This window comes from Oncorhynchus kisutch, linkage group LG29 (genome assembly GCF_002021735.2).
Source record: "Oncorhynchus kisutch isolate 150728-3 linkage group LG29, Okis_V2, whole genome shotgun sequence".
NCBI lineage: Eukaryota > Metazoa > Chordata > Actinopteri > Salmoniformes > Salmonidae > Oncorhynchus > Oncorhynchus kisutch.
The window spans coordinates 18,793,146-18,864,724 of NC_034202.2; the positions used below are offsets into that span (position 1 = coordinate 18,793,146).

The 71,579-nt window shown below is 43.6% G+C and overlaps 4 protein-coding genes across 19 annotated transcripts in view; 2 read left to right on the forward strand and 2 right to left on the reverse strand.

Moving 5' to 3' along the window:
* Nucleotides 1–15,389: 15,389 nt before the first annotated feature.
* On the forward strand, nt 15,390–31,411 carry LOC109874043 (suppressor APC domain-containing protein 2-like). 4 transcript variants are annotated; one of them, XM_031809325.1, is made up of 6 exons: nt 15,390–16,464; nt 24,807–24,937; nt 27,329–27,475; nt 27,693–27,797; nt 28,090–28,203; nt 28,417–31,411. In XM_031809325.1, exons 1-6 carry the CDS (start codon nt 15,642–15,644, stop codon nt 28,543–28,545), a joined length of 1,449 nt encoding a protein of 482 aa, XP_031665185.1. In that variant the 5' UTR covers nt 15,390–15,641; the 3' UTR covers nt 28,546–31,411. The 4 variants fall into 4 exon arrangements, with proteins under 4 accessions (XP_031665185.1, XP_031665184.1, XP_020321376.1 ...); XM_031809324.1 differs by having other exon boundaries at nt 15,450–16,464; nt 28,093–28,203; XM_020465787.2 differs by lacking the exons at nt 15,390–16,464; nt 24,807–24,937 and adding an exon at nt 25,475–25,810 and having other exon boundaries at nt 28,093–28,203.
* Nucleotides 31,412–36,983: 5,572 nt separating this feature from the next.
* On the reverse strand, nt 36,984–40,173 carry LOC109873942 (oocyte zinc finger protein XlCOF6). The gene is made up of 2 exons (XM_020465637.2): nt 39,851–40,173; nt 36,984–39,550 (listed from the first exon to the last, which is right to left on the reverse strand). Exons 1-2 carry the CDS (start codon nt 40,047–40,049, stop codon nt 37,920–37,922), a joined length of 1,830 nt encoding a protein of 609 aa, XP_020321226.1. The 5' UTR covers nt 40,050–40,173; the 3' UTR covers nt 36,984–37,919.
* Nucleotides 40,174–40,190: 17 nt separating this feature from the next.
* Nucleotides 40,191–57,514, forward strand: LOC109873595 (PH and SEC7 domain-containing protein 1). 7 transcript variants are annotated; one of them, XM_031808980.1, is made up of 16 exons: nt 40,191–40,288; nt 41,262–41,394; nt 41,493–41,553; nt 44,545–45,226; nt 47,054–47,144; nt 47,442–48,876; nt 49,061–49,141; nt 49,271–49,442; nt 51,825–51,914; nt 52,053–52,096; nt 52,327–52,499; nt 52,698–52,768; nt 52,899–53,044; nt 54,854–54,998; nt 56,757–56,903; nt 57,049–57,514. In XM_031808980.1, exons 4-16 carry the CDS (start codon nt 44,696–44,698, stop codon nt 57,331–57,333), a joined length of 3,411 nt encoding a protein of 1,136 aa, XP_031664840.1. In that variant the 5' UTR covers nt 40,191–40,288; nt 41,262–41,394; nt 41,493–41,553; nt 44,545–44,695; the 3' UTR covers nt 57,334–57,514. The 7 variants fall into 7 exon arrangements, with proteins under 7 accessions (XP_031664840.1, XP_031664841.1, XP_031664845.1 ...); XM_031808981.1 differs by having other exon boundaries at nt 41,262–41,553; XM_031808985.1 differs by lacking the exon at nt 44,545–45,226 and having other exon boundaries at nt 40,196–40,288.
* An 8,598-nt stretch (nt 57,515–66,112) lies between these two features.
* The window catches only part of pax8 (paired box 8), a 12,921-nt gene continuing 7,454 nt past the window's right edge, over nt 66,113–71,579 (reverse strand). For 4 of the 7 annotated variants that reach the window (XM_020466051.2, XM_020466048.2, XM_020466049.2 and 1 more), the window contains 5 exons: nt 70,842–70,962; nt 69,891–70,127; nt 69,518–69,619; nt 68,156–68,242; nt 66,113–67,264 (listed from right to left, as the gene is read on the reverse strand). In XM_020466051.2, the coding sequence (XP_020321640.1) occupies nt 67,194–67,264; nt 68,156–68,242; nt 69,518–69,619; nt 69,891–70,127; nt 70,842–70,962 (618 nt within the window). In that variant the 3' untranslated portion in view covers nt 66,113–67,193. The remainder of the gene's footprint in view (nt 67,265–68,155; nt 68,243–69,517; nt 69,620–69,890; nt 70,128–70,841; nt 70,963–71,579) is intronic. The other 3 variants (XM_031809535.1, XM_020466052.2, XM_031809536.1) reach the window with 1 other exon arrangement.

The following is a 71,579-nucleotide window of genomic DNA, read 5'->3' on the forward strand; positions in this document are numbered from 1 at the left end:
ACCTCAAATACAATTCCATGTACAGATAAATAGTTAAGCAGTTAGATTAAGATTGTAACGGTTCTCTTGTGGTGAAGGAGAGTCGAACCAAAATGCAGCGTGTAGATTTCGATCCATGTTTAATAAACAAACGTAAAACATGAATCAATTATAAACACTACAAAACAAAGAACGTAACGAAAACCGAAACAGCCTATACTTGTGTAAACTAACACAGCGACAGGAACAAGGACACTAAGGACAATCACCCATAAAACCCAACACAAAACAGTCTACCTAAATATGGTTCCCAATCAGAGACAATGACTAACACCTGTCTCTGATTGAGACCCATATCAGGCCAAACATAGAAATAGACAAACCAGACACACAACATAGAATGCCCACCCAGCTCACGTCCTGACCAACACTAAAACAAGGAAAACACATATGAACGATGGTCAGACCGTGACAAAGATAAATATTTTTTAATGAAACATGTATGGAAACAGCAGGCTCAGGCAAGCTAAAACCCACATGGTAGCAAAAACTAACTTGCAGAAATTGTTAACAAGTTACAAATTATTTAAACACACTTTGCTGTAGGCTACTATTTACTAGGTAACAAAACATCATGTATGTCATATAAAATATATTCACCCCACCCAGTATTGTAATCAAAACTTACCAGAAAGCATGTAGTCCTTGGCTCAGACAGTGTAGTAGTGTGGGCTCAAAAGCATCTCATTAGTGTGCAAGATCTTGAGAATCAGCTGTACATGTGATGGAAGAGTGCACTGTGCATGTGATGGAAGAATGCACTGTGCATGCAGAGGGTTGCAATTCCATTGAATTGGAGATACTTTAACCAAAATATGCCACAAGACCTAGAATTGCCTTATGTGTATCCCACAAAAAAGGTTCACTGTTATAAGCTAACTTTTTTGATAAATTTAAGCAAAATTCCCAAAATTGTTTTGAATTAATCATCACTTTAGAAAACGTTATCCATTCCGTTGTGTTAGGTTTTGAAACAACATCCACAACAGCCATGTTTTACCCTGTTTCAACCTGCTTTTGAACAAATTTCTTCAAATTGATCATCACAGTGAGGTGAGTTTTAAAAGCATGATACTGTTTTGATAAGTGGCTGTTAGGGTACTACCAAAGCATGTCCTGAGTGCATAGAGGAGATTACCACGACTCAAGAGTCACATGGAATTCTACTGCAATTGCAGCGGTAATATGGTCACCGCTACAGCCCTAGCTGCTATTCTATTCTATGTGGACTCCACCGGAATTCTTTGTGTGCACAATACTGTACCTGATGAAGAGGGATAACATGGCCAGGGGTTTATTCAGCTCTCTGACATCTCTCGGTGTCAGTCTGTGCTGTCTGTGTTGCAGTATGAGAACCTGCAGCTGAGGAACCAGCTGGGCCGAAGAAGACCCCATATGGAGATGTGATGGAATGACCACAAGACATAATCATGTACAGGCAACCCCAGCTCTCTGCTTCACATCACACCAGGTCAATCCCATCAACGAGCACATTTATTTATTATGGTTTGACTGTGTCACCACCAATGGACGATGTTCTGCCATGTTGTGGACTTCTTTTCACGCAACTTAATGGAACCCTCTTTTTGGAGCAGAGAACCTTGTAAAGGGTTTAGTTAGGACCGGGACAATACCAGTATCTTGACATTTTTTTCCATGGCCAAAATAAAATCACGAAGCAGACCTAATTCTTTGTTCCTTTAAAAACCTGCTGTATGTAAATAATTGTGTGCTATAGCTTGGAAAATAAATGTGACTGGATGACAACATCATGTTTGTTTTCAACATTAGGGCTGTTTTCCTAAAGAAGTTAAATCTGCTTCATGTTTTGTTTCCTTGCCATGATACTGATGAGTATGGTGAAACTGGTATCCTCCCAGCCCTAGTTTCAGTTGATCATTGTATTTCTTCAGATTTGGCCACCTTGACTTGTGTCCAGATGTGTACCGTATAGCCTATTGTAGGGGTATTCAACGCTTACCCTATGAGGCCTGGAGCCTATTGGTTTCTGTTCTACCTGATACTTAATTGCACCCACCTGGTGTCCAAGGTCTAAAACAGTGATTAGAGGGGAATGATTAAAAAAAGCAGTGGAACTGGCTTCAAGGTCCGGAGTTGAGTTTAAGGGGCCTAGTGCATATGTAATATATGGAAAAGGTAGGGGGAAACATTGTTATTCTCTGTCACATAGTGGTCCTTGGGACGCAAGTGAAACTTGAGTCTTGAGGTTGAATAAACAATGTCCATTTGATCACATCCTGAAAATACTGGGTTTATTGCAATAGAAGTCATGGCCATCATCATCAAGCTTTTATCTCCTCAAAGATAATCCACTGTTGACACATGGAAGTAAGGGTGAGATTTCCAGACAGATATGCTGTGGGATTTGGAACCGGATATGAGGGCTGATGATGATCCTTCATTTTGACAGAGTTCCACAAATCATTTTTTTCTTCTTTTTTTTGGGGGGGGGGGTGGGTGTTCAAATTTGAAGCTCATGATCATGTATTATTCTTTATGTATGGGTTGGCATGTTGTATGGTGAAACAAACCTGTAGTTTCATAATTTGCCACTAGTGGTCAGTATCGATTATTGAGGTTTTGTATAACCGCTGAGCCTGTAACACAGTTTGGGACAGATTATAGTCACAGAATAACATACGGTACATACCGTATATCACTAGATATAAAGGGCATGAGGATGCCTTACTTACATGATGCTTTACTGTTTGACAAAAGGTCTGATAGAATTCCATTGTAAGGACTGTACTGTCTGCATTCATTAACTGGGTGAGCAGCTCCCTTAAGAGTTGACCAACCCTTTCTGTTCTTAAGAAATGTGCCATGTGATGCATTAAAACATATGTCAAGGGAAGACGCTGCCCTAATAACTTGAGATCTTGTGTTATCGTTCAGTGATCGCAGGTATCAAAGCAATGTGTATTTTCACTTTCACATTTGTGAGTACTTTGCATGATATGCTGAATTCTGTTCATTTAAAAGTCAACGGAAGTTCCACTGATTTAGAAGACAGCAATGATGACTGGAGGGAAAGAAGGGAATTAAACTCCAAGTTTTTTTTATAGTAAACTGAAAGTAAAACAATAACTAAACATGAAAAAAAACATTTAATAATCTGAAATAAAATAATTAAGCCCGTTTGGAAAAGCTAAAACTATACTGAAACTATTTTGCCTGGCTACCCAAACTCCTTGCTCCAGCCAAACGCTATACCCACAGACGTCAGTTTCTTCTCCGCAATGAGTCTGGATCTGAGTACCTCCCCGACGAGTTCTAGAACGTTAACACATTCTAACCGTTCTGATTGGTCCCAGAAACCGATGGGTTGGGCCAGAACCAGAACACACATGGGTAAAGGAGAGTTTTGAAAATTCGTCACTGGCTTTGATACTCTGATTGGTTAGAAATTATCCAATCGCTGATTACTTTGTTTCGTATGACACCCCTCATTTTGACATCACCACAAATGACTTCAACGAGGGCAGTCTCAGACTGAAGTATGTAGTAAATATAGAGGCCTCCCGAGGGGCGCAGTGGTCTAAGGCACTGCATCGCAGTGCTAGCTGTGACACTAGAGATTCTGGGGCCAAGTCCAGGCTCTGTCGCAGCCGGCCGAGACCGGGTAACCCATGGGGCAGCACACAAGTGGCCCAGCGTCGTCCGGGTTAGGGGAGGGTTTGGCAGGCAGGGATGTCCTTGTCCCATCGCACACTAGAAACTCCTGTGGCGGGCCGGATGCAGTGCACGCTGTTACTGTCGCCGGGTGTACGGTGTTTCCTCCGACACATTGGTGCGACTGGCTTCCCGGTTAAGCAGTGCGGCTTGGTTGGGTTGTGTTTCGGAGGAGGCACGGCTCTCTATCTTCGCCTCTCCCGTGTCCGTACAGGAGTTGCAGCGATGAGACAAGACTGTAACTACCAATCGGGTACCATGAAATTGGGGTAATTCAGAAGATTGGGGTTTTCAAGCTTCTGAATCATTGAGATTAACTTCATAATTGAAAGGTCGACTCAGCGAGATCATGTTGCCTCGAGCAGCACCACAGATATTGGGTGTGTTCGAGCCATAAGGCTAAAGAGTCGATCGTAGACAGAATTCGGCGAGTAAAGTCGGAGGAGGTGCAACTGTGACAGTGGAAAGTCAGACACTGGTGGTTTTCCAACCGCAAGGCTCAGATCAACATTGCAGTGTCAACATAGCTGCTTTTATTTATACAAGGTTTTTCATTATAAATGTGGAAATATACCCCTATAACACACAGTCACAAACTGAAAACATAATGTCTCAAATCTAATGTTCATTCCTATACCCTTTAGCTTTAGAATAGCGGACAAGTTGGTTCCTGTTTCAGTCATGTCTTTGGTCATGTTTGCGTGGGTCAACCAAAAACACCCTTATGATTGGTTGACAAATAGTGCCTCCCACAATGCAGGAGATGGCTGCATGGTGCAGTTGGTGAGAAGCAACAGCAGCGACTTTAAGGCGACTTAATCAAAAACAACCTTACCTTTGATCAAATGGTCATTGACTAGACAAAATGTATCCGCTCGAACGGGTTGAGTGTGATGCAAGACCTTGCTCTCTCCTACAGTCATTGGCCATGTTCGAGAGGAAACCACTGGGAACTCGGAAATCTCCGACTTAGTTGCATTCAACTCGTAAAAAAATAACTCAGACTGGGATTTATTTGTATTTTTATGGTCATCCAACTCGGAATTCTAAGTTGGAAACTCTGGCATCTTTCTAGAGTTCTGACTTTTCGATCTGAAAATCACTGACGTCATGATTTGACCTTGTTTTTTTCGCCAGAGTTCCTAGTTGTCTTGAAAGCACCATTAGCCTCGTGCTTCTTCACTCCTGGTTGTTGTGTAAATTGACCCACAACTACTGTTTACTTTGTCCATCCTGACCCACACTTCATGCATTACTGCCCCAGAGTGGCAAGAAGTGGAATCCCAACTAACACAAAAACAATACATCACATAAATGGTTCCTAGCCTCCCACGAATTGGCTACTTCATATCCCTAACACAAAAACTAAATCATATAAAAATGAAATAGAAATGTTTTTATAAAACTTAAACTAAATAAAAACGAGTAAATCAGATCTCAAAACTAACTGAAACTAAACTACATTTCTAATAAAAATCTTAAAACGAATATAAATAAAAACAGCTATAATAACCTTGGTGAGCACAGACACCATGTAAGCTAATGTGATGGTGTCTGTAATGATTCATAACATAATGTTCATTCAACTAAAGCAGTTGAAAATGGAGAGGCTAAAACGGTCAGCGTTAGTGTTAATGTACAACGTTAACGTACAGGATTTGCCTCTGAAACATCCATTAAACAGATCATGTTTGCCTTTATGTCACAGTATATATATATATATATATATATACACTGAGTATACAAAACATTAGGAATACCTGCTCTTTTTGTGACCGACTGACCAGGTGAATTGTTATTTATTTATTTTTTATTTCACCTTTATTTAACCAGGTAGGCCAGTTGAGAACAAGTTCTCATTAAAAACTGCGATCTGGCCAAGATAAAATAAAGCAATGCGACAAAAACAACACCACAGAGCTACACATTGGATAAAAAAACTTACAGTCAATAACACAATAGAAAATCTGTATACGGTGTGTGCAAATGAAGTAAGGAGGTAAGGCAATAGATAGGCCATAGTGGCGAAGTAATTACAATTTAGCAATTGACACCGGAGTGATAGATGTGCAGATGAGGATGTGCAAGTAGAAATACTGGTGTGCGAAAGAGCAGAAAGAAAACAAATATGGGGATGAGGTAGGTAGTTGGTTGGATGGGCTATTTACAGATGGGCTGTGTACAGCTGCAGTGATCGGTAAGCTGCTCTGACAACCGATGCTTGAAGTTAGTGAGGGAGATATAAGTCTCCAACTTCAGTGATTTTTCCAATTCATTCCAGTCATTGGCAGCAGAGAACTGGAAGGAAAGGCGTCCAAATGAGGTGTTGGCTTTGGGGATGACCAGTGAGATATGCCTGCTGGAGCGCGTGCTACGGCTGGGTGTTGCTATGGTGACCAGTGAGCTGAGATAAGGCGGGGCTTTACCTAGCAAAGACTTATAGATGACCTGGAGCCAGTGGGTTTGGCGACGAATATGTTGCGAGGACCAGCCAACGAGAGCATACAGGTCGCAATGGTGGGTAGTATACGGGGCTTTGGTGACAAAATGGATGGCACTGTGATAGACTGCATCCAATTTGATGAGTAGAGTGTTGGAGGCTATTCACCGAAGTCAAGGATCGGCAGGATAGTCAGTTTTACGAGGGTATGTTTGGCAGCATGAGTGAAGGAGGCTTTGTTGCGAAATAGGAAGCCGAATTTAGATTTCATTTTGGATTGGAGATGCTTAATGAGTCTGGAAGGAGAGTTTACAGTCTAGCCAGACATGTAGGTATTTGTAGTTGTCCACATATTCTAAGTCAGAACCGTCCAGAGTAGTGATGCTAGGTGGGCGGGCGGGTGCGGGCAGCGATCGGTTGAAGAGCATGCATTTTGGTTTACTAGCATTTAAGAGCAGTTGGAGGCCACGGAAGGAGTGTTGCATGGCATTGAAGCTCATTTGGAGGTTTGTTAACACAGTGTCCAAAGAAGGGCCAGATGTATACAGGATGGTGTCGTCTGCGTAGAGATGGATCAAAGAATCACCCGCAGCAAGAGCGACATCATTGATATATACAGAGAAAAGTGTTGGACCGAGATCGGCCCGAATCCAGGTGTTAGGTTCTAAATAAACAGAGTAAAAACTCACGGACGATTAGTAACCCTCAAACCAAGTTTATTCACCCACTGGGTCACACAGCTGCATAAGACAAAGACATGTTTCCACCAGCACAAGTATATACACCCCAACGTGGGTGAAGTCTCCTCCTTCCCTCTAAACATGACATCTTTATTGCTAGGCAGAACTTTAGTGATATCTGCTCTTCCTCACTTCATCTGACCTGACCTCGGCCCCAGATTCCTCACTCCTCCCCGTAGGATCCCGGATGTCTAACAATAAGATATTCTAACAGAATGTAAACGTTCTACATTCCCCTCTCTCCTTCAGTGACTTGAACAAGGATATTTCATATTTTCAAGGTTAGAAGTCAGAACCCATCATAGGTGAAAGCTATGATCCCTTATTAATGTCACTTCTTAAATCCACTTCAATCAAGTGTAGGTGAAGGGGAGGAGACAGGTTAAAGAAGGATTTTTAAGCCTTGAGACAATTGAGGCATGGATTGTGTATATGTGCCAGTCAGAGGCTGAATCGGCAAGACAAAAGATTTAGGTGCCTTTGAACAGGGTATGGTAGTACGTGCCTGGCGCACCAGTTTAAGTGTGTCAAGAACTGCATTGCTGCTGGGTTTTTCACACTCAACAGTTTCCTGTGTGTCTTAAGTATGGTCCACCACTCAAAGGACATCCAGTCAACTTGACACAACTGTTGGACGCTTTTGAGTCAGCATGGGCCAGCATCCCTGTACAATGATTTCAACACTTTGTAGAATCCGAATAGGAGGGTGTTCCTAATGTTTTGTACACTCAGTGTATATAGCAAAGACTACGAGTCTGGAGAGGAGACTTTGGTCAGCATTATTTAGGCATGTCAACACTAGCTGGCTCACATATGTGTAAATCCACTCTCACACCTCTCTTGTGAGAATTTGCTCATCTGAGTTGAAGCAGAGGTGAGAGCATGAAATTGTGACCATATGACACAAGTCAGTGTATTCTACTTCCTCATTGCAGTAACTGCCTGTAGTTATGGCCCTGCTCTGTAGATTATTGCCATTCAGCGCTCCTGACAGAATAGATTATGACTTGTACATCACTCAGAATCCATCTCTCACCAGCATCTGCCCACACATCAGAGGAGAGGTGTATATGTCCCATCTGCTTTGGTCTCAGTGAATAGCTACTTGTCCGAGAATGAGAAATGCTTTTCTTTGCCATTGAGGGCTGACAGGGTCTTGTTTGTGTACAGTACAACAGGTAATCTGAGCCCAGCAGATTGATAACCTGTGGTGCGGCGATCAGGGATTAGCCATAAGAGAGTGGCAAGGGGTCTCAGAATGCATTGGCAGCATGGGGCAGCCAGGTAAGGTGAGACACCTTGTTAAATGTGCAACCAGAGGATAAAACATTCTATATTACCTGTACTCCACACACAGAGACGCGTACAAAGCTCTCCCTCGCCCTCCATTTGGTAAATCTGACCACAATTATATCCTTCTGATTCCTGCTTACAAGCAAAAAATGAAAGCAGGAAGCACCGGTGACTCAGCCTATAAAAAAGTGGTCAGATGAAGCAGATGCTAAACTACAGGACTGTTTTGCTATCACAGACTGGAACATGTTCCGGGATTCTTCTGATGGCATTGAGCAGTACACCACATCAAATCAAATCAAATCAAATGTGTTTATATAGCCCTTCGTACATCAGCTGATATCTCAAAGTGCTGTACAGAAACCCAGCCTAAAACCCCAAACAGCAAGCAATGCAGGTGTAGAAGCACGGTGGCTAGGAAAAACTCCCTAGAAAGGCCAATACCTAGGAAGAAACCTAGAGAGGAACCAGGCTATGTGGGGTGGCCAGTCCTCTTCTGGCTGTGCCGGGTGGAGATTATAACAGAACATGGCCAAGATGTTCAAATGTTCATAAATGACCAGCATGGTCGAATAATAATAAGGCAGAACAGTTGAAACTGGAGCAGCAGCACAGTCAGGTGGAAGTTGAAACTGGAGCAGCAGCATGGCCAGGTGGACTGGGGACAGCAAGGAGTCATCATGTCAGGTAGTCCTGGGGCATGGTCCTAGGGCTCAGGTCAGTTGAAACTGGAACAGCAGCATGGCCAGGTGGACTGGGGACAGCAAGGAGTCATCATGTCAGGTAGTCCTGGGGCATGGTCCTAGGGCTCAGGTCCTCCGAGAGAGAGAAAGAAAGAGAGAAGGAGAGAATTAGAGAACGCACACTTAGATTCACACAGGACACCGAATAGGACAGGAGAAGTACTCCAGATATAACAAACTGACCCCAGCCCCCCGACACATAAACTACTGCAGCATAAATACTGGAGGCTGAGACAGGAGGGGTCAGGAGACACTGTGGCCCCATCCGAGGACACCCCCGGACAGGGCCAAACAGGAAGGATATAACCCCACCCACTTTGCCAAAGCACAGCCCCCACACCACTAGAGGTGACTACTACATCAGTCACTGGTTTTATCAATAAGTGCATCGAGGACGTCGTCCCCACAGTGACTGTACATACATACCCCAACCAGAAGCCATGGATTACAGGCAACATTCGCACTGAGCTAAAGGGTAGAGCTGCCGCTTTCAAGGTGCGGGACTCTAATCCGGAAGTTTACAAGAAAACCTTCTATGCCCTGCGACGAACCATCAAACAGGCAAAGCGTCAATACAGGGCTAAGATTGAATCATACTACACCAGCTCCGACGCTCGTCTTATGTGGCAGGGCTTGCGAACTATTACAGACAACAAAGGGAAGCACAGCCGCGAGCTGCCCAGTGGCACGAGCCTACCAGACGAGCTAAATCACTTCTATGCTCGCTTCGAGGCAAGCAACACTGAGGCATGCATGAGAGCATCAGCTGTTCCGGACGACTGTGTGATCACTCTCTCCGTAGCTGAAGTGATTAAGACCTTTAAACAGGTCAACATACACAAGGCTGCGGGGCCAGACGGATTACCAGGACATGTGCTCCGGGCACACGTCCTGTCCTTTGATTGAGTCTGTAATACCAACATGTTTCAAGCAGACCACCATAGTCCCTGTGCCCAAGAACACAAAGGCAACCTGCCTAAATGACTACAGACCCGTAGCACTCATGTCCGTAGCCATGAAGTGCTTTGAAAGGTTGGTAATGGCTCACATCAACACCATTATCCCAGAAACCCTAGACCCACCCCAATTTGCATACCGCCCAAACAGATCCACAGACAATGCAATCTCTATTGCACTCCACACTTCCCTTTCCCACCTGGACAAAAGGAACACTTATGTGAGAATGCTATTCATTGACTACAGCTCAGCGTTCAACACCATAGTACCCTCAAAGCTCATCACTAAGCTAAGGATGCTGGGACTAAACACCTCCCTTTGCAACTGGATCCTGGACTTCCTGACGGGCCGCACCCAGGTGGTGAGGGTAGGTAGCAACACATCTGCCACGCTGATCCTCAACACTGGAGCTACACAGGGGTGCGTGCTCAGTCCCCTCCTGAACTCCCTGTTCACCCACGACTGCATGGCACGACTCCAACACCATCATTAAGTTTGCAGACGACACAACAGTGGAAGCCTGATCACCGACAATGACGAGACAGCCTATAGGGAGGAGGTCAGAGACCTGGCCGGGTGGTGCCAGAATACAACCTATCCCTCAACGTAACTAAGACTAAGGAGATGATTGTGGACTACAGGAAAAGGAGGACCGAGCACGCCCCCATTCTCATCGACGGGGCTGTGGTGGAGCAGGTTGAGAGCTTCAAGTTCCTTGGTGTCCACATCAACAACAAACTAGAATGGTCCAAACACACTAAGACAGTTGTGAAGAGGGCACGACAAAGCCTATTCCCCCTCAGGAAACTAAAAAGATTTGGCATGGGTCCTGAGACCCTGAAAAGGTTCTACAGCTGCAACATCGAGAGCATGGTTGCATCACTGCCTGGTACGGCAATTGCTCGGCCTCTGACCGCAAGGCACTACAGAGGGTAGTGCGTACGGCCCAGTACATCACTGGGGCTAAGCTGCCTGCCATCCAGGACCTCTACACCAGGCGGACCCCAGCCACCCCAGTCATAGACTGTTCTCTCTACTCTCTATAAGACTCCTGAACAGGTAATCAAATGGCTACCTGGACTGTTTGCAGTCCAGGCAGTCCCCCCAACACGTCTTTTTACACTGCTGCTACTCTCTGTTTATCAGATATGCATAGTCACTTTAACTATACAGTCATGTACATACTACCTCAATTGGGCCGACAAACCAGTGCTCCTGCACATTGGCTAACAGGGCTATCTGCATTGTGTCCCACCACCCACCACCCGCCAACCCCTCTTTCACGCTACTGCTCCTCTCTGTTCATCATATATGCATAGTCACTTTAACCATATCTACATGTACATACTACCTCAGTCAGCCTGACTAACCAGTGTCTGTATGTAGCCTCGCTACTTTTATAGCCTCGCTACTGTATATAGCCTGTCTTTTTACTGTTGTTTTATTTCTTTACTTAACTATTGTTCACCTAACACCTTTTTTGCACTATTGGTTAGAGCCTGTAAGTAAGTATTTCACTGTAAGATCTACTACACCTGTTGTATTCGGCACACGTGACAAATAAACTTTGATTTGATTTGACACCACTATGTGGCACTCCCAGCTCTCCCTGACAATCTCCAACTGACTGGGGCTGCTCCTCAGCTGGGTCTGTCTACCAGTAGTTTTATGTGTGTCATAAATACATTTCATCCTATTGACTCTGAATTACTTTTCAGGTAGACAATGTTGTGTCTCACGCAATGCATTGGCCAACAACCCAAAAACGACAACCCCAAGATTGACCCAGTGTAGTAGTGAAGTTCAGTCTTTTCTAGAGTATGGTCCTTAAGGATAAAAATAAACAGAGGCTGGGTAAAACATGAAGATGTAGTATGGTTCAAGCTCCTTGTCTCAAGGCGCTCAAAATCATACTTGAACTAGTGTCAACAGACATACCCAATTGGTGTGACATTTCTGTTGTACATACCAGAGGTGTGTTATTACCATATAATGGCAAGCACACTGATAAACAATGCTTCCAAAAACAAGAACACATTTTTCATCGTAAGCCCTGCAGTCACATGATGGATTCTATAGATGGCTTAGAGCTAGACATGCATTACAATCTATAAAAAAATAGTGTATTTATAGGAGTTTGAGCAAGGATTTGGCTTTGCATCAGTACTGTAAGAAAAACACAGTCCATTTTTAATACACCATTTTATACACCAACACAGTCCGTTTTTATACACCATTTTATACACCAACAGAGTCCGTTTTTATATTTGCATAGCTGAACTAGTTTATTTTTTCAATTTTGTTTTTCTTAATGGAGGCCAGTGAAACAATGGACTCCTTACACATAACTCTCAGGAGAAACTAGGTGACCAAAGTCCAGGCCCTTAGGTACCCAAAGAAGTGCTTAAAGAAAACCTCTTAACAATACTAGGCGCCAGGAACAGATTGGAGAAGTGGATTGGCATGGTCGAAACTCATCCAGGATTGGATTGTTTTCATTTGATGACAGACATGAATTCAAATCATAACTGAAGGCTAAATGAGAAAAATACTTGATACAATCTGTTCTCTCCTTTAGTCTCCATGGCCTAAATTCACTTCCACTTCCTCTTTGTCTTCCACTGTGACTAAGCTTTGATTAAAAGACTGTATGATTTTGAAGCACTTCCCGAAAAAGAATACTGCAGTGACCCAGCTCTCAAATCATTTGCCACATGTAGTGATATTGTTGAAGGGAGAGACAGAAATACAGAGAGCAAGCAAGGCACAGAGTGAGAAAAAAAAGGTATGGTGTGTGTGTGTGTGTGCACATATGCACGCCTGAGGGCCGGATGGCTAGTGGGGCGAGGAAAAGTATGGTTCTAATAAGTAAGATTAACAATACCAGGGATAAGTCCCTCAGCGCACAGATGGTTTAGCTTCCACTCATGATCTGTGGGCACTGCAGTGAGTGTGTGAGCGTGTGTTTGTGTGACTGTGGCGGTGTATGCAGGCCTCTAAACTAAACATCGTAAGCACTATTTAACTATTGAGATTCCCCTGGTTTTAATGTATATGATTGAGATGAGATTAATTACATTGAAAATTGTACACTGTCTATTTAAAAATGTCCGATTTGTGTTGACAATCAAGAGATCTGTCATTCATTCGTTGCTATGATCACTAATCTCCTGAATCTCTTTTCCTTTCTTTCTGTGCCACCAAATGTTTGGATATACTGATAAAGATAACAAGTTGTTAGCTAGCTAGCCAATGGGGAAACGTAACTGACCGACGGGCGAGTAGTTTTAGAACGCCCCACGACATGGTTATGAATGTAAAATGCTGTCCCGGTGAACCGCAATAGGAAGATACAAATGTTGCTTCGGTGTCTTCTATCTGGAAGCAAGCCATTTTCGCTGTAGTAATGTTGCTCTCAAGACAACTGGGAACTCTGAAAAAGACGTCAAATTGACGTCTGTGATTTTCAGGTTGAAAAGTCGGACTGTGCATATTCACTATATCATTGTTGGGTCAGTGCCACTTAAAATAAATGTTTGATTTTGGACAATTTCCTCTTCCAGTTTTTCAAATCAAATGTTATTGGTCTCACATTTAGCAGATGTTATTGCGGGTGTAGCTAAATGCTTAGATGGACATCATCTTCTATTTGCGTCTCCCTTTCGCCTAGGCCTATTATATGGACAACGTTGTTTTTATTTATCTGTTTGTCAGTGTCAGCAGAGTAGGCTAACCTGTAATTTGTCGTATTAAATCAGATTTTGCTAATGTCTCCAGTTAGTGGCGACCCTCCCGGGGAACCTTGTTCCAGAGCTCCGACTTTTCAACCTGAAGATCACAGACGTCATCCTCGCCAGAGATAAGGGGGATGCTCTCCGCTGGAGCCAATAAGATAGGCTATACTGTTGTTCGGTCAATTAAGTTGAGAGTTGTGATAACTAAAATACAGATTCGTATTTGCATTGTCTTCTCTTTACCGCAATAGCATTTGCTTTACAAACGATATTTTCCCGCTATTATATTTTGAAATATTGGGATCTGCTTGGCCTGGTCTGAATTTTTCACTGACAGTCGCAACTCAAAAATCATCTATTTGGTATTGGCAACACGTGCTGCCCAAATTGTTTCACGCACTGTCTCTATCCCTCTCCCTTGTCTTTGTGTTGTGTACATGCGGACAATGCCGTCTCTGTGTGTGTATCTAACCTAAAGTAGAACATAGCCGGCGTAAAAGTGTCTCCATCTCTGAGCCAAGAAAACAGGCGCAATGGATTAATGTCATTGTAGTTAATTGCCACGTTTATGCGCGGAACTAATTGGAATATTTCCTTAATGAAAACTACAACTCCCTTCAGCCCAGCGTCAAACATAGTTCTGCACTTGATTTCTTTCATGAGTGATTTGATTTATCTCGAGAAATGGCGCGTTTGGCAAAGAAAAAACGAACTAAATGGAATTGAAGTAGCCTAACTGAACTGACATCGGTCAATTAGTTGTTTAATAGTCCCTAACCGAACCCCCGAAATGTCGGTTAATCGCTCAGTACTAAAAACAATCCACAACTAGATTTTTTAAAAAGAAGCTAATGATCCTCTGTGGCGCAGTCATAACATTTTTGAAATATTTAACTTATATTTGTATAGAAGAGATTTGGCTAATTAGGTTATATACCTTTGGGAATTCGATGTCCTTTACAGAAAGCATTTAGGACTCAATTGCATGACCCTGTGAACCTACCGATCAATAAAAGAGCACCCCTCCCATTGAACAGTTCTCTCTCTCTCTCTCTCTCTCTCTCTCTCTCAACAATCAATACGTCTGCAATAGTGCTGTGTTTACTGTGTGACAGGATATTAATTTATAGATCATAAATGCATAGCCTGTGATATATATTGCAGTGAAACTAAATTACATCAATTTCAAAGTTGAGGTCAAGGGATAAGATAAGAATTCAAGTCTGAGCAAGCGAGGCTTTTAGGATAAAATGGGACTAGAAGACTTGACTTGTGTTATAAGAACCCCTTTTCTAAAGATCTTTTATGATATTTTTGGTAATATGAAGCCATACAAAGCTCTATGTTGAACATTCTGAAAGATACGTTTTCAATGGAATGTAGCTCTGTGATACAATGTTATACAATGTAGGCTATACATTGTGTCACAATATATCATAAGCATGATACTATGTACAAACATTATAATAAACATATTGTAAAAAAGACTGCCTCTGTTTTTTTTAAACAATAAAACCCACATGTAGGGAGGGTAAGGAAACCTATTTCCTCACAAAAAAAATTCCTGCGGGTAGGGTATGAATCCGAGGGTGAATAACGTCCGGCTTTATGAATAACAAAAGCACAACTCAAACTTCTGCCTTCCACAACCTCCAACCAATAAGCTCACGGCAATTCTGACCATGACCAATGGCTGCGTTCCTGGACAAATCTGCGCAGATGTTTGAAGGGCGGTCCTGTTGAAAAAGGTATGCAGGAGCCGCAAGACTTGGGAGGGAAAGTAGATACTTTCGTTAAGCGAAGGCATAAAGAAAAGCTGGTCGGATTTCTAATCTGTTTTGGAGAAATATAGTCTATAAAGACAGGTAGGGTAGGCTACTTATAAACACATTTATTTTTGTATCTCGCGTAAAGTAATAAGACGTTGGTTATAACCACATTATAAGATATATCTTGGTGAGGTTTGATTTTGGCATCATTCAATTCAACGATTGATAACTTCATGGCTTTGATAGAAACTGATACTGATGGTAGCTGCAAATTGAACGGGCCGTCGACAATTTACGGTAGGATTGGCACAAGAAGACAAGGCAAGACAGGCATAACCGGTAAAATGCAGCCCAAAGACACGGAATATTCAACAGATGGGTTACCCAAAGCCTTTTTACACAGTCTGAGGACACTCTTTGACATCCTTGATGATGGGAAGAGAGGATATGTGCACATATCGGAGATTGAGAGTAGATGGCAAGGGGCAGATACTCATGATTTGTCCGGCGGGGTTCTGGAGTGTCTGAGGCTGGTGGCCCCACCTCATGGCTGCCTGACATTTGAGCGCTTCGTGGCGGGGCTGCGATACTCCATGCCGAAAGCGGACAACAACAACCACATAAAGGCTCAGGTTTCCCTGCACCCGAAACAAGCACTTCTGCACTCCAAACGGCACCATATGCCAGCGCAAAAAACTGTCCCGCTCTCTACCTGCTCTGTCGGAACTCTGATTGAAAACAAAGTTCGCCCACTGGGTCCAAGCAATGGGACAAATACGCATCACAAACGCGCGTCCTCACTTCAGAGTCGTTCCAGACATAATGAGGGGAAAACTGGACACCCACCAGTCACCTCGGTCGTAGGGGGTCCCATGCGTTACACCAATACGGGTTATGAGAGAACAGGCAGAAGTTTGGAACGGATAACCATTGTGCCCGAAAGCGGTTCATTTCGAGCGGATTCGGTTCGGATGGGGAAGCAGACGCATCCACAGAAGAGTCGGGTGAGGTCCACAGAGTCCCTTGCTCTCGAGTCGTCAAGTCTCCAAAAACCGAGTAAGTTTGATTATCAAAGCTCAATCAAATCAGGACCAGTCTTCCATCATCTCTATCCATCTCCCCATCATGTGTATGTAATTTGTTTCTCACTATGCTAAGCGATCAGTAATCGTCCTCAGCAAAAAGATCAAGTGGGGTATAAACAGATCAGGGCTATTCTGCTGCCTCAGTCTCATTGACCCAGGTGTGGAGGTAGTGGAGTTGGAAACACAGACACACCCATTACACACATTTCTATACCAGACTGTCATCACTAAACAACTGCAGCACTAGCACCAGGTTCCGACATGTTTAGCATCACATGCTGACTAGACTAGGTTGAAAAGCATTAAACATGCATGGCAATTTAGCTACCTAGCTTGCTGTTGCTAGCTCATTTGTCCTGCGATATAAACATTGGGTTGTTATTTTACCTGAAATGCATAAAGTCTATTACTCTGACAATGAATCCACAGATAAAAGGGTACACCGAGTTTGTTTCTAGAAATCTCTCCTCCTTCAGGCTTCTTCTTTTTCTTTGGACTTTATATGGCGGTTGGCAACCAACTTTAAGGTGCTTTATGAGTGTGGACCTCAGTTCATGTTTCAATCACCCACGTGGGTATATGCTCCTAAAAACCAATGAGGACATACACACACTTTCACGCATCGTATATGCTGCTGCTACTCTATTCTTATTTTACTCTTATGAGTATCTATCCTGGTGCCTATATGTACATATCTACCTCAATGACCTCATACCCCTGCACATTGATCTGGTACTGGTACTCCCTTTATATAGCCTCATTATTGTGTATTTTATTCCTATTGTGTTATTATTTGTATTTCTTAACTCTGCATAGTTGGGAACGGCCTAGTAAGTAAGCATTTCACATTAAAGTCTCTACCTGTTGTATTCGGCGCATGTGTCAAATACAATTATATTTGATTTGTTGACAAATGGCCACATTAAAACAGAGCCCACGACCTGGGGCCACAGCTAGGGGTCAATCCTTCCACACACTCTGGGTTTTTACTAATGGAGGAGCTCAGCTAACATTATTTTGTTATTGTTATTTCAAAGCCCTGGTATGCCTCTCAAATCTCTCTGCTGCAGTGAAGAGTGTGTAATTGAATAATTGACCTCCAGCTCATCCAGAGTGAGTCACAGATCATGTCTCAAATTCTTCTGGATGCTTAGCCAGAGTTTAGACTGGGCTCTGGGCTCCTCCTATTGGGATCATCAGCCCAATTTTCCCTGGTCCTTTCCTGGTCTCGCTCATTAGACTGACCTGTGTTCACTGAAGTCAGGAAAGCTATGGAGAAAATCCTGCTCTCTCTCTCCTATGTGCACACAGGCACCCCCCCCCCCCTCTCGCTTTCTATCTCTCCCTCTAATGGCCCTGCTGAGTCCAATCCTGTCTGTATCTATAACAGGGACATGTCTGTGAAGCAGCCTGGAGGCCCTGGCTAGCTACTTATATCAGTGCCATAGACCCACGCTACCCACTACTCTCTGTAGAGCCATGGGATTGGAGAGTGTGGTGAATGGCAATGTAATCTCCCCCAGCAAACCCGCTGGATTAGCACAGATTACGTGCAGAGTAATTGAGGCACTGCAGCGGTGAAATCCTGCCCACCCCTGGCCAAGCTACCATTACCCTGCTCTCTCTTCTCTCGCTCTCACTGTGTTCCAAATGGCATCCTATTCCCTACATAGTGCACTACTTGGCCCTGGTCAAAACTAGTGCACTATATAGGAAATAGAGTGCCATTCGGGATGCAGACTCTTGGGGGATGTCCAAAATCATGGAGAGAGATCACGTCTGCCCGGCTGTGGAACCCATTGAAGAGGCTGATGTGGTATTGGCGTAGGGTAATGTGAAGAGGCTGATGTGGTATTGGAGCAGGGTAATGTGAAGAGGCTGATGTGGTATTGGAGCAGGGTAATGTGAAGAGGCTGATGTGGTATTGGCGTAGGGTAATGTGAAGAGGCTGATGTGGTATTGGATCAGGGTAATGTGAAGAGGCTGATGTGGTATTGGATCAGGGTAATGTGAAGAGGCTGATGTGGTATTGGATCAGGGTAATGTGAAGAGGCTGATGTGGTATTGGAGCAGGGTAATGTGAAGAGGCTGATGTGGTATTGGATCAGGGTAATGTGAAGAGGCTGATGTGGTATTGGATCAGGGTAATGTGAAGAGGCTGATGTGGTATTGGATCAGGGTAATGTGAAGAGGCTGATGGGGTATTGGATCAGGGTAATGTGAAGAGGCTTATGTGGTATTGGATCAGGGTATTGTCAAGAGGCTGATGTGGTATTCGAGCAGGGTAATGTGAAGAGGCGGATGTGATATTGGACCAGGGTAATGGCCCATTACCCAGTGGATGGAGCTGGACTGTGGACTATGTTTAATAGAGCTACTGACCCCAATGCTTTAGTGCCCTGCCAAAGTTAAGCTGAAAGAAAGGCATAATAACAAGTATCACATCCCTGGAACACTATGAAGTATTTCCCACACTCTTAACGGCAGCTTCTGGACAACGTCACTGTGTGGGCGACATGACGTCCATGCTATACAATGCTCTAAACACTGAAAAAAGATGAGGACAGATTGAGCATTTTTCATGGTTGCAGTGCCTGTTGTTCTATCTCTGTGTACCTGAGCAGTGAACTGTAGGCAGCCACGCAGGCAGGGGAGGCTGTGTGGAAGTGGTTGGACAGAGAGAGCGAGAGAGAGCTTGTCAGAGCTGGCCTTTCCGACCAGTCTGACTGCAAATGACCCATGAGGCGTGAGGAACAACTCACCTCTGGAAAAACTGTCTCTGGAGCCAGAGACCGTTTGGAGAACCGCAGAGGAGGTGGTGTATGTCTCTTTGTTAACAACAACTTGTCCACAATCTGTAATATTAAGGACGTCTCGAGGTTCGGCTCGCCTGAGTTAGAATACCTCATGATAAGCTGTAGACCACATCATTTACCAACAGAGTTTACATCTTTATTTGACGTAGTTTCTATTTACCACCTCAAGCTGATGCTGGCACTAAGACCGCACTCAACGAGCTGTATAAGGCCAAAAGCAAACAAGAAAATGCTCACCCAGAGTGGCCGGTGACTTTAATTCAAGAAAACTGAAATCACATTTACTCCACACACAGAGTCGCATACAAAGCTCTCCCTCGCCCTCCATTTGGTAAATCTGACCATAACTCTATCCTTCTGATTCCTGCTTAAAAGCAAAAACTCAAACAGGAAGTACCAGTGACATGCTCAATACGGAAGTGCTCTGATGAAGCAGATGCTAAGTTATAGGACTGTTTTGCTAGCACAGACTGGAATATGTTCTGGCATTCATCCGATGGCATTGAGGAGTTTACCACATCAGTCACCTGCTTCATTAATAAATGCATCGATTACTTTGTCCCCTCAGTGACTGTACATACATATCCCAACCAGAAGCCAAAGATTACAGCCAACATCTGCACTGAGCTAAAGGCTAGATCTGCTGGTTTCAATGAGCTAATCCCGCTATGCCCTCCGACGAACCGTTAAACAGGCAAAGTGTCAATACAGGACCAAGATCGAATCCTGCTACACCAGCTCTGATGCTCGTCGGATGTGGCAGGGCTTGCACACTATCATGGATTACAAATGGAAACCCAGCCGTGAGCTGTCCAGTGCCTACCAGCTAAATACTTTCTATGCGTGCTTCGAGGCTAGCAACGCTGAACTATGCATGAGAGCACCAGCTGTTTCTGGATGACTGTGTGATCACGCTCTCTGTAGCCGATGTGCGTAAGACCTTTAAACAGTTTTACATTCTCAAGGCCAAAGGGCCAGACGGATTACCAGGACACGTAGTGAGACCAGCTGGCAAGTGTCTTCACTGACATTTTCAACCTCTCCCTGACCCAGTCTGTAATACCTACATGTCTCAAGCACACCACCAGTCCCTGTGCACAAGAATGCCAAGGTAACCTGTCTGAATGACTATCGCCACGTAGCACTCACATGTGTAGCCATGACATTTTTTGAAAGGCTGGTCATGGTCATGGCATCACATCAACACCATCATCCCAGACACCCTGGACCCACTCCAATTAGCATACCACTTCAAAAGATCCACAGATGCCGCAATCGATATTGCACTCCACACTGCCCTTTCCCACCTGAACAAAAGGAACACCTACAGTGGGGCAAAAAAAGTATTTAGTCAGCAAGTTAGTCAGTGCAAGTTCTCCGACTTAAATAGATGAGAGAGGCCTGTAATTTTCATCATAGGTACACTTCAACTATGACAGACAAAATGAGAAAAAAAATACAGAAAATCACATTGTAGGATTTTTAATGAATTTATTTGCAAATTATGGTGGAAAATAAGTATTTGGTCAATAACAAAAGTTTATCTCAATACTTTGTTATATACCCTTTGTTGGCAATGACAGAGGTCAAACGTTTTCTGTAAGTCTTCAAGGTTTTCACACACTGTTGCTGGTATTTTGGCCCATTCCTCCATGCAGATCTCTTCTAGAGCAGTGATGTTTTGGGGCTGTTGCTGGGCAACACGGACTTCCAACTCCCTCCAAATATTTTCTATGGGGTAGAGATCTGGAGACTGGCTAGGCCACTCCAGGACCTTGAAATGCTTCTTACGAAGCCACTCCTTCGTTGCCTGGGGGGTGTGTTTGGGATCATTGTCATGCTGAAAGACCCAGCCACGTTTCATCTTCAATGCCCTTGCTGATGGAAGGAGGCTTTCACTCAAAATCTCACGATACATGGCCCCATTCATTCTTTCCTTTACACGGATCAGTCGTCCTGGTCCCTTTGCAGAAAAACAGCCCCAAAGCATGATGTTTCCACCCCCATGTTTCACAGTAGGTATGGTGTTCTTTGGATGCAACTCGGCATTCCTTGTCCTCCAAACACGACGAGTTGAGTTTTTACGAAAAAGTTATATTTTGGTTTCATCTGACCATATGACATTCTCCCAATCTTCTTCTGGATCATCCAAATGCTCTCTAGCAAACTTCAGACGGGCCTGGACATGTACTGGCTTAAGCAGAGGGACACGTCTGGCACTGCAGGATTTGAGTCCCTGGCGGCGTAGTGTGTTACTGATGGTAGGCTTTGTTACTTTGGTCCCAACTCTCTGCAGGTCATTCACTAGGTCCCCCCGTGTGGTTCTGGGATTTTTGCTCACCGTTCTTGTGATCATTTTGACCCCACGGGGTGAGATCTTGCGTGGAGCCCCAGATCGAGGGAGATTATCAGTGGTCTTGCATGTCTTCCATTTCCTAATAATTGCTCCCACAGTTGATTTCTTCAAACCAAGCTGCTTACCTATTGCAGATTCAGTTTTCCCAGCCTGGTGCAGGTCTACAATTTTGTTTCTGGTGTCCTTTGACAGCTCTTTGGTCTTGGCCATAGTGGAGTTTGGAGTGTGACTGTTTGAGGTTGTGGACAGGTGTCTTTTATACTGATAACATAAGTTAAGTTATAAGTTCAAACAGGTGCCATTAATACAGGTAACGAGTGGAGGACAGAGGAGCCTCTTAAAGAAGAAGTTACAGGTCTGTGAGAGCCAGAAATCCTGCTTGTTTGTAGGTGACCAAATACTTATTTTCCACCATAATTTGCAAATAAATTCATAAAAAATCCTACAATGTGATTTATTTATTTTTTCTCTCATTTTGTCTGTCATAGTTGAAGTGTACCTATGATGAACATTACAGGCCTCTCTCATCTTTTTAAGTGGGAGAACTTGCACAATTGGTGGCTGACTAAATACTTTTTTGCCCCACTGTATGTGAGAATGCAGTTCATTGAATACAGCTCTGTGATCAACACCATTGTGCCCTTCAAGCTCATCGCTAATCTAACGATGCTGGGATTAAACACCTCCCTCTACAACTGAATCCTTCCTGACGGGCCACCCCCAGGTGGTTAAGGTAGGCAACAACAACTACGCCACGCTGACCTTCAACACGGGGGCCCCTCAGGGGTGTGTGCTTAGTCCCCTCCTGTACTCCCTGTTCACCCACGACTCCAACACCATCATTAAATTAGCAGACGACACAGCCTGATCACTGACGACGATGAGACAGCCTACAGGGAGGAGGTCAGAGACCTGGCAGTGTGGTGGCAGGACAATAACCTCTCCCTCAACGTCAGCAAGACAAGGGAGCTGATTGTGGACTACAGGAAACGGAGGACCGAGCATGCCCCCATCAACATCAAAGGGTCTGTTGTGGAACAGGTTGAGAGCTTCAAGTTCCTTGGTGCCCACATCAATAAGGAAGTATCATGGTCCACACACATCAACCGAGTCATGAAGAGGGCACTGCAACGCCTCGTCACCCTCATAAGGCTGAAAAGATTATGCATGTGCCCTCAGATCCTCAAAAAGTTCTACAGCTGCAGCATTGAGAGCATCTTGACATGAGACGCACGGCGCTACAGAGGGTAGTGCATACCGCCTAATACATAACTGGGGCCGAGCTCCCTGCCACCCAGGACCTTTATACCAGGTGGTGTCAGAGGAAGACCCTAAAAATCGTCAAAGACTCCAGCCACACAAGTCATAGACTGTTCTCTCTGCTACCACAAGTCTGGAACAAACAGGACCCTGAACAGCTTATACCCCCAAGCCATAAGACTGCTAAATAGTTAGTTAAATAGTTCCCCAATACCTACCAGGACTATCTGTAGTGACCCTTTTTGCACTAACTCTTTTGACTCATCAAATACGCTGCTGCTACTATTTATTATGTATCCTGTTGCCTAGTCACTTTATCTCTACCTATATGTACATATCTACCTCAAATTACCTCGTACCCCTGCACATCAACTCTGTACTGGTATCCCATGTATATAGGCAAGTTATCATTACTCATTGTGTATTTATTCCTTTCGTTATTATTTGTACATTTATTCTTTGTGTTATTATGTTAAATGTTTTCAACAACAAAAAAGTAGAAATGGCCATTAGGCTCTCTTTCAATTAGCAATGCTGTTTCAAGGCATGCAAATGAGGCTTACCTACACTGGTAAACAGTATCCTCTTTGGGTGCCACAGTCCAACTTTACGATTATCTAGAGCCACTAAACTAGGTGCTCTACATATTTCCCTCCACCTCTCTGAACCCCGCATACTCCTGCCTTCAAGGAACTATCTCCAGTTACCGATTAACAGGATTTCTAGAAGTCCGGATACAACATGGAAACGTGTCATGTTTTCTCTGCTCTGTTATCAACTATCACCTGAACTGTTTTTATATACATAAGTTCTTACATTTTATTCTCATCTTCCCCCAGAATTGTTATTTATCCCCATTCAATACAACCCAACCAGATAGGGTTGATAAGGTTAGCAGGGAGGGAGGGTAGCGCCCTCGTGTGGCCACCAAAGGCACTGCAGGGTTTACAGATTTCACTATTCTGAGTAGTGGCCTCTCCCCTTTCTCTCTCTCTCTCTCTCTCTCTCTCTGTGTCTCTTTCTCTCTTGTGTTCTCCCTCGTTCACTCACTCACTCACTCACTCATAGACTGTTCTCTCTGCTACCGCATGGCAAGTAGTAGCGATGCACCAAGTCTCGAACCAACAGGATCCTGAACAACGTTTACCCCCAAGCCATGGGACTGCTAAATAGTTAACCAAATAGCTACCCAGACTGCATTGGCCATTTTTGCAGCAACTCATTTGATTCATCACTTACTGTATGCTGCTGCCTCTACTCTGTTTATTATCTATTCTGTTGCCTAGTCACTTTACCCCTGCCTATAGGTACATAGTACCTCAATTACCTCCTAGTCTTGTACATCGACTTGGTACCTAATGTATATAGCCAAGTTATCATTGCTCATTTTGTGTTTGTTCCTCGTTATTTTTTAAATAATTTTCCAAAATGTTCTCTGCATTGTAAGTAAGCATTTCACTGTTAGTCTACACTTGTTGTTTATGTGAAAGCATGTGACAAATTACAATTTGATTTGATTTGGGGTGGGGTTTCGGTGACAATGTCTCTTTTGATTGTTGGCTGGGGGACAGTTCAGTTCTATCATAGATGGAAACCGTGATGCACTGAACACAACAGAGTGGGTCAGAACTTCTCTCTGATGTTCATGTCCATCGAGCTCTATGTATTTGATACTAACATTATAGAAGTGCAAACAAGTTTGTTCTTCCTCACAGCAAATGGGTATGTTTACATTTTATGTATTAATTATCCAGTTACCCAAAGCATAGTTGTACTAACCAGACAGTTGATACCTGTGTTCCAGACAAGACCTGGAAGTCAGTTGGTGAAATCATCAAAAAATCTTTCTGACCACCCATTCCTGCCCAATTTCTGGTCCAGGTATTGTGGAGGCTGGGTTACCGAGGTCCCAGAGTGAGTCAGTCACGGGATTCACTGTCTCCAGACGCCATGGGCGGAGCCGAGATGAGCAGAGACGCCACACCATCACCAACGGGGTGGATTATGGAATGGTACTTACGCCCGCTAACACACACACACACACACACACACACACACACACACACACACACACACACACACACACACACACACACACACACACACACACACACACACACACACACACACACACACACACACACACACACTCACACACACACACACACATACACATACACATACACTGTTGCATTATGCACAGTTTTCAGAGAGGCAGTCAAACAACCATGTTCTCACTGCCAGTGAAAACAGATATTTTGTGACCCACAGACAACGTGAAAGTGGTCTCATACTGGTGTTCAGTGATATGGTTGGTGTTAGGGGTCAGTTCAACTTTTTATCTAGAGTGGGGGTGAGGTGGAGAACAGTTTCATGGATAAACAGGCCTATCTGCTCTGTGCAGACTGCAACTGCTGTAGGTCACTTTGTTTCTATTGGCCAAAACCCACCATTAACTCCCCCATTCAACCCCTCTCCCTACACCCCTCCCACCTTTCACTCAGTCCAGCCCCTCTCCCCCTGTGGCCCTCCCAATCTCCTGCCCCCTTTCCATGCCTCCTCTCGCCCTCTTTTTCTCTCTTTCTATCCCCCTGCCTCCAGTTTCTCTCTGAGCCCTACTTTATCCCCCTCTCTATGTCTTCTCCTCTCCTTCCACTCGTTCTCTGTGTGAAGTCGTAGAGGGAGCTGCTCCCCCCTCCCCCTCCCCCCTCTGGCCGCCTGTCCTCATTGTAATGAGCCGGGTCGGGCCCAGGGGCCTGGAAGCAGGGGATTCGCTTGGCCCACCCGGCCCAGCCTGGACAGCTGTCTGGGCAGCCTACACCACTGTCTTCATCCCTCTCAGCAGCAGTCTGTACAGCAGCAAGGCGCTGCACTTTTTCCTCGGGGTGAGTGAGAACAACTAGAGGAGAGAGGTCAGGAAAGAGAAGTAAAAACGGAGTCTTGTTTGGTCATTGAGCTGTTTCCATGTATGTGTATGTCTATTACCCGCTTGCAGATGTGTGTTGAGCAGTGTCAAAATGTAACTATGGAGTTATGAGCAGAGTCAGGGAGAGATAACTGTTTGTCAACTAATTGAATATTTAACAGTTCTGTGTCTGCGGTTGATGTGTTGTTGAAGCTAGTGGAAAGTACCAGTTTCAGTTGGTGTCTTGTTGATAACCAGTAAACTCCTAGTTGTAATGTTTGTTCCTCTGGCCCTAGCAGGTGTATGGTAGTTTGTACTGTTTGGAGCTGTTGTGTAGATTATCCTGATGCCCATGATTTTGTACTTTGTGATTTTAGATACGACAACATCAGCTGTGTCATGCCGTTGTAGTACGCTTTGCCATTTTAACATTTACATTCAAATCATTTAGCAGATGCTCTTATCCATAGCGACTTACAGGAGCAATTACGGTTAGGTGCCTTGCTCAAGGGCACATCGTCGGCTCGGGGATTCACTCCACCGACCTCTCAGTGACGCTGTTAACCGCGAGGCCACCTGCAGCCCTGGTGATGTTAGCTTTGTCAGCCAGCTCTCCCCTCCCGTACCCCCCTCTCCCCTCTGCAACTTTTCCTCCCCCTGTTCTGTGTTCTCTCCCCTCTTTACAGAGCAGATTTTCCCTGCCTGTGGCCCACCACACAAACACAGCCTGACACTCTGGGTCACGCTTCATTCCAGCCACAACCCCACCCCCCACTCCCCAACCTCTCTTTCATCCCTCGCTCTCCTCTCCTCTGTTTGCAGCTCCCATTCATCCCAGTATGGCCAGAGCTGAAAGGGGAAATGTGTTTAGTATGCAGTGATGGCACAAGAGGTTTACCCTGGCTAATTACAGTCCAGATCAGATAACAACAACGACAGGATCAGTAGACTTTGACAATACTGGTTGGTTTGGCCACCGCATTATGTCATTGGGAACTAGGCCTTTGTACAGACATGGTTTTCCCAACGGTGATAGTGTATAGAGGGTGGCTGAATGCCAGGAATGGGGCCTGTGCTGTGGTACTGGAGGATAGGATGGTCAGCAGAACTCTATGCTGTCTACCGGTCACTGGGACAGGACGACCTGTTGTAGTGGCTACTGTTTTCCCATTCTTAGGTCTCTGCATGGTTGCCACGGTGCCGGGCTGATCGCTGCTCTTAACATTGTCTCTCCTGTTGAGATCAGGGTACCACTCCGGCACAATTGGCCCAGTGCCATTGTCTCAGAACAAAAGCGGCAGTCAAATGTGCAAATAGAAGGGTGCAGATTTCCCAAGTCACCCAAAACAACATAACCATCATAAATATTGACATGCAAGCTTTGTTTGGGGCTCAGGATGAGTATAAGCTTGAGGGGACAGGTTCGCCAAATGACTTCAGGTAAGTGACCCATATTGACGATGACAGTAAGAGAGAAGTTGTTCCCCCCTCCCTCCAGCTGAAGCAGATGAAGGAGTTGGAGCAGGAGAAGGACTCTCTGCTGGCCGGTCTGGGCGTGGTGGAGCGGGCTAGAGAGTGGTACCAGACTCAGATCCACAACGTCACCGAGAGACAGAGACACGTGGGCCAAAGCAACCACTGCACGGTAACGACTGTTCATTAGGCAACAAACAGACGGAAAAATAACTGAAACAGGGAGGGACTACTATTGAGGTTCAATAAGAAACGCTCCTTTTCGTTTTCCGTTGCATACCCTAATGAACATGACCCAAGGCATGTATACAATTTAGTAGGAATGGATGATACAGTGTATGAATTATCTGAAGCTGTCCAGTTCTTACTCTCTTTCTCTCTCCCACCAGGATTCCTTCGCAGAATCCCAGAATCAAAGTCACAGGAATGTTCTGCTTCCCAAGCTGCAGGAAGTCAACCGTTGCCTTAATGACCTAATTTCCTGCTCTGGAACGGTGCGTCTTGAAATAAGACACCTTACCTGACTGTGTCTAACTGAGCGTCCTCACTGCTCTTAAAATGGGGGATGGTTGTCTCATATGACTGTGTCATTTCTAAGGTCAAATTGAATTCCACGGCAATTTTGAAGGGACTTATTTTCCTCTTACTGGAGTCCTCCCAGTGGCAATTAGATGTTGAGAGGTAGTTCTACGTTTTAGAAACAGAGTATAGTCAAGCCTAAACACTAGAGTCGTTACTGAAACATGGTAATTCATGGGGAATAATCTTTCTTTCTCTCCCTCTTAGCAGTCTTTCCCATCCTCCAGCTCCCAGCCCACAGTGATCTCCTCCAGCTCCCAGCCTCCTGCCCCCCCACAAGCCATTCAGAGACTAAAGGACCAGAACCGCCTTCTCACCCAGGTAAACTGAACATATCATGTCAATGTATTGTAAATGTCCAGATTTCCTGAACACCTCACCACTGTCCCTTTATGATGGTCTGACCTCTACCTATGTCTTCTCCCTGCTGCACTGGAGCTGTGTGTAAACTCCTTTAATGCACAATAAAGGCTTGTTTAAACTCAAAACCATCTTCCCCCCTGTCCATGTCTCTCGTCCTCCATCCCGTTGCAGGAGGTGACAGATAAGGGTAAGCGCATCACTCAGCTGGAGCAGGAGAAGTCTGCTCTGATCAAACAGCTGTTTGAGGCTCGCGCCCGGAGCACGCATGACAGCAGCACCATGGACTCCACCTTCATCTGAATACAGACACCATAATACAACCACACTGGGCTCCAGCTCTATCTGACCCCCCCCCCAGTCACAACAAGACAACTGTATCACTCCTACTGGATTCCATACTCAACTCACCACTTCTGTGATGAAAGCACCTTGAACTTTATACCCCACATTGTACCACTCCCCTTGGATCTCCCCAACTGACCACTCCACTTAAAATGGCCTGCACACTAATCTGGGCCGGCCACTCCTTGAGGGGAGGGACCCCCGAGTCAACCCTCCTATAATACAGTCAGCCTCACCCACTGGGCAAAAATCCAGGAACACCAGTCTTACCACTCCTAACTGGGGCCTTCCCAGGATTCCACTCCCACTTGATCACTCCAAGGATCTACTGTGATGCACTAGGATCCTACCTTATTGGACCAGCCTTTATGTTTACCCTCCCTCTCATCACAGTATATCCTATGTGATTGGACATCATCGACTACATTTAAAACCGCTACAGGGAGCTACAGGATCCATCCCTGCCAATCACCATGACAACAGCTGCTGTACAAAATACATTTGTTATAGAGGGACTTCCAGACCGATACACACACCACACTAAAAATGTCGATTTTTTTTTTTAAATGAAAAAGTTGATGTGCTGTGATCTACCATTCCAACACATTGTTGTTACCCATTTAATCCAGAGACTTTGATCCCGGTCACACATTGGTCAATATTTCTCCCCTTCTATTCCAATACACCCAGTTGTGAACCTCAAATCTTCATTGACATAGTTGATATGATGAGAAGCTGAGCTCTCCTGACCTGGAGGGCACAATGACTGTGCAGCATCTCATTTATGTCTCTCTAAGTGCCCTTTAAGTGACGCACCAGTATATATAGCCTATTGCCCACCATTTTAGAAGCAGAGCAGCGTGTAAATATCACATTTTGTTTCCCTTAAAGTGAATGTATATTGAGAACACCAAAAGGTCCTACAAGCCAAGGGGATCGAGTAGAGGAGAGGGTAAGAGAGAGGTTTGCACGTAGAAGAGACTTGAAGATGAGAAGGATTGGTATATATTGAATGTGCATTGAGCCCTGGTCCTCTGGAGCAGGGCGTGGCTCAGAGAAGAGGGCTGTTGTGTTGGCTAGTGGAATTAAAGTGACTCCTTGGTTATTAGGCCTCTAATGTAATGATTCATGCAAGACTGGTTTTATCGTGCCACTTCTCCTCTGTGGTGTCCTGGAGCCTTTTTTTTTTTAAAGAAAAAAAAGAATGTGATCCCACTTTCTGTTCATCCTGTACTAACATGGTATGTGAGACTTGGTTCCCTGAGAGGTGAACACCAAGCACAGGTGCAACCGCTCTTTACTGCTGTTCTTCATAATGGTCCCACTAATCCAGGATAATAAACCACGTGGTCGACAGGGGCCGCTCAGTCTTGAACCCCCTTTTTAACTGAGAATTAAAAATAAAAATCTTTTAGTGGCTGTAGATTGCTATGTAACGCAGCTATGTGATGATGTTGCAGTGCAACTTGTATTAGGTACTGTCGTTATGTCTGCATACCAATACTCTCTGCTGTGACTGACTGCCTGTGACTGACTGCTGTGACTGACTGCTGTGACTGACTGCTGTGACTGACTCCTGTTTGATTGTATGTCTTTGGTCTCGTTATCTCGCTGCACATGAGTATATGCCACCCTATCATTTCCTATTTCAATTGAAGTATTCCCACTTGACTGTAAAATAAACACCAAAAGGTGCCAATAAGGTCATACTATCGATCAGCCACCTTTTCATCTATTTTGTGGTGTTTTACCTTGTGATTAATTTAGCCTTGCTTTTTCATTCCGTTGTATTCCAGGGTTGATCCAGATGAGGGTGGTTTTAAGATGTTAAATTAGCATCTTGTTGAACAAAGTTGACTTGATTTAGAAAGCAGTCCCCTCTATGCAGGTGGATGTAATGGGTCAGGATGTTGACTGAACAGCTTTTGGGTGCAGGGTGCCTCCAAGTCCTGTTTTTCAACCAGAATCTTACAAACTCTGGGTTGCAGACTGAGTAGGTTAATTGACGTTTATCAACATTGATAACGAAATTCTCATAACAGCATGGCACAGTTGGGAGCTTGTAATGTACATAGGACCTGTTATATTACCTCTAAAACAACCTCTTTTCCAGTATAGCAGATATTTAGAAAGTGAAGGAAAATATAAATAATTCTTACTTTGGTTAAAAAAGGTTTATACAGACAGCACACTGGGCAAATATTTCACATCTGGATTCATATTTGATTTGTTGTTGTCAGCAAACATGAATTCAATTTAAAAAATCAACCAGTAAAACCCTCTTGTTGATTTGTGGTTGAAACCCGTGTTGAATTTAAACCATTTCTGCAACATCAATCAAAGAGCCATATTTGTTTACGTTGTGGGGAACAACAATGTGCGGGGGTGTCTATGGAAGAATGTTGCATCTTATTAAAACTGTTGATACACAAACGTCTCAATGAGAAAGTGTGTAAGAGGACAGGTATTCGAGGACGTGTAGCTTTGTCTTGAACCAGGCTTCCCTAAAACAGGTGTTGACAACAACGTGATTTTGGAGGTATGGCAACGCGGGACTAGATGGCGGGTAGTAGTGCTCATGTGTGGAGAGAAAGAAGACTGTCTTGTTTATCTGGATAGAATTACTGATACATTTGCATCTGATACTCTTTCTTCCTCTTCTTTTGTAAAACTCTTTGTCGGTGGCTGCCAGTAAATAGCACCGTTAAATAATCACACACATATAATAGCGCTTAACTAGTTGACTGTTTTTTTTCTCCAATTTGTTCTTTCTGATCAAATAAAAAAGCAACCCGTGCCAAGTTGATGGACAGGTTGAAATGAATAACCTTTGATTGAGTGTGTTATTGTAAAGATGGATGGACAGAGTGTAACTGACCAGAGATGGTAAATGATCTGTGCGACAATGAGAAATATTACCCATGTATCTCTTCCAGACTACTAGAAGCTACATAGTCTATTCTCAGATAGAGATCTTTGTGTCTTCCGTTGAGAGATAATACAACTGGCATTAGGCTTCTCTGACAGATCAATGATTGCCATTGTATTTAATTAGGTGGACAATGCCTCACAGATAAACGTCAGACTAGGAAATGCCCTAGTACGATATCACAGTATGACATAATTCATCCAATATTCAATTTGGATTTCATTAGTTAAGATCCAACGGAGACGATTTTAATAAGTAATATAATTCTGTTTGGCCTGAACATACATCTTAGACTTTATTGGGATTGGTATAATGACTACTGTATGTCTTTCAAATGTTTTAGAAATGGTGAGACTGTGGGGTTTATTCATGAGACATTAGGATGTGACCATTGAGCAAGTTGAGGAAGCTAAACTCCTAGGTATAACATTGGATGGTCAATTATCATGGTCAAGTCATATTGACAGAGTTGTTGTGAAGATGGGGAGGGGTCTGGTTGTTATAAAAAAAATATGCTCTGTGTTTTTTTTTTTACACAAAAATCAACTGTTCTAGTTGTTCAGGCTCTGGTCTTGTCCCATCTTGATCACTATCCGGAATATGTGAAGCAAAGTCGCAGCTTGTCCTTCACTGCACGTGCAAAACTATCATCAACGACATGCATACCATTCCTTCCTGGTTGAGAGTTGACGAGAGATGAACTGCTTCTCTTCTAGTTTTTATGAGAAATATTACTGTGATGAAAATTCCAAATAACATTCAGCTCAGACACCCATACATACCCCACAAGACATGTCACCAGGGGTCTCTTCACAGTCCCCAAATCCAAAACAAATTCACGGCAACGCACAGTATTAAACAGAGCCATGATCACATTGAACTCCCTTCCATCTTCTATTACTTAAGCAAAAGCAAAATTACCTTTGAAAGTGTATAAAACAACATCTCATGGCACAAGAGGGACTGTGAAATGACAAACACACGCACACCCAGACACACTATCACACGTTATTCTTTAGTTGTATTGCTTGTATATCATTGTATTTTAAAATTGTGTGACTGTTCCTGTCCATCAGTGTTTTGTTACTGGTTGTGTTTTATGTTTTTGTGTGGACCCCAGGAAGAATAGCTGCTGCTTTGACAAAACCTAATAGGGATATTAATCAAAGCTAATGGGGATCCGAATGAATTGTATTATATATCTAATATCCATAAACAAATGAATCAGCTTCAGCTTCAGAAACAATAAAAACAACAGCAATACAAACAACAAAAAGAAACATTCCTAATTAATTGCAATTATTTTTAGACTCCACTGATTCCCCTTTGAAGCATTAATTCCCACTAATTAAATGAGCACCCAAAGCAACAACAGCTAAGCGTGTTGAGTCAGAGACCCTAAGGGAAGTTTCCCTCTGCACGTCATCTCTCTCTCTCTCTCTCAGAGACTAACTAAACAGAATGGCAAAACCATCCCATGGGCATCATGTCATCTGCATGACTGACTTCTGCATGGTGGGGATGTGACTTTCACACAAGATACTGTCTGTGGGATAGGAGAAGCATGCAAACAATGTCTGGCATAATGTGCATCTTCAGTTACATGTCACTGTGACTTCAGGTAGTCACTTCTCTCTGAGGTATCCAAGAGAATGGGATTTACAGTAAGTCAACTGAATGGCATCTCCTTTTAACCTATCAGTTTCATTGCTGGCGTTTTCAGCCAAATTGGTAATCTAATGAAAGTTTCCTGAAACGCATAAGTGAAATGACAAGGAAATGACATGTAACTAAATCAGAATGGTATAATTCAAATGTACATGACATTTGAATTGAGACATTTAAATGAACTTTGGTTTGATCTTATGTCTGCAGTTGCATGATAAAAACAGAACCCTTGTCTTGTGGCTGGAGGTGGTGCTCAGAGCCCAGGGCTGAATGTGGCACGCATCTGAGAATCTTGCCTTATATGAGCAAAATATGTCCTGTGTGAGCATAGCACTAATGTAAACACAACCTTGGATTCAGTCACACAATGAAAGAACCTGGGTTGTTTCGACAGATGCTGTGGGGAATTGTAACCATTATAACCAAGATAAAACACTCAAAGTTATACAGATGTGTGTGTGGATAGATTTCAATAACCATGTTTGCCCAAACAAATCAGACATACAAATTAGTAAACAAATAAGGTGACTCCTTCTGGACTGGATCTAGCTGTGTTGATTGACTTTCACTGTAGGAGAAGCGTAGTCATATATTCTAAAGACAACAAGCAATATCTGATGTCACAGTGAAGTGTAATCTAATTCCAATTTGTAATTGAAAAAGGTTTCCTTCACTTGTATCGATGTCTTTATTCATCTTCCTTTCTGTTCCTTCATAATGGAATGAAAATGAAGAAAGAACACTCTGAGCTCTGTGATGTGAGAGGTCATCTGAAAGGTCAAACAACCTCTTTATGAGATCAGTTTCTGACATTCAGAGTATTAGGGATCTTCTTGCCATCTGTACAGAGAACAGACCAAAGACACCATGTAGGCTGTGTCTCAACGACAGTGGCATACCTCAGTAAAAAAATAAAACATTTGTAGTTTTATAGCTAATCTCATTCAACACATTTTGCCATGAGGCTGAGAGAAAATATATATAAAGCTACACTATATATACAAAAGTATGTGGACACCCCTTCAAATGAGTGAATTCGGCTATTTCAGCCACACCCGTTGCTGACAGGTGTATACAATCGAGCACACAGACATGCAATCTCCATAGAGAAACATTGGTAGTAGAATGGCCTTACTGAAGAGCTCAGTGACTTTCAATGTGGCACCATCATAGGATGCCACCTTTCCAACAAGTCAGTTTGTCAAATTTCTGCCCTGCTAGAGCTGCCCCGGTCAAATGTAAGTGTTGTTATTGTGAAGTTGTGTTCTATTCATGTGCTTTTCTAATAACCGTTTTCTGTGCTCATGTAAGTGACTGACTGAAGGAATCCTCACTATCAGTAGCTGCAATGTGGCAGTACGCCTTGACCTTTGTTTTGAGAACCGAAAGATCTCAGTTTCAAGGTCTCAGCTTGGAGAGAAGAAGCCTCGTGAGCTATTGGTCTGTCAAATGTTATGAACCAGTATTGGTCGGGCACATGAATTAAACAAAAACGGTAATGATGAATTCATTATGCTAAATCATGCAAATACAACTTGTCTTATATACAGCTGTACACAGACAACTGCTGGGACTGCCCCAGCAGAGCTCCTGATTGACATGTGTACTATGGTGCATTGAGTTGGTTGGAACCTCTCCAGCGAGCAAATAATAACGGATGATTATTTTAAGATTGACTTTGAGTGCCCCTGGTGGTAATATCCACGACATGCATGTAAGGATTTCCACAACACAACAGCTCAGCCACAAAGTGGTAGGCCACCCAAGCTCAGAGAAGCGTAGTGCAGAAGCGCGTAGCGCGTAAAAATCATCTGTCATTTTTGCAACACTCACTACCTAGTTCCAAACTACCCCTGGAAGAAACGTCAGCACAATTACTGTTTTTCAGGAACTTCCACGGCCGAGCAGCCACACGCAAGCTTAAGATCACCATGCGCAATGCCAAGCGTCACCTGGAGTGGTGTAAAGCTCGCCGCCATTGGACTCTGGAGCAGTGGAAACGCGTTCTTTGGAGTGATGAATCACACTTCACCATCTGGCAGTCTGACAGACAAATCTGAGTTTGGCGGGTGCCAGGAGAACTCTACCTGCCCCAATGCATAGTGCCAACTGTAAAGTTTTGTGGAGGAAGAATAATGGTCCCGGGCTGTTTTTCATGGTTCAGGCTAGGCCCCTTAATTCCAGTGAAGGGAACTCTTAACCCTACATCATACAATGACATTCTAGACGATTCTGTGCTTCCAACTTTGTGGCAGTAGTTTGGGGAAGGCCCTTTCCTGTTTCAGCATGACAATGCCCCGTGCACAAAGCGAAGCAATACAGAAATTGTTTGTTGAGATCAGTGTGTGACCTGCACAGAGCCCTGATCTCAACCCCATTGAACACCTTTGGGATGAACTGGAATGCCCAACATCAGTGCCCGACCTCACTAATGCTCGTGGCTGAATTTTCTGTTTATACTGACTGTATTATTACTTAAACTCTGTGTGTGTTTTGTTTTTCTTTTGAGTGGCAGCTCACTGGTAAATGTTATATAAACTGAATATATTAATTAAAATGGATATTGTACCTGTAATTTCATATTTTCATGTGTATCTGAGCTATTGGCATTCAAGCAGGCAGAAATTCAGCCGGTAAGATGCAGCACAGTGATAAAGTCTCTCACTAGCACTGGATGTTAATAGGAATTTAAATCGTGAAAACGTCTATCACACATGTCAGTTTTCAGTACTGGCCGATGTCATAAATCAGGCGGATGTCTTCTCTCGAATGAGCCATTGAGCATTTTTTTGTGTGATATTCATTCCTTGAGAAATGTGTAATTTAATGGAGGGTCTAGCACATTTGTCCTATTTGTCTGCCTCTTTCATCCAGGATGCATTGCCATAGAGGACCACAAATACAAATTCCATCTAGATACCGTTGCCCTAGAGCACACAAAAAAACGATACATACCTCGGCCTAAACATCAGCGCCACAAGTAACTTCCACAAAGATTTGAACGATCTGAGAGACAAGGCAAGAAGGGCCTTCTATGCCATCAAACAGAACATAAAATTCAACATACCAATTAGGATCTGGCTTAAAATACTTCACTCGGTTATAGAACCCATTGCCCTTTATTGTTGTGAGGTCTGGGGTCCGCTCACCAACAAAGAATTCACCAAATGGGACAAACACCAAATTGAGACTCAGCATGCAGAATTCTGCAAAAATATCCTGTGTACAACGTAAAAAAAAACAAATAATTATCCAAATCCAGAAATGAGCTGTTAAATTTACAACCACCTAAAAGGAAGCGATTTCCAAACCTTCCATAACAAAGCCATCACCTACAGAGAGATGAACCTGGAGAAGAGTCCCCTAAGCAAGCTGGTCCTGGGCTCTGTTCACAAACACAAACAGACCCCACAGAGCCCTAGGACAGCAACACAATTAACAATTAGACAACCAAATCATGAGAAAACAAAAATATAATTACTTGACACACTGGAAAGAATGAACAAAAAAAACTGTGCAAACTAGAATGTTATTTGGCCCTAAACAGAGAGCACACAGTGGCAGAATACCTGACCACAGTGACTGACCCAAAATTAAGGAGCATAGCCTTGCTATTGAGAAAGGTCGCCATAGGCAGACATGGCTCTCAAGAGAAGACAGGCTATGTGCACACTGCCCACAAAATGAGGTAGAAACTGTGCTGCACTTTCTATCCTCCTGCCAAATTGTTGACCATAGAGGCACATATTTCCCTCAGATTACACAGATCCACAAAGAATTCTAAAAAACAAATACAATTTTGATAAACTCCCATATTTATTGGGTGAAATACCTGTGTGCTCCTTGTCCCAGAATCACCCAAAATGCCCCGCGCAGCCCATTGACATAGTATGGAAGTTTCCCATCTCCACAAAAGTAGATATGCATTTGTGAATGTTAGACTCCACATCAATCTGCAGGTTGAACATGTTGAGATTGTAGACTCCTACAATTTGTTCAGGCGATTTTACAGCTAACTACCCACTTTACATGCTGATATTGTCTTCGGTATTACTGTGTAGCTACGTTTGCTAAATCGCCAATAGAGAGAGCATTGCGGATTTCGTGTTGCTACCAACCTGATAATATCAAAATGAAACATTTGTTCATAAAAAATATTGTTCAGTGTAAATGAAAAGAATGCGTGGTTTTGGGTGGATTATTCCTTTAATTACACTTTGAATAATAAATAGTTTTCAAAGTTTGGCATCATTCTTACCAAAAGAATGCAATATTCTAGTGTAACGTGTTGATTTGTTTAAAACCATTAATTGTGAAAATGAATGGCATGTTCATAGATTAAATGATCTAGCTTGTCTCTAGGTAAAGGCCATTGCAACCAATTTGGGTGAATTTCATTATTTACACTAAAATGCATGACATTCTTTTTAAGAAAATCTACATTTTCTTAGAGAATATGACTTAAAAGCTATGTGCAGTGTTAGTAAACAACATTACCACTATATACATAGAAAGACTACCACAAATTACAATTATTACCATAGTTTAATACTGGCAAAGACTAGCTCTTGGGCTACATCCACTAAAAGCAGTTTGCTGTCCTACTACTTGGGACAAATCTAAACTTGAGTTCTCATGAAATTCAGCATACAGTGTTTCTCCAACACTGTAATGATACATCAACATTAAATATCCATATATATTGCAATGTACCACATACAGTAATATGACAGTCTTAGTCCTCAATCTTTATTTCCAGGTTATGGGGAACATCAGTCCCACTGGTACTGCCCTCAATCTCCTCAGTCCTCATCTCCTCATCTCCATGAGTCTTCTGGTGCTTTTTGAGGGATGACTGGTCGGTGTAAGTCTTCCCACACTGGTCACAGGGATAGACCTTCTCCTTGGTGTGGACCTGTTCGTGTCTCTTCAGATGGCCAGACCTACTGAAGCTCTTCCCACAGTAAGAGCAGCTGAAGAGTTTCTCCCCTGTATGAGTCCTCAGGTGCAGCTTGAGGCTGCTCGCCACGCTGAAGCTTTTACTACACTCTGAGCACGTGTATGGTTTCTCTCCCGTGTGCATCCGCTTGTGTATGGTGAGGTGGCCTGCCTGGCTGAAGGTCTTCTCACACAGGTCACAGTGGTACGGCCTCTCCCCTGTATGAATCCTGTAATGTGTTTTGAGGTCCCCCATACCATTGAACCTCTTGCCACACTGTACACAGCAGTAAGGCTTTTCCCCCGTGTGTATTCTCTGATGTATTCTCAGGTTACCTGCGTTGCTAAATGTTTTGGCGCAGACAGTGCAACTGTATGGCCTCTCTCCTGTGTGAGTTCGTAAGTGGACTTTAAGCTGGTTGTGTTCACTGAAGCGCTTCCCACAATGTGGGCAGCAGTACGGTCTCTCTCCCGTATGAACACGCTTGTGTATTCTGAGCTGGCCCGGGTGACTGTAGTTCTTCCCACAGAGGTTGCAGCTGAACGGTCTCTCTCCTGTGTGAGTGCGCTTGTGGGACTTGAGCAGGTCTGCCCGGCCAAAGCGTTTGCCGCAGTAGTTGCAGCAGTGGGCCTTCTCGCCACTATGATTCCTCATGTGAATGTTGAGGGAGCTCACTCGACTAAATGTCTTCTCACACTGGGTGCAGTTGTAGAAGCCTTGTGTGTTTTTAGAGGGTTCTGTAGCGTGAGAGTTCAGAGTTGGTAAAATGTCCTCCCCTGTCGTCCCAGCAGGGTCAGTTCCTGTGTCAGGGTAGTATGCCAAGAAAGGATCTTCTTCTGGCTCAGACTCTCCAGTATCATTGTGACACAGCCTTCCCTCCGATTCAACAAAATGGCCACCCTCATCGTCTCCCATCTCCATGTGAATGTCAGACACTATGGTGACTTTGACATCACTGTCGCTGTCTCTAGAGTCCACATCTGTGTCCAGTGGTGACTGAAAATGTTCATCATACTCTTCAGGAATGATATAGCTCAACTCAGCACTCTCCATCTTAATTTGCTTAGATGCCAGGTTGAGAGGAGATGGTGGTTTTGAGAGGTCTATAGCATAGGCGTCATCCTCCATATCAGGTTCTGTCTTTATGTTTTTGAAAATTAGGGTGGAAACCGCAGTGTCTGGGATGTTTTTGAGGCATTCTGGTTCCTGCTGAGCTGCTGGATCCATAATGGAGACAGACCCTCTGCTCTGAGGTATCTTGCCCTTGTGCTGTCTCCTGGAGCTCCTCCTCTCATCACCCTGTGTTTTGATTGGCTTATGGGATTGGCTGACAGATGAACGGCTGGAACATGTCTTGGTGGCCATCTTGGCAGCATGTACCTCAAAATGGTCTGGGAGGTGAACGACGTCCTGGTTACTTTCAGGGTCTGGGCAACAACAAATACATGTTAAATGTAAAAAATGTCCAACAAAGTCAGGGGATTACTATCTACTACAAGTTCCAACGTTGAAAGCTAGTCTGAAAGTACCACTGACAACAAATGTTGTCCATGGTTACAATGAGTGTTTGAAAACGACATGTAAAACATGCAACAGAGAGGGGTCAGCTAGGCTCGGTGGCCATCTTGGCAGCATGTACCACAAAATGGGACAACAAAGGACAGCTGAAACTAACGATAGCTGCACTGGCGATTATTATTTTGAAGCCAACTGCATTGTGTACGTACCCTTTACGATCGAATCCTTATTGTCTTGTTCGTGCAGCCTTCGTTTAAGATCCTCATTCTCACTTTCAATTCTTAGTATTTTGCCCTTGTACTCAGACAACGTTTGGTCCACTGACTCCAATATGTCACTTACTGTGGCTTTAAAAATCTCGTTCAGAGACGACTCCAAAAACACTTTTAAGTCTTTTGACTTTGCCATAATCTGTAAATAAATAGCGTACAAATAAAATATTAAATCCTAAACTATCTTACGATGTGGGTGTGACCGAGGTTGTTGCCGTGTCCGGAACAAAGCAGTAATCGTCGCTTGAAAGTGACGTTCCATCCCGTCAATATGTCGTTCTCTCCCTCTTTCACCGCCTCCGCAGTTAAGGAGGACGCATTGCATGTGTGTTAGCCGTCGATTTCAAGTGTCGTAGGCAACCAACCACCTGGCAGGTACTTGTATATGTTTAATGTTAATAATGTGATACATTTAGTGCATTCTTTCGAGGGCGGCTTGTAGTTGCTTGTTTGTTGATTTGGCACCTGTTTACAGTTCAAGAAGCATAGACCCAAGTCATACTTGTCACAACAACTAGCCCTGGCTACAAGCGGTGCGCCTTAAAGGGCTTAACAACAACATAATTCATAAAGTTGACACATGCACAGTGGTTATGTTTATCATTTTTGTTATTTTGAGGTTTACATGGAACAATCGTTAGAAAAACACAGTGGGAATGTTGTCATGGAACCAATAAACCAGGGGGAATTATGGTCCACTGGGACTCATAAGTATTTGCTTCAAAGGATGCCTACAGTACCCTGAGCCTCGACCAGTCCACTAACTTGTGTCAGTCAAGACTTGCAGGAATGAAGTTAAGCCACTCTCCTGACTTGTGGCTGTATGAGTGGCAGAGTTATATTAAACTGGACCGGGCGTGACCGGTGAGGGAGGAGCGCCAAGCTCAAATCAAACAGCAATCTGCAGCGCTTGGTTATGTTGTCAACAAGACAGCATGATCCATCGTTCAGAAACATACATATATTTTCCATAAAATTTATGTTCACATTTTCAAACAAGTTTTCATTGGGAAGCCTTTTTTAAATGTTTTTAAATTTACATACAGAATCCTGCTCATTCGTCCACCTTTTGCTTTGAGTCAACTTCGCTGTCGGCCAGAACGAGGCAGCTGGCTCATGTCCGGGAGCAGCACGGTTCCAAAACGAATGCAATCACTTTTTACCCAGTGCAAACTATGCCTACCCGGGCCAGCATTATAGAATCCCCTCAATGTATGCTTGTGCGCATCTGTGCATTCAGGCTGTGGGCGGGCCCAATGCTCTCAGGTGTCTTTGTGCTATTTCGCTCCCTGCCAATCACAATGTGTCTTTTCTTTCTTTTTGTTGCCTCTTTCCCTGTTTTTGCAAGGCATATCCATGTTGCAGAGGGAGGCGGAGGTCTGGGATCTGTTGCCTGGAGATGAGGTATCTCTCACAGAGGAGGAGTGGACTAGGACTTGCGACTCGCATGCATCCTCTGTGACACCCCAGGCTAGCGCTGTGTAAGTGAGAGAGGCTAGAAAACTTGTCATCTGAGGGATTACACCTTGTGCACTAAGCTGTCTGTCTACATGGCAATAAAGAGGTTTTCCCCCCACAGACTGACTTAAAGCCTTACTAACTGACTGGTTATATGATACCCCATGAGAAGGCTTTAAAGGGTAAGTCCAAATCGAAGTTTACTAAGAAAATGGCAAGTGTTACTCTCTGAAAGTAGTTTGTGTTTGAGTTTGACTTTTTAATGATCTCAGGCATGTTATTATTTTGCTGACAGCAGTAGTGTTTATTATCTGGTGTTTCCACACATGAATAATATATATTAACCTTGTTATCCTGTTGGTATTGATGGTTTCATTCAAGTTTGTGGTTTGATTTCTGCATAGTTGTACTTGTCATGTAGAGCCTTTGGGTGTGTTGTTGACGAGTCAATGTGGTTACAGTCAATTTGGCATCTCCCTCTGATAGACTGCCTCAACAGCTAGAGAGTCCCATGCATAGTGCCTGCCAATACAATGGTCCACTGGTAGGGGATAATCCACATAATCACTGGGACATCCACAAGTTAATGTAATGGTTCATCAGCTGCACTAAACCTTTGCCATTTCAATGTTTATTAGACCTTCATTTCCTGAATTAAAAAAATATAAACGTAACATGCAACATTTTCAAAGATTTTACTGAGTCACAGTTCATATAAAGGAGTCAGTAAATGAAAATAAATGAATTAGGCTCTAATCTATGGATTTCACCTGACTGGGAATACATATCTGTTGGTCATAGATACTTTTAAAAAATGGGACTCACAGTGGGGCCTCAGGATCTAATTGATATTGATAAAATGCAATTGTGTTCATTGTCTGTAGTTTATGCCTGCCTGCCTGCCCATACCATAACCCACCACCACCATGTGTCACTCTGTTCACAACGTTGACGTCGGCAAACCGCTTGCCCACATGACTCCATACACGTGGTCTTTGGTTGGAGGTACTGCCAAATTCTCTAAAATGATGTGGAGGTGGTTTATGGTAGAGAAATTAACATTCAAATATCTGGAAACATCTCTGGTGGACATTCCTGCAGTCAGCATGCCAATTGCACCCTCCCTCAAAACTTGAGACATCTGTGGCATTGTGTTGTGTGAGGAGACGGCACATTTTAGAGGGGTCTTTTATTGTGCCTAGCACAAGGTGCACCTGTGTAATGATCATGCTGTTTATTCAGCTTCTTGATTTTCCACACCTGTCAGGTGGATGGATGATCTTGGCAAAGGAGAAATGCTCACTAACAGGGATGTAAACAATTTTTTTGCACAAAATGTGAGAGAAATATGTGTTTTGTGTATATGGCACATTTCTGATATATTTTATTTCAGCTCATGAAGCATGGGACCAACACTTTACATGTTGCGTTTCATATTTTTTCAGTGTAGTAATGCTGGTAATTTAAAGGACACAACTGAAATCTCTGTCTTATTAACTTTAAAAACCTGAAGACTTAATCACCAGCAACATTCAAATCCAAGGTCAGAGATTATTGTTGTTATTACACCAAACAATAGATAGGCCTATATTGTGCCTTCATAAAGGGAACAATGTTCCTCTGATTAGATAACTGTAACCTATGACCTGAATACCTTCAAATATTATACCTAAAGGAAGATGATGACTGTAAAGTCTTTATCCAGACTCCAAAATAAGAGTAATCTAGTTTATACAACACACACATGGACCTTTATACAATCTCAGAGAGCTGCAAATCTCATTCACACAGATTCAATGAGGAAGTATGGGGTGCAAAAATAGAGTATCTGTCTATCATTGTAAGTTTATACCGTTCTTTGCTGTTTTTAAGTGGAGCGCCAGCCTAGCACCCTAACAGGAAATGAGAAGTGAGCACCCACACAGGAAGTGTGGCCAAGCACTGTCCCGGATGTTGGTTATGTGATGTGAGTAGACTATTGACAAAAAGGCTGAGCGACTGAAAGAGAGACATGGAGTGAAAGTTTAAATAGACGGAATAGGAGGTATTTGAACCCATTTTCCATGTCACTCTTCTTTTTATGACAGTGCAATTCTGAAGACTAGAGGCTTAGTATGAGGCTTCACACGAATTGTTACAAAAATGCTGTGTTTATATTAGGTAGTGTCCTTGATATGGATCAACAACATACTACTGTAAATCTTCACTGATATCCTCCGGGTCGGTCCATGGACCATGACCTATACATGTACATCATGGTAGCTCAAGTTGATGGTTAGCAGTAGACATGAATATTTAGGATACAGTGAAACCGCTCACACCCCCACCATCTGGCTCTCACTCTCTATTTCTCTCCATCTATGCTCTCCAACTTCTCTCTCTCTCTCTCTCTTTCTGTAAAGGTTGCTCTTCTGTGGTCAGGAAGTAAATGCGCCTCTGTAATGTTTCAGCAAAAGTCATTGCAAAGCACATCCGCTGTGCCACGCCAAAAGAGAGAGAGAAGTAAACAGGGTTTATAAAACAACCTCTTCCTTAAAATATATTAACTGGATAGTGTTTGGTATGCAGAAGTGAATGGTGAGTGTTGGCTAACATTTTAATATGTTTAAGAGACCATGTTTGTCATTGAACTGTGCCTATTGGTGTATGATGTGTGAGAGTGACATGAGCTACCGCTGGTCTAAGTTTTAGGATGTTGGCTTTCTGTCAATTGAAAGAGTGTTAATCTCACACCCTAGTCCATTTTTTTTTAAATAATACAATTTAAAAATTGAAATTTCACACTGTAATATTATTGATATACAAGGCAGGTAGCCAGTGTTGGGGAGTATATTTTAGCCTGCAGAGCAGTATTTTCTCCTGGATTTACTGTACCTGTTTAGATTGGCTTTCATTTGGCAGATGTCTCACTTCACCACATATGTTTATTTAGAAACAAGTGCCAGAATGATTGATCTCCTCAAGGTGTACTTAAAGAGAACCTGTCTTTAGCTAAACATATTGTCTTACTGATTTATTTTCATTTGAACATTAGCCCTTTACAAACACTACTTGTTTGACATTACTGTGGGAATTTATGAGCGAGTCACTAGTTAGTTTGAATGGATGTATGTTTTGCCATATTTTATTGTACATGAATGTTCTTGCTTTACGGACCTCGTGCACATAACTAGGGCAGCACCGGAAGCTAACCAACCACAGGAGTAAACCATGACAGCATCACTTTGACCTAATTCCAAGATGGATGCCCTGGCCAGCACAGAGGAACGAGACTAAACTAAGTTGAGCCATATCTCTGCTTAGGACTGAGTGAAGAGAGAGGTTATGGAGGGGTCTAGGGTGCGCTCTCCTCTCCCAGACCTCAGGGAGCAAGACAGCCAGACATGGCCCAATATGGATCTCCCACTACAGAGCAGGCCACTGGAGGAGGGTATTGGGTGGAGAGAGATGGAGGAGCAAGTGAACCAGATGGACAGGGAGGAAGAGGATAACTCTCATCAGACTGGAAGGACTGAGGAGCCAGAGGAGCACTGGGATTCCATGACTTTACCTGTGTACCCCATGATCCATCCCAGTGTCCCTCTGTCCTTTGCCACCGTGCAGTGGGACATAACCAACCCCTCCCCTGACATTCCCTACCCCATGACTGACAACAGCTCGGCCGATGAGCTGGACTCCAGTGGAGCGGCCAGTCTGGACTGGACTGTGAGTCCCCTGTCCCAGCAGCAGCAGCAACATCAAGCCTGTGTGACAGGAATCAACATAGAGCTGTCTGTCCAGGAGAAGACACATAATCACAACGGACCGGAGCAACAGCTGCCTTTGGACACAGACCAGGGTGAAAGCTCCCCTCGGGTACGTCAGGCAGAACGGAAAGGATTGTGGTTATGTGTCTGTTGTCATTTGAAATTATGTTGCTGTGTGTTTGTGTGCATTTGTGGACCTTTATTTCCTGTGTGCATGTGTGTGTTTGTCTGTGAAAGTACAAGAGAAAGAGAGTATTTAGGATGAGAAATAGCTCTACCTCTGTCTATTCATAGATTATATACCACCATATAGGTTTCAGTTGTAGGTTGAGATGAGGTGAATGGAATATACCGTTATACAGTACCAGTCAAAAGTTTGGACATACTTAATCATTCAAGGGTTTTTCTTTTATTTTTACTATTTTCTACATTGTAGAATATTAGTGAAGACATGAAAACTATGAAATAACACATATGGAATCATGTCGTAACCAGAAAAGTGTTAAACAAATCTAAATATATTTTAGATTTTTCAAAGTAGCCACCGTTTGCCTTGATGACAGCTTTGCACACTCTTGGCATTCTCTCAACCAGCTTCATGAGGTAGTCACCTGGAATGCATTTCAATTAACAGGTGTGCCTTGTTAAGTTCATTTGTGGAATTTATTTCCTTAATTCATTCGAGCCAATCAGTTGTGCTGTGACAAGGTAGGGGTGGTATACAGAAGATAGCCCTATTTGGTAAAAGACCAAGTCCATATTATGGCAAGAACAGCTTTAAGACATGAAGCTCAGTCAATCCAGAAAATTTCAGTCGCAAAACCATCAAGCACTATGATGAAACTGGCTCTCATGAGGACCACCACAAGAAAGGAATACCCAGAGTTACCTCTGCTGCGGAGGATACGTTCATTAGAGTTACCAGCATCAGAAATGGCAGCCCAAATAAATGCTGCACAGAGATCAAGTAACAGACACATCTCAACATAAACTGTTCAGAGGAGTCTGCGTGCTGCAAAGAAACCGCTACTAAAGGACACCAATAAGAAGAAGAGACTTGCTTTGGCCAAGAAACACGAGCAACGGACATTAGACCGGTGGAAATCTGTCCTTTTAATCTGATGAGTCCAAATTTGAGATTTTTGGTTTCAACCGCAGAGTAGGTGAATAGATAATCTCCACATGTGTGGTTCCCACCGTGAAGCATGTAGGTGTGATGGTGTGGGGGTGCTTCGCTGGTGACACGGTCAGTGATTTGTTTAGAATTCAAGGCACACTTATGCTGCTACCACAGCATTCTACAGCAATACGCCATCCCATCTGGTTTGAGCTTAGTGGGACTGTCATTTGTTTTTTTAGCAGGACAATGACCCAAAACACACCTCTAGGCTGTGTAAGGGCTATTTGATCAAGAAGGAAAGTGAAGGAGTGCTGCATCAGATGACCTGGCCTCCACAATCACCTGACCTCAACCCAATTGAGATGGTTTGGGATGAGTTGGACCCCAGAGTGAAGGAAAAGCAGCCAACAAGTGCTCAACATATGTGGGAACTCCTTCAAGGCGTTTGGAAAAGCATTCCAGGTGAAGCGGGTTGAGAGAATGCCAAGAGTGTGCAACGCTGTCATCAAGGAAAAGTGTAGCTGCTTTGTAGACTCTAAAATATATATAATATATACACTTTTTTGGGGGGGTTTCCATATGTGCTATTTCATAGTTGTGATGTCTTCACTATTATTCTACAAAGTAGAAAATAGTAAAAAATAAAGAAAACCCTTGAATGAGTAAGTGTGTCCAAGCTTTTTACTGATACTGTACATATCAGTCATCTGAGAGCCAGGTCCCTTCTGTCTGAGTGCTGATCATCCCACCTCTTTCTCAATCACAAGTTTTCCCCAGCTCGATGTTTATTGTTGACAGCTGCTTTTGCAATTCCAGGCATGTGACACACCAAGGCCATATGTGGAGGAGCATGCAGCACACACACAGGAAGAGGAGGCTTCAGCACAAGAGCTATTTGAGGACCATGGTGAGTGCAAACCGAGGTCATTTTCACAAATGCACCATGGGCATACTCTAAGATTTTATTTTAACATGTGTTGACATATTCTGATAGTTGCTACCCCTTCAAATGCATTTGACCTCTCGCCTCGACTTGATCATATAGTATGTAGAGTGCATAGGATGTTGGTTGCACCTTAAATGGGGAAAATAGGCTCGTTCTAATGACTGGAGCTGAAAAGTGGAATGGTAACAATTACATCAAACACCTGGTTTCCTGTGATATTGACTTGGTCAATATTAACATGGGTATTTGTGTGTTTAGACTCTCTTTCAGGGAGACGTCCATGGCCAGAGGAAGGGATAGGACAGTCTGTGACAGAGGAGACTATCACACCCTCTGACATAGCTCCTAGCTCTGTAGAGACAGGAGAGTCCGAGACTAGGCCGGATAGTGAGAGTTTAGGCTCTGTGCCGGGAGAGAAACAGGAACAGACTGGCACAGTCCTGACTATACAGATCAACCCAGAGCAAGGATCCAGCTCTACGGACTATGAGGAGGAGGAGGAGCAGACAGAACAGATAGGACAGTCAGAGGGGAGGGAACAGTCGGACAGTGAGGAGGAATCAGCGATGATAGAACTCTTAGAGCACCTGCCTGAGCCAGCTGAACTGAAAGAACAGTCAGAACTCTCAGAGAAGTCTGAACACAGTGGGCAGTCAGAGCCTAATCACACAGAACAGAGTGAATACGGGAACAATAACGAGACAACAGAGCAGCCAGAAGACTCTGAGAAACTTGTAGAGTCCGACCAGGTAGAGCATTCAAATCAGTCAGGGGACGGAGACCAGCAAACTGAAGAGGCCCATTTACAACAGGCAGAACAGTCAGAAGTGACAGACCAGTCAGAACAATCAAAAGAATCAGAGCAGACGCAACAGCCAGAACAGACAGAATGTTTAGAATCAAAACAGACGCAACATTCTGAGCAAACTATGCACTCCGATCAGACAGAAATTTCAGTGCAGGCAGAACCACAGACAGAACCATCACAGCAGACGGAACACTCTGAAGATTCTGAGCAGTCAAAACAATCAGGGGAGATGGAGCAGTCTGAGCAGACGGAGCAGTCAGAGCAGACGGAGCAGTCAGAGCAGACGCAGCGGTCACAGCAGACGGAGCAGTCAGAGCAGACGGAGCAGTCAGAGCAGACGGAGCAGTCAGAGCAGACGGAGCGGTCACAGCAGACGGAGCGGTCACAGCAGACGGAGCAGTCAGAGCAGACGGAGCAGTCAGAGCAGACGGAGCAGTCAGAGCAGACGGAGCAGTCAGAGCAGACGGAGCAGTCAGAGCAGACGGACAAACCAATACATTCAAAGCAGTTAGAAGAATTACTTTTCCTTTGCACAGAGGAGCTTGAACAGACAGAACAGTCAGACCAGACAGAAGACCAGAAACACTCAGGGGCTGAACAGCCAGCGCAGACTGCACTGACTGAGTCGACAGAAGAGCTTGAGCAGACAGAGGATGTAGAACAATTGGAACAGAACGTTTGTACAGAGGATTCATGTTTGCCGCCCAGGGAAGGAAGTGGAGAGCAACTGGAGTCTCAGGTACAGCAGACGGAGGCCTCAGAACCAGTGGTGGTCCATATGAATGGTGGAGGTTTGGACAGGGAGAGGGCCTGCAGGCTGGCTGAAAGACTCTACAGGCTGGATGGGATCTACAAGACAGATGTGGTCAAACACCTGGACAAAGAGTAAGACCAAAGGCTGCAAAACCTTGGAGTGGCCAAACGTTACATTACATAGGTCTTATGCAGTAGTAACTATTAGGGTAATGATCCATGCTAGTAAGTACTTTCTGAGGTTTTTTTCTCATAATGTGTCACCTTGAATCATGAACTTGACCTGTCTTTGTCTCCCGGCCCCTCTCTAATTCAGCAATGACTTTAGCCGAGCCGTTGGGGAGGAGTACCTGAAGTTCTTTGACTTCACCGGTCAGAGACTGGACCAAGGCCTGAGGTAAGTCCTTCACACTTTCTAATTTGATTTTTCCTAGTTCACTATAATAGTAACAAGTAATGGTCTCAAATTAGCATCTTCCATCTGTAAATGATATTATATTTCCTCTATTTTGCCCTCCTCTCCCAGGTCTTTCCTGAAGGTGGTGGTGCTTATCGGTGAGACCCAGGAAAGAGAACGGGTGCTGCAGCATTTCTCCTGTCGATTCCAGCAATGCAACCCTCACACCTTCTCCTCTTCCGGAGAAGTACTCACACTCACCTGTTCTGTGATGCTCCTGAACTCTGATCTGCATGGACAGGTGAGTCCCCACTGTACTGCAAACGTGTAGGTATTTAGGGTTTTGAATGTTGTTACGCACGCCTCCATGAAGAGGGAACGCAACACCCTGCTTTAACTCAACTCACCGTGAAGTGAAAGAGGTATGGACTATAGGTGCAAGTAAGGATGACAAAAGGCAGAATTTACCGCTTACTAGGAATTTATTCCTTCACACGGTAATATGGGGAAAAGGGGCTGGACGGAACCAAAGCAAAGAAAGTAAATCTCAAACCCCCTCTCCTACCTTACCTGCCTACCCACTACTTACCTAATTTAGCACCACCTGGTGCCCTAACCAAAATACGGGGGGTGGTCCGCCCAGGTCTTACCTAGTGTGCCTAGACAGTGAATATACTACGGGTATATGTATGCCCTCAGGCCTCTTGCCTAAGCATTCCCTAGGTGCCTTCCCCTTCCCCCCTGGGAACAAATGAAACAGAATATTAAACAACCCACTTCACAACAAAACTGAGAAAAAACTAACTCAGGCCATTAAAGAAGAACCGCACAAACACAGAACCGCACCAAGCTGCTACCAAGAACAATTAACATAGTACATACTAACGACCAACATGCTATACCCCTCAGCCATCAACCTCCTCTCTCAGCAATGATCTATATCACGATCAATCTCTCCCCTGAACAACAGAACACTTGCTTTTATAGCTTCAGAAGGCATTGGAAATTGGAGACAGCTGCGTCCTGACGAGGGGGCGGGGTCAGCTCTCCAATTAATTGTCGAGTCGACCAATCAGCTGCTGGGGGATCTCAGGAAGCCATCTCCTGAAACACACTCAAATACACAAACTACAACACAGAAACTGGGGAACGTAACAAATGTATACACAGTTAAACCAGGGGAGGACCATCCTCCTTAGTGAATTTCAGAAAAATATAGAGTGAAACAAAACAAAGTTATCCTTTTTAGATAGAAATATACTAAATATTTTCAGGTCACCAAATATTCAATTAAAATACACAGTTTTGCAATAAGTCTAACGTAGCCTCAACAGCACTCTCTAGGGTAGCACCATGGTGTAGCCGGAGGACAGCTAGTTTCCATCCTCCTCTGGGTACATTGACTTCAATACAAAACCCAGGAGGCTCAGGGTTCTCATCCCCCTTCCATAGACTTACACAGTTATGACAACTTCCGGAGGACATCCTCCAACCTATCAGAGCTCTTGCTGTATGAACTGACATGTTTTCATCTCAATCAAAGGATCAGAGAATGAATCTAGTATTGAAACCATAAGCTACAGCTAGCTAGCATTGCAGTGCGTAAAATGTGTTGAGTAGTTGACTCATAGAGAGAGAAAGACAATAGTTGAACAGTTTTGAACAACTTAATTTCTTAAAAAATGGAGAAGCAAAAGAGAGCGAGAGCTAGCTATATTTCATTGTCTTTAAAAAAAACGTACCTATCTAGCGAATTCAGCTAGCTAGTTGAGCCTACACAAACTCCTGGCTCAAACAGAGAGGGATGCTATGTTAGATGGCTATGGCTATCCAACACTGTAACTCTTCTAAGTCAAGGTACGCTTTTGGTTTGATTTATTCCCAACGGGGCCCACCGGTGTAACTGCTAAACTGCTTGCTGTACACTGTACTGCAAGATTGTAGCGGGTTTATTGAGAGTTAGTCAATATAGCTAAGTATTTGAACTATGACGTTAGCTAATATGGTGACAACGATGTAGGCTGTGTGTAGAGGTTATGGTATGAAGTTTTGTTTTGGAAAGTTCTTTTTTCTTGGTCAGCTACTGTATTGAAGTTGAAAGGAAAATGTGAGAAGAGGAGAGCAAGGAATTATACAATGAGCAAATTATCATGCTGTTGGTATGTGGCTTCTATGTGGCTGCTTTGAATTGAACTGTTTGTGGTGATCAAGGGTTTATTTATTCGCCCGATTCTGTTGAAAAAAAAAAAATTTACGGAAGAAAACGGAATGAAACGGAGTTAAACATACCTGAATTTGGCCAATAGAAACTCTCGTTTGCGACTGTTGGACTACTGATTACACCTTAGATCAGCTAGACGCAGGCAAGAGTGTGCAAGGAAGTATTGAATGTGTCACGGTCTGTCACCTTGATTACTGAAAAATGTCTCTAGACCTGTGCACCTACGTTGTAAACTTTAATTTGTTGTCTAGGTTGTAGCAACCTCGTGATGGGTATAGGAAAAATGTGAGTATCATGTAGTAGCCTAAACCTATCGCTGTTACATTGAACTGGGTGAATGGAATTTGAATGACAGTCATCCAATATGCTTTAATAGAAATAAGATCATCCTCATAAATAAATAAAAAATTAAACAGCACCGACCACTACTGAGTTAAACATTGTTTTTGTGTCTGTCCTCAGAATGTGGGCAAACCCATGTCTCTGTCCAGCTTCGTGTCCAACCTGGATGGGATGAATGAGGGTGGGAGCTTCAGTAAGGAGCTGTTGAAGGTAAGATGATCCTCCTCATTCTATACCTACTCAATATTTCAGTAGATACTGTTAACTGAAATAACCGTGTCTATAGCAGTCTGAAGTAACCCTTTTTTACGGAAGACTTCAGTGTCCTTTCTCTTGTTTCTTGCTCAGGCTCTCTACAACTCCATTAAGAACGAGCCTCTGGAATGGGCAGTGTAAGTAGTCTGACTTAAGAACAAGGTAGTGGGTAGCATTATTCTATACTATTTGCCACCACCCTTTCAGTCTCCCCTTGGACATGGTAGATTTACACACAGCTTCGTCTTCATGTTGCTTTCTTCAATATATTGTGGTTGTGTTACACCTCTCATATTTTCATTGTTTTTTAATTTCCTCTCCATTGCTTCTTCATTCCTCCCCTCATCTCGTCAATCGCCCTGTTCAGTGATGAGAAGGAACTGAAGAGCTCCATGTTGTTGGCGGAGGATGCTAAAGAGGACGCACCTCTGCGCTCCAAGAGCAACCCGTTCCAAGATGTGCCGCATGACAAGAAGGCCACAGTGTTCAAACAGAGCTTCCTCAAACGCAAGGCCCACGCTGACATCGATGGCAAACGCAGTGAGTGGGACTGTGACACTGTTTGCACGAAACCATAGGAACTCAAATATCAGGGCAATAAAGTGTGTACAAGAGCGTCATAGAGTTTTGATAAATCCTTTGACGATTCATCAGTCTGGTGAAATGATTTAGGGTGTGAGTGTCTTTGAGAAGCATCCTTTGACCTCAGGAGTGATGTAATGTAACTGTGTGTGACAGCTCCTTGGGGGAAGAGAAGCTGGAAGATCTTCTATGGAGTGCTGAAGGGAATGGTCCTCTACTTGCAGAAGGTTAGAGTTTCCTCCTCTCCCTCATCTTATTCCATACTTTCCATATCACAGCCTCTTGATAATGTTCTGGATGCCTTTGACACGAATCCCTCACTGCTTGTTACCCTATCCAACCTGTCCTCTCCCTCAGGATGAGTATACGATGGAGTGGCAGAGTACAGAGGAGGTGGTCAGTGTGCACCATGCCCTGGCAGAGCAGGCAGCAGACTACACTAAGAGACCACATGTCTTCCGCCTGCAGACCGCTGACTGGAGGGTTTTCCTCTTTCAGGCCTCGTGAGTCTATGTCGTGTGTATGTTTGAGAGACCCGAACTACAGTGAGGGAAAAAAGTATTTGATCCCCTGCTGACTTTGTACGTTTTCCCACTGACAAAGAAATGATCCGTCTATAATTTTAATGGTAGGTTTATTTGAACAGTGAGAGACAGAATAACAACAAAAAAATCCAGAAAAATGCATGTCAAAAATGTTATAAATTGATTTGCATTTTATGAGGGAAATAGGTATTTGACCCCCCTCTCAATCAGAAAGATTTCTGGCTCCCAGGTGTCTTTTATACAGGTAGCAGGCTTAGATTAGGAGTACACTCTTAAAGGGAGTGCTCCTAATTTCAGCTTGTTACCTGTATAAAAGACACCTGTCCACAGAAGCAATCAATCAGATACCAAACTCTCCACCATGGCCAAGACCAAAGAGCTCTCCAAGGATGTCAGGGACAAGATTGTAGACCTACACAAGGCTGGAATGAGCTACAAGACCATCACCAAGCAGCTTGGTGAGGAGGTGACAACAGTTGGTGCGATTATTGGAAGAAACGCAAAAGAACTGTCAATCTCCCTCGGCCTGGGGCTCCATGCAAGATCTCACCTTGTGGAGTTGCAATGATCATGAGAACTGTGAGGAACAGCCCAGAACTACACAGGAGGATCTTGTCAATGATCTCAAAGCAGCTGGGACCATAGTCACCAAGAAAACAATTGGTAACACACTACGCCATGAAGGACTGAAATCCTGTAGCGCCCGCAAGGTCCCCCTGCTCAAGAAAGCACATATACATGCCCGTCTGAAGTTTGCCAATGAACATCTGAATGATTCAGAGGAGAACTGGTTGAAAGTGTTGTGGTCAGATGAGACCAAAATGGAGCTCTTTGGCATCAACTCAACTCGCCGTGTTTGGAGGAGGAGGAATGCTGCCTATGACCCCAAGAACACCATCCCCACCGTCTAACATGGAGGTGGAAACATTATGCTTTGGGGGTGTTTTTCTGCTAAGGTGACTTCACCGCATCAAAGGGACGATGGACGGGGCCATGTACCGTCAAATCTTGGGTGGAACCTCCTTCCCTCAGCCAGGGCATTGAAAATGGGTTGTGGATGTGTATTCCAGCATGACAATGACCCAAAATACACGGCCAAGGCAACAAAGGAGTGGCTCAAGAAGAAGCACATTAAGGTCCTGGAGTGGCCTAGCCAGTCTCCAGACCTTAATCCCATAGAAAATCTGTGGAGGTAGCTGAAGGTTCGAGTTGCCAAACGTCAGCCTCGAAACCTTAATGACTTGAAGAAGATCCGCAAAGAGTGGGACAAAATCCCTCCTGAGATGTGTGCAAACCTGGTGGCCAACTACAAGAAACGTCTGACCTCTGTGATTGCCAACAAGGGTTTTGCCACCAAGTACTAAGTCATGTTTTGCAGAGGGGTCAAATACTTATTTCCCTCATTTAAACTGCAAATCAATTTATAACATTTTTGACATGCGTTTTTCTGGATTTTTGTTGTTATTCTGTCTCTCACTGTTCAAATAAACCTACCATTAAAATTATGGACTGATCATTTATTTGTCAGTGGGCAAACATACAAAATCAGCAGGGGATCAAATACTTTTTTTCCCTCACTGTATATCCATGTAGTATTGGAGTTTACATTTGTCACACAAAGGTCTAATGTGTTTGACTATTTGGCGGTGTGAAGGAACAATCGCATCAATCAGGATGCAGCAGTCTAATAATCCTTTGACTTTGTATACAAAGATATGATTAGATATGTTATGTCTTCTATGTGCACGGTTCCCTTGTTGTCCGAAGCTCCACAGCAGAGATGATTTCATGGATCAGCCGTATCAACCTGGTGTCAGCCCTACACTCCTCTCCTCCATTCCCTGCTGCCGTGGGCTCTCAGAGGAAGTTCTGCAGACCCATCCTGCCAGCCTCGCAGTCTGCACACACACTGGTACTGTATTCACATACCCTCTTGGTTCACTCTCTGTAGTCCAAACTGCTTTGTTTTAGTACATTATGTATTCATCTTTGTGGGGTGTGATATTTAGGAGTACGCTGAGACTGTGAACTCAGCAAAAAAAGAAACGTCCTCTCACTGTCAACTGCATTTATTTTCAGCAAACTTAACATGTGTAAATATTTGTATGAACATAACAAGATTCAACAACTGAGACATAAACTGAACAAGTTACACTAATGTGACGAACAGAAATGGAATAATGTGTCCCTGAACAAAGGGGTGATCCAGATCAAAAGTAACAGTCAGTATCTGGTGTGGCCACCAGCTGCATTAAGTACTGCAGTGCATCTCCTCCTCATGGACTGCACCTGATTTGCCAGTTCTTGCTGTTTCTGGGGGGAATGGCCCTAGCCCTCACCCTCCAATCCAACAGGTCCCAGACATGCTCAATGGGATTGAGATTCAGGCTCTTCGCTGGCCATGGCAGAACATTGACATTCCTGTCCTGCAGGAAATCACGTACAGAACGAGCAGTATGGCTCGTGGCATTGTCATGCTGGAGGGTCATGTCAGAATGAACCTGCAGGAAGGGTACCGCATGAGGGAGGAGGATGTCTTCCCTGTAACGCACATCATTGAGATTGCCTGTAATGACAACAAGCTCAGTCCGATGACGCTGTGACACACCGCCCCAGACCATGATGGACACTCCACCTCCAAATCGATCCCGCTCCAGAGTACAGGCCTGGGTGTAACGCTCATTCCTTCGATGATAAACACGAATCCGACCGTCACCCCTGGTGAGACAAAACCGCGACTCGTCAGTGAAGAGCACTTTTTGCCAGTCCTGTCTGGTCCAGCAACGGTGGGTTTGTGCCCATAGGTGACGTTGTTGGCGGTGATGTCTGGTGAGGACCTGCCTTACGTCTATACCCTGATGAAGACAGCTTGGCTGTCGAAACGTTGGTATTAAATTTTTGCATCTGAGCTCCTATAGTGTGCGGCTCTCTTTTATTTTCGAGGACCTGCCTTACAACAGGCCTACAAGCCCCCAGTCCAGCTTCTTTCAGCCTATTGCAGACAGTCTGAGCACTGATGGAGGGATTGTTGCCATCCTGTACCTGTCCCGCAGGTGTGATGTTCGGATATACCGATCCTGTGTAGGTGTTGTTACACGTGGTCTGCCACTGAGAGGACGATCAGCTGTCCGTCCTGTCTCCCTGTAGCGCTGTCTTAGGCGTCTCACAGTACGGACATTGCAATTTATTGCCCTGGCCACATCTGCAGTCCTCATGCCTCGCAGCATGCCTAAGGCACGTTCACGCAGATGAGCAGGGACCCTGGGCATCTTTCTTTTGGTGTTTTTCTGAGTCAGTAGAAAGGCCACTTTAGTGTCCTAAGGTTTCATAACTGTGACCTAATTGCCTACCGTCTGTAATCTGTTAGTGTCTTAACGACCGTTCCACAGGTGCATGTTCACTAATTGTTTAGGGTTCATTGAACAAGCATGGGAAACGGTGTTTAAACACTTTACCAAGAAGATCTGTGAAGTTATTTGTATTTTTACGAATTATCTTTGAAAGACAGGGTCCTGAAAAAGGGATGTTCCTTTTTTGCTGAGTTTATGTACTCAAATTGTGCTGGGCCAGGTAGGGTAATCTGATACTAGATCTTTGGTTAGGGACACTTTCTACCTGGAGTGTGTTCTGAGCCTGTTCATTGAGCCTGGCTCTCTGCTGCCCCCTGCAGGAGAGACAGCTGCAGTCCCATGCAGGCATGCTGGAGTCCTTCCAGGAAGACCTGGCCTACCTGCAGCAGAGTCTCCCTGACGGGCGCAGGGCCAAAGCCAAGGAGATGGAGGAACACCGAGTCAGAGAGGAGTACCTGCAGCATGAGGTGTGTGTGTGTGTGTGTTATATCTGCATATTTATGTGCATATGGGATTGACCACAATGTTAAGCTCTGTGACATTATCGTAATGCAGGCTACATTTTTTCCCCCTTCACTCTATTAGATGTCTCATTCCTTCCTCTCCCCACAGAAATGTCGCTACGAGGCCTACATCCAGATGCTGGAGGTCTGGAAAGGTTTGAACCAGTCAACCGAGACTGAGGTGGGAACCAGTGAGCTCGACCTGTTTGACAGAGCTCTGTGTAAGGACACAGTGGATGAGGAGGGGGAGGAGGGAACCCTGAAGAAGTCCCACTCCAGCCCCTCCCTGGATCTGGAGATGGCCTCGCAACCTGTGGTCAAAGTTAAACGCAACATCTCGGAGAGACGGACCTATCGCAAGATCATCATACCGAGACGCAACCAGGACATATGAGGGCAGGTGCCCAAAAGTGTGGGGACACATAGAACTCTGACATTACTTTTCAATTGCTTTTTTTTAGGACAGGGACAATGTGTGACTTCCAAGCACGGTCCTTTTTAAGTTTTCATTTTCAGCTTGCACTTATTCAGCAAGAAGGCAAAGGTCAATAAAACAGAATGCATCCCTCAGGGAACTTGCTTGAGTCCTTTTGTTTGTTACATTCTCTCTTCATAAGATAAAAGTATTTTAGTTCATATTTGTGCACTTTCAATTTAACAAAATTAATTGAACCTCAGAAGTCGATGTTTCATGCTGACGGGTCAAAAAGAGTAATAGAATGATTGTCTCCTAACGATTTTGATCCCTCAAAACCCACATGGACCTACCTACACCTATGAATTTGCTGTGATATGTTGGGATACCTATTTATTTATATTAGAAATGTGTCTCTGCAGTTTCAAAATCTTACTCGTTTGCTCTGTATGGCCAGTGTGGAACTCTAGCCACATGAGGGTGCTATACAACAGCATATCACACATCAAATAAAAAATAAGTTATAAAACAGTTTGAAAAAGAATCTAAATTATGTCAATATGCTCATTCTAGTTATGCAGTCTTGTATCTTCTATGTCCTTTTATATAAACATATTTGGATTTCATCTCCATGAAAGACTACCATCACATTTCACTGTAAGTTTCAGTGATTTGATTAGGCTTCTTGAGTTTAGAATCAAAATAGTTAAATGATCCATCCCAGTTGTTTGAGCTGCCAGTCACGTATGCCCTTGTCAATAAGAATGGTGAAAAGGGATTTAATCGTTTTTTGATCTTGCGTGGCACGTGGAGGAATTCTGGGCCGTTCTTTTTCAGAGGGACATCTTCAGCCACGGTCAGAACAGGATGTTTCAGAAGACCCTCACGTTCCTCCTTAATGTCACTGTTCTGGATGACACACAGGAATGTGATGTGACAATAGGTATAAAAAAAGTGCACAAATCAAATCAAATCAAATTTATTTATATAGCCCTTCGTACATCAGCTGATATCTCAAAGTGCTGTACAGAAACCCAGCCTAAAACCCCAAACAGCAAGCAATGCAGGTGGAGAAGCACGGTGGCTTCAGACAATACAGATGGGACAAACCTTTTCTGACTGGGCTAGTCTCTTCAGGATCAAGACTAATATCTTGAACAGGAACATGCATACATTCAGAAATACATTATACATCATTTGCTTGGGCACCAAGTTTATCCTGGCATACTAAGGTCCAGTGCTTCTACACCTGCATTGCTTGCTGTTTGGGGTTTTAGGCTGGGTTTCTGTACAGCACTTTGAGATATCAGCTGATGTACGAAGGGCTATATAAATCAATTTGATTTGATTTGATTTGATTTGATCAGGTCATCTGGTAATGACAAGTAAAGGACCCGTGTCGTGAGACATGGGTTCATCAAATGTGTAATGTTATGATATTGCTGACACAGGACCTGCGTTAATGTGATAGTGCTTATTTGTGTGTTTTTTTCTGTTAAAATGGTTCATATTCATTCATTTGAATAACCACAAACCATTAAGATAAAGTCCGATTCTAAAGATGTGGATGATTGATTGAGCGAATGATTGGCAGGAGCTTCAGGCCATGACAATGCTCCGGGTGTGTCTGCCTGATAAGCTCAAAAGACGCCATCTTGGATAACCTTCAAGTTCTTGGTCTGTTGTACATGAATTGCAACAGTAGGAGAAATTCAGAAATCCTGCTGTTCTGAGGCAATGTTAACCTGTTAAACAAACGGACTTTCACACATTCACATCGGGCTTCTTCTTAATGCATGCAGGGTACAAATTGCAGTGAATACTTTGGCTTTCATCAATGGAGGGTCTTGACCCAGGCTCTATACATGTTCTCTAGACCATGACAGCAGCAGTGGTGCTGGGTTGGAGTGCCATCTTGCTCCTCCACTCCACACAAAGAGTGGCCATGGCAGTGAGGCAGGCAGGACTCAGCCTTGCATTAGCAGAGGTTAGGGCCATACTTCAGATGGAAAGGTCCTGTTTTTGTTCCCCTCCTCTACTCCCCATTCTGTGGATTGAAGAGCTTTGTGGCGCTCTGTCAGGGCTGGTTGGGTAATTAAAAAGGCAAGGCCAGAGTTGTGATCATTAGGGGCTTGTCCAACGCTTGCACTGGGCAGTGGACTCAAAATAAGCCCCTCCACACATAAGGTCTCTCCCTGTGAAGCACACAAACACTCATCCTGTGTTGAACGCTATCCAACATTCCAAAAGCCCTAATATAGACACACACACACACACACACACAGACACACACAGTATTTGTCCCTGTGTTTCATTTTCTCCGTCTGTCTCTCCTGCCTCTGCCCTCTATGTCCCTCCCGACACACATTGCCCATCTGGTGCTGACGCCTCACACGCTCTACTTGTTATTTTTTTATCTTTTATTCGCACTAACCCTTTATTTGTCTCTCTCTCCCCTCTGTATTCGATGTAGCTTTTTACTCCCTCTACCTCTCCCCATCCTCTTTTATATCCTTGGCCTTTCAGTCGCTCCACTCTTGACTGCTGGCGTCGTGGCGTGGCTTCCTCTGTGGCCCCGGCTCTTGAATTCTACTCTTTTTCTCTCTGTGATCTTTTCAGGAGTCTCTTTTCCATTTGGACCCTCATCCCCCTTCACTTATCCACTGTCAGCTCCCTCTGTGTCCACTTGAGTTAGAGAGTCTCCAGTGTGACAATCAACACCAAACACCACAGCGTGCTCCATTTCATACTTACGCTGTTTCTCTAACCCTGTTGTTTATCAGTTTTATTGTCTCGTTTTTTCTTTGTTGCTTTTATTATTTATCATGTCATCATCATATTTCTTATTGTCCTCTTCCTATTTGATTTAGCCCCTTTTCTCAGGTACCAGATGTGAGGGCATGGAGGCTAGAGATGTCCAGAAATAGCATTAGACTCATCCTTTTTTTCTTTCCCCCTATTTTAGACTCAGAAAGCAGACATATTCATTTGATTTGCTAAGCAGACCCAGGCCTAACATGAATAACACTTCCACGTTCTACTCTTTCCTTCGTCCCCTTTAGAATGGAAGCCCTTGTACCCGTGGAGTCTCTCACTGGAACAGTTAAGGTAAAGTGCCTGGCTTAAGGGCATTTCAATGCATGACCTAACATTACACTCTCCACTTCCACACACTCCTGCCTGGGACAACACTCCCTAGGCAGGGATTCAGTGCTTCTCAGACCCAGGCGCTGCAGACAAACATAATGACACGTAGAATAGGGTTTAGAGGCGACGTACAGTACGCTGCGGTTAGAGCTTTTAATCTGGGCAGGCAGGACAAACACTGAAAACACTGCATGTTGACGGTGTGTCCTTTTCAATCTGAGCTTGACCGAGTTTTAATCAGTACTAGTGAGGGGTTTCATCTTGGTGCTATTCATGATAGATCTGCGCAGTGCTGCGTAGCAAATGAAATGTTGCGTGTGAGGAGAGTATGTTTTGAAGCATCTGATGGAGAGAGCAGTGTTGGTCTTGGTTGACTCTGTCCCCATGTCCAGAGTTCAGGCCTCTCCCTCGGGGCAGTACCTGATACCTGGCAGATTTGATCCAGGTGGTTGTATATAGGAGTGTGTGTATGTGAGTCCGGAAGGTGTGTGCTTTGAAAGGTGCGTTCCTCTTGATGTCTCCAGTCAATAGTGCTTCCTGCCCTCAGGGCTGTGTGCTAATAGGCCAGTCAAACAGAGGGCACCTGTCTTTCACCTCCGATCTACCACAGGCTCACAGAGACCGTCTGTTTGGCCACTTCCATTGTTTTAAGTCCTTCTATGGTTTGATAGACAGATGAGATCCTTGAAGTTACTGATGGTATTCATTATAAATGTTTGAGGAAGAGGGACTGTTTTCAAGGGTATAATTGAAAGAAGTAGTACTCATATTAAAATCTGTAGATTGGTGATCACTAAAGCTTTTCTCAGGTTTATTCTGACTAAGGAAATATATTAATGATGACATCAGAGACCGTTCAGAATTGGTAGGGACATGTCATTCCAGGACAACGAGCTCATTTGAAATAGTTTGAAAGTGAAACCTTTTTGTAACAGACCGACAGGGCTCACGTTAATGACCGCTGCTCCATCCAAATCAATAAATGAAGGTGACGAGTTCAATCAAACAGTCTGGATTAAGTGCTTTTCACCAACCCTCAAAGCCTGTCCTCACAGAAAACATCCGCCAGACGAGAACCTCAGCGCAACCTTGTAGCCCCGCAATTCACAGTTTAAAACAACAGCAGCCTGTGTTTCATTTAGGCAGACCAATGTTGTCCTGTGCACCATACTTATTTGCGAGTCTGAGTTGGTTCGCCCAATGTTTCAGACCCAGAGATAAGTGGTGAAGTTTCCAGTTGACTGGCGCGGGACAACTCTGACCCGTCATTCCACTGATTGCCACACACTCCTCTCTGCACTGCCTTTTTGGCAGCAGCTACTCCAGGGGCCTCTATCTGTCTCTTAGTTTGTCCCAGTAATGGCTATGGCACACACATGCACCACGCACACACACACACACACACAGAGACACACACATGGATGCATGTGTACACACACACACCGCTCTGTCCCTCTCTGTGTTAAATGTAGTTACCCCAAGCCCCCAGCGCTCTCCCCATCCTGCTGGCTTTGTCCCCCCTCAGCTGTTCCGGCCGGGTGCCTGTATTGTGCTGCCGGGCTCATTACTAGAAGCACTGTGGCCCAAAACCTTAACACTAATAGGCCCACTGTCGCCCAGAGCCAGGCCTGGGCTGGGAATTGTGTGTGTGTGTGTGTGTGTGTGTGTGTGTGTGTGTGTGTGTGTGTGTGTGTGTGTGTGTGTGTGTGTGTGTGTGTGTGTGTGTGTGTGTGTGTGTGTGTGTGTGTGTGTGTGTGTGTGTGTGTGTGTGTGTGTGTGTGTGTGTGTGTGTGTGTGTGAAGAAGAGAGAGAGAGATGAAGTATTTGTGTTGTAGTTGTTTGTGGCAGTATTATGTTGTTTTCGACTCTTTGGCTGCAGGATTGTTAATGTTTAACAGTTGCTGTCATTATTTCCCTGGCAGTCCGTCAGCTGGCTGGGTTTGTGGAGGCTTTGGAATTTGAATTTGATGCTTTGGGGGGATTGCCTCATTTTGCAGCCATTAAAAAACAGAGGGGACATATACTTTAAAGCTCCTCTGTGTTTCAGTATGTGGATGTGATGTGTGTTTCTGCGTGCCTGCACAGGGAACTGAAAACAATGTGTTCCATTCGTTTGATGGGAGTGGGACATCCCACTTCAACAACAACGGAGAAGGGAGTATTGTCTTAAGTACACAGGGCAGAGAGTAGAGTGAGCATGAGGGTCGCAACTTGGATAGGAAAGAGAGGTGTGAAGAGAAGAGAGAGAGAGAGAGAAAGTGAGAGGATGAGGGAGGGAGAGGGAGGAAGACAGAGCATACAGTAAATAAAGAGATGTCATGAATCATCTTCGTCAGTTGCTGAGTACTGCCCTGATTACATTGTATTGCTTGCCAGTTATCATTGATATTGTTTGCTTAAAACCATTTTTCAAACGGGAGCTTAGCCTTAATTTGATTCGATTTTTGCATTGTTTTAGTGGTTCTTTTAGTGGTAAATTAAGGCCATGATGTGTTCCGTTTTTGAGGGACCAATAAAGGTTTATAGCCTACATTCAGAAGAAAAACAACACACGAATATTTGTTTTAATGTAGTTAAAAATAGTATTTCATTAAAAAGAGTTTGAATTAGCCTATGGTAAAAACAAAACAAAATGTAGTCTCTTAATTCTATTGATATAATGTATGAGTCTTTATCTTGAAGTAGAATACCACAATGCACTAATTTTAGGTTACGAATTGTCTGAATATGCAACTATATGCAAAGGATATGTGGCAGTAGGCCTATTAGATTTGTCAGCTCACAATCAAGGGTTATTACCTTAGCGCAGAAACTCACTGATGAAGTTGAATATAAACTCTAAGACTAGGGGGAAATAAAGACAGCAACGAATTCATCCCCAGTTCACAAGCACTGCGGAACCTGAATTACACCTTCAGATAAAACAAATAAAATGTGAGACAGAACAGGATTGAGTCCCTTTTGAAGACAAAAGGAATTGCCTTGGCTTGGCTGCTTTTCCAGAGACAATAGCCTACACATACAGTAGGTCTTCTTTCCAACATCATGGGGTGTGATCTGGTATCGAATCAGACTTATGCACGGCGGCGAGGCAGGCCATCCATCAAGTCCCGCGGCTTGTGCTGCGATGGTGGGTCCAGGTGGGCCGTGGCACCGCCGAACCGTGGCCTCGTTACCGCGGTATAATTATGAGGCCGCAAAGAGGGGAGAAATAATTGCAAATAAAACTACATGAAGCAGAAAATAAAAAAAGAAATTAAACAGATGCGCGTTTGATCAGGATCATTGATTTTGTCCTCTTTACGTTTCTGGTAAATCGCTGAGTTGCAGAAAATATGCAACATTTGAGTTTTGCAGTGGAACCATATAGACCCCAATAATCATAATAATAATAATAATAATAATAACAACAGCAACTAATAGGAATAGTTATGTATTCTGTTATAAGGATTTAATTCACTACGTATTTATTGTGCACAATGGGAATCCTACATTTTAGATCCACGGGAGGAAACTAGGCCTATTGTCTTTGTGAATAATTGACATCACTAATAGGACACAGTAAAGTGGTGTGAGGCAGTGAGATCTGGTGAGATATTGTGTTGATAAATGGAAATTAGCAGAACACCTATTTTGACTATAGGCTAAAGAGTTGCACCTAGTAAGCACTTTATAATCACTCCACGTAATAAACCATTTATAATGGATTAGTAAAAGGTTTATTCATCATCTATTAATCATTACTCCGGTCATAAGGCATTTAATATAGGTCCTTATAAACCATTTACTAATCATTAGTTAAGTATTATTGCATGGCCGTGTCTAAAGTGTGTGCTATTTATACTTTATAAATGCTTGATAAATGTTTGAGTGACGAGTGTAATTTCTGACAAAAAGAGGGAAATGCCATTTGTAGACATTCCAGCAGTATCTGATGCTCCTTAAGCTCGTAAAATAGCCTAGAACATATCAATGGTAACATAATAAGCACACAACACAGGATGTTTAAAGGTCCACTGCATCATTTGTGGGTAACAATTAACTGTATTACTGTGATTGTTTTCAATTAACATTTAAAATGATCAAAAATAAACAAAAATAGCTCTTGGCAAAGGTCAATTTCTCAAACAAGAATTTTGCTAGGACTGTCTGGGAGTGGTCTGAGTGGGGAGGGGAAAACTGAAAAAACTAGCTGTTATTGGCAGAGAGGTTTGGAACTGTCATTCTTGTTGGTCTTTTAACTAATCACGAGGCATCCCACCAAAACAGGCTGAAATTTCAGGCAGTCATTTCAAACAACATCATTTTCACAATTTCACAGTATTATTTTAACCTCATAGTGTGGAAATACAGTATAAATAACACACAGGACAATCTAGTTTTTGTCTGCACTAGGCCTTTAAGGAAATATATGAAACATTTTATTCACAAAAACTATTGTAAAACAACTGTCTCAATGATGTGAGGAGGTGTTGTAATGTGATTATTTTGCTAATGTTGTCAACCTCGTGAACACAATATCATCATAAAACAGAAAGATGTAGCCTACACACAAAAGCTAGCCAGACCGGCCAGTTCCTCTCTAGTTTTTATTCTTTCATTACTACCGATATGTGATTGAGGTAGAAATTTTACACTTATGATGTGCATGTAGAAATGTTATAACCTTTAAGTGCTTCCAGTGCTTCAGTCTTTTAACCACAGACTAATTTTCACACATGACATTGTTTGGCAGCACTTTTACTGGGCCTTAATAAATGTGTTAACTCTTTAACCGTAATGGGATAGTTCAACGATATGACGTATTCAGATATTTATTTCCATAACTCATAAGCATTCTATGGATAACGGAGTGACTGCAATCTGCAACTTGGTTTCGGTAGAAAAGTCCCTGCTAAGAAACGCTGATGATAGCATTTTCAGACGAAACGTTATTTTACCCAGCATAACGTGTGTCTAAAGTTACAAATTACACTATTACAATAATGTGACTGTTTTGGAATAAGATTTTCAATATATTTAAACATCCTCTGAATTGTCTGCTTGTCTGTTGGAATGTCTACCCATCTTTTTTGGAGAAATAACACTGGTCACTCAAAACATTCATAAAGTATAAATGGCCCACACTTTAGACGACGCAAAAATACTTAACTAATGATTAGTAAATGGTTTATACGGACATTTATTATACATCTTATGAATGGTGTAAGGATTAATAGATTATGTATGAACGATTTACTAATCGATTAGAAATGCTTCAGCATGAGGAGTTGGTATACAGGGTAAGATTGTAGCGAAGTTCTACGCAGCATTTTGTGATTGTTAGAACAATAGGAGCTTTGTGCAGCATGAAACAACACTGTGACGAAACAATGATCCTCTCATTGTGATGTCCATTCCTTATTGTGATGGAAGTAGTGGGGAGCTTTGTGTTAGGCCTATGTTTGTTCATGCACTACATACGACATGCCACAACACTCAAACTGTAAAGCCTTTAATAGAAACGGGTGTCAGTTGATTCTAAGGATATTAATAGGACTCTATTCTAATGTAAATGTTCTCATGACTCATTAGATGTGCAAACATGTGGGGAAAAGAATACAATGCACAATCACTTTGTCATGCTTTATTTAATTAAAATAATTATTTAGAAATTCCATATTTACATCTTCAATAACATTAATAACAGTATAAGAAAAGAAAAAACTGTTTAGTCACAGTTCTCATACTAAACATCAGCATGACAACAAAATCGAATTATCATAAAGAGAAAAAAAATTCAAGAGTTGTTTTGTTTTTCAGATACTCAGTCATTAATCCCCACAATATTCACCCCCAAATCATCCTTCTGATAAAATTGCATTTCTTTCTCAAGAGCAGTTTGCCATTTACAATATATACATATTGCCAAACGAGAGTAACCCAGACAGTTCAATTCATGAAACATATTTTTTTTGACAAGGACATGAGGACATTTTGCTATGAGAATGATACCCCGTGTGACTGTATGCCTCATTCAGACAATTGGCACTGCACTACATTTAAGATCTGGAAGGTTTGGTTGGGTGGTGAGCTCAAAGAGGCTTTATTTTGAATTCAACACAGAGGATCCTGAAAAAAAACGACACTGGAATGCGAAAGGGACGTGTGTATTATTGTATAAACCTATTGTAAACTTGATGCAAATACAGGAGTAGCTTCACAAAAAAAGCTGTTTACTGTACTGTGCCACCAAAACATCCTATGATGTCATGAAGTCAAAGTCGCATGTCAGAGTGTTGCAAAATGTGCTACAAATAAAGTCTTTGGTGAAACAGCTTTGGAGCGACGTACACACAATGCAGGATTCAGGGCCTTTGCCACTGACATAGTCATGGACATCAGTTGCCCAAATGTATTACAGTGTTTAGAATGTCATGTGTAAACGTGTCAAGTCACCCTGGATGGGGCTGTCATTAAAAACAAATAAATAATGAATTAGTTAGCCATGAGAAGGTATTGTCCATGAGTTCAGGGTCAAGGATAGCTGGTCCAGTGTTGCCACTAAAAGTCTTCAATGTCCCTCGGATGTCTTTACTCCCCTGTCCATCATTGGGAGACAGTCCAATTCTCCTCATAGCTTCCTATCCCTTGCTGCATTTGCCTGTTGGTCCCCATTATCAGTCCTCTTGATGAGGGTTGGTCCATGGGAGCTAGAGATGGTCGTAGGCTGCAGTGGATGGTGGAGCGGTGCGGGAGGCCGAGCTATAGTAATAGGGCGAACCTGCAGGGGGCGACAGAGATAAAGGAGTTTACCATTGTGGTTTGATTTTTAGCTTGGCTTTGATGGTGTTAGGAGGGACAATGCAACGCAGAGCAGGCTTTCTTAATCCCATCAACCACATGACAATAGCAGATGGTTCAGATGGAAATCTGCCTTGCTTGGATAGTTTGTCCCATGAATAAAGCTGCCTGTTTTGCACCTTCTCTCTGTTAAAGTATGGGTCTACTTGATGGAAGAAATATCACCGAATATTTTGCATTATGCATAGAATTAAGCATTCAGAACACACAAGCATTAATACTGTCTATGTTCCCCGGTGTCGTTAATAATTGGTGAAATCAGCTGGTTCAAGGTGACACACAGACTTGTGACCAGAAAGTCACAACAGAACACAAGTTCTCATAGGCTGGTAAGCTCAGAGAGAGTTACCGTACACACCAAGAGACGGCAGTGGTATAGCGCAAACCCCCTGGTAACTGGGTAACTAGTTTCCATGGGGACTAGGGGAGATCCTGATACATGTGAAACCAAAAGTTTGACTGTACTTTATTTCCTGGTTGGCGTGAGGATTTGTATTTGAGGTTTTCCCATTGATACTCTAGGTTCAAATTCATTGTATTTTAGGTTCAAAGCTATTGAATAAGGTTCAAAGTATAAACTTGACCTGACAGGAATGGTTTGCATTAAAATATATATATATATTTGGAAGCTGGGACTTTTATCTATAACAATTCAGTCACTTTTGTCACGTTCACTTCAATCATAACACATCAGCTTTATAAGCAGTATGGATCGTTCCAGTACTGACACAACACAGATTACAGTACATGCTTCTAATACTTATGAAGGGTGTGTCCATTGAACACCACTGTGCCGGACTGACTGACTCACCGAGAATGCTGGAGTTGGTGAATCTCCAAGCTTCGCTGTAGGAGGTGTAGGGGGAGTGAGTGTAGGTCTGACCAGAGTAGTCTGCACCTGCAAGGACATGGAACAAAACAGCACGTACATCAGATGTACACTAAGAGACATATAGTAACAAACATCATTCAGTAAGAAATTCCCAGATGTACGTGTATAGAAAGAAATACATCACAGACAATATCAGGCATAAAATGTCTTATAGAGACACAGCATTCCTCAAAGTGTTTGTTTTTTTGCCTTCAGTTGAGGGTGTTTGTCCTCTTGCCAGCATCTGCTAAGACTTAGCTCATAATTCACCAATGGTTAGGGCATCTTGTAAACCATTAATCTATGGGCCAGGTGGATGGCTGGGGGTAAAATCCCTCGACTCATTGGTGCGTGTGGCTAGTCTCCGCTTCCTCTCTTTAGCGTTTACCCCTCCCCTCTCCGTCCGTCCAAAATGCCCTCCTCTCCTCTCTATCCCTCACTTCCTGCTTCAGCCTTTCAGCCATTCTCTCTGTCTCCTCAATTTTTTCCTCTTCTTTTTTTAAACATTCCAATATCTAATTGGTAATTATGTTGGCTGGATTGAATACCCCTGCTCCCCCCCAGACCCCCCCCCTTTCTGTGAGTAATTGTGTATGAACGCTTCCTCACAGCAAGCCCACCAGAAAAATAATAAATCAGACCCTCTCATTTCGCGCTTCGAAGGGCAGACTTCAAATAAAAAGGCGCACGCGCGCACACACACACACACACACACACACACCACAAAGACCCTCCTCCTCTGCTCTCTCTCTCTCTCTCTCTCACCCAGGCCCACTCTGCCACCCTGTGGCCCCCCACCCTCTCCCCCCTCTGGTGGGGCCCCTGGTTCCCATGGTGATGTGTGGTCAGAGGGGCGGCGTGGGGGTGCGGGCAGCAGGGCGGAACCCCCAGCCTGTTCTCTTGTACCCCCTGGGCCCTGGCTGCACCGCCATGCAGTTCACCAGCCGAGCAGGCTACTCATTAACCAGCATGCCTTCCTGTTAATCTCCAATCCTCCCTCCCAGCATTTCGCTCTCCCTGTCTCACGCCCATCCTTGCTTTTTTAGCGTTGGTTTTGCTCACTGCCTTTTTTTTGTCTAAATCCTTCTCAGTGGTGCTTTGTCCTAATAGCGTATGCAGTTTCAGCGTTCCCCAAGGGAAAACCCAGATAGGATCAGGTTTGGCTAAAAATAAAACTATGAACTGCATTTATATAAGCTGAACTGAAAGTAGAGACATCATTCATCTCTTTCTCAGAAATCCCATTTTAGGATGCCATGGCCTGTCTCATAGCCTGTGTGTGGCAAGGGATGGGAGTCTTACCTGCTACCATGCCAGTGATGGCCGAGGATGAGTAGCCTGTCTGGCCACTGGAGGGGATGTGAGGAGGGTAGCCAGGGAGAGTGGAGCTCACCATATCCCGCCCTGAAACAGAGGAGGACAGACCACACACTGTCAGCATGAGGATGTACACATACTGTAGTAGTGCAGCAGCTGAATATACACATGAAAAACAAATCAATTCTGGCACTGTCAGTGGTGCTCACCATCATCTACAGCAATTGACGTTCCAGTACAGTACTGCACATGGGGTTTGGTGTGTTGTGGCAGGTGACATGATAAGCGAGTGTAGTCTATACTGTCTGTATGGACCCCCTACAGGGCGTGGCAATGGGTGAGACGAATGCTTCATTACCTGCTATGAGAGACTGGCTGCTGAAATGGCCGTACACTGGTGCATGATGGGAGAATGAGTTGAACGCATGAGGGAAATGGTTGGAGCTGCTGCAGCTGCTACTGACAGTGACAGGGGCCTGCAATGACTGCAGCTCTAGGAAGGCAGAGTTGGCCACCGCATTTAGGGAGGGGCTTGTGCTGGTCACCTCCGGGGACATTTCCTGTTTCAGACAAAGTGTGAGGGGCTGTAGGGGGTCTGAGGTGGCATGGCCAGTGGGTGGATGGGTGAGAAAATGAAATAAAATGGAATTAACTAATATGAATGAATGGATTAACAAATACACAGCAGAAATAGCCAGGAAGCTGAAACTAATGCTTCAAACAAATGACGAGTGAACGGGTACTACATTAGACATACAGCACATATTGTATTGTACCATATTGTACAGTGCTTCTACACCTGCATTGCTTGCTGTTTGGGGTTTTAGGCTGGGTTTCTGTACAGCACTTTGAGATATCAGCTGATGTACGAAGGGCTATATAAATAAATTTGATTTGATTTGATTTGTACGTCTGTTTTAAATTAAACTTGAAAGGGTGCTTTGGGCAGCTCGTGATAATAGGCCAAATTAATTGTACAACGCATCAGCAGGCACGGCAAGCTAACATGTGGCTGCACTGCAGAGATAAACATCAACTGCTATGATAGCTCGGTCGGAAACAAGATCTATTATCAGATTGATGACAACCGCAGTTGCTACAGTCCGGAGTATACACGCCTAAACAGACTGCTATTACATTCACAGATTATGAATGCATTATGATATTTAAAATAACTGCCTTTGTGAATTGGGTGTTGAGATATGCTAATGTTTCCATGTGCCAGCGTGTTCAGTTTTCCTTCTGCTTCATCTTTGAGCGCTGATCTTTGTGCGGGGTGAGAGGGCACCATCCATCGCTAGAGTCTTACCTGTCACCACAGTGTAACCCTGGTGCGCTGCCAGATTCCGACCAATAGCAGCACTCGATGTTGAGAGGCTGGTCTTCCCGTCTTCTAGACTGCCATTGATGAGCGAGAGAGGGTACACAGTCTGTGGAGAATAATGGCGGATTAACCATTTATACGTGAGCGTTGTGTTGTGTGTGAAAAATAGAGGGGGGAATTCAAATAAATAAGGAAATCTTTGACTATGTACAGACTCAGTGAGCATATAGCCTTGCTATCGAGAAAGGCTGCCGAAGGCAGAACTGGCTCTCAAGAGCAGACAGGCAATGTGCACGCTGCCCACAAAATGAGGTGGAAACTGAGCTGCACTTCCTAACCTTCTGTCAAATATATGACCATATTAGAGACACGTATTTCCCTCAGATTACACAATTTTTTGATAAACTCCCATATCTACTGGGTGAAATACCACAATGTGCCATCACAGCAGAAAGATTTGTGACCTGTTGCCACAAGAAGAGTGCAACCAGTGAAGAACAAACACCATTGAGAATACAACCTATACTTAAGTTAATTTATTTTCCCTTTTGTACTTTAACTATTTGCACATCATTACAACACTGTATATATACATAATATGACGTTTGATATGTGTTTATTATTTTGTAAGTGTAATGTTTACTGTTAATTTGTTATTGTTTATTTCACTTTTGTTTATTATCTATTTCATTTGCTTTGGCAATGTAAACATATGTTTCCCAT

Bases quoted from the DNA above. Each gene is read 5' to 3' on its own strand.
- LOC109874043 (XM_031809325.1), top strand. From the start codon at position 15,642: ATGGCTTTGATAGAAACTGATACTGATGGTAGCTGCAAATTGAACGGG. The intron at 24,938-27,328 runs GTACTTACGCCC...CCCTCCCTCCAG, and splicing joins ACGGGGTGGATTATGGAATG to CTGAAGCAGATGAAGGAGTT. The intron at 27,476-27,692 runs GTAACGACTGTT...CTCTCCCACCAG, and splicing joins GCCAAAGCAACCACTGCACG to GATTCCTTCGCAGAATCCCA.
- LOC109873942 (XM_020465637.2), bottom strand. From the start codon at position 40,049: ATGGCAAAGTCAAAAGACTTAAAAGTGTTTTTGGAGTCGTCTCTGAAC. The intron at 39,551-39,850 runs GTACGTACACAA...GTTGTTGCCCAG, and splicing joins TAAGGATTCGATCGTAAAGG to ACCCTGAAAGTAACCAGGAC.
- LOC109873595 (XM_031808981.1), top strand. From the start codon at position 44,696: ATGGAGGGGTCTAGGGTGCGCTCTCCTCTCCCAGACCTCAGGGAGCAA. The intron at 45,227-47,053 runs GTACGTCAGGCA...TTGCAATTCCAG, and splicing joins AGGGTGAAAGCTCCCCTCGG to GCATGTGACACACCAAGGCC. The intron at 51,915-52,052 runs GTAAGATGATCC...TTTCTTGCTCAG, and splicing joins TCAGTAAGGAGCTGTTGAAG to GCTCTCTACAACTCCATTAA.